We start from the raw sequence: 54,695 nt of genomic DNA, 5'->3' as shown, positions 1-54,695 counted from the left end.
CCCCGCCCGACGGCGTGCGGGCGGAAAGGAGGGACACCAGTGACTCACTCGGCCCGGCCTGCCGCCAGACCGCACCACCCTCACCCCTGCAGGGGCCCGGGATCGGCCTCTCAGCGCCCCCTAGAGGCGGACAAGCACCTCCCCCGGCAAGCCCACTTCCCAAGCTGGCCCCCTCCCCACGCTGGCCCCCTCCCCAGGTCGAGGTCGGGGGCGCGCACAGACCTGAGACACCGCCTCCTGTAGATCCAGCCAGCCCGCGGAGTCCTCGCCCCTCCCCATCCCCGTCCGGCGCGAGCATGCGCACTGGGCCAGCCCGCGCCTGCGCGCCCCCGAACGCCCCTGCAGGCACGCGCCGCCGCCTGGGAGGCCGGGTGAGGCCGCGGCAGAGGCGGAGGCCCGGCTCCCTGGGCGGCGCGCACCGCCTCCCCTCCCCCCAGCCCTGCCCTTCAGAGGCGACTTGGGCCTGCGGCCCTCGAAGTCCGTCCTCCCCGTTAGGCGGCGGGCGCCGGAGGGGAGGGGACAGCCCAGGGGGCAGGAAGCTGCAGCTTAAAAGAGCAGCCTGCGCCAGACCCTTCCTTCCTCCCTCCCTCCGTTCCCCGGCCTCCGAGAGCGCCTCTGCTCCGCGGCCTCCGCCCCGCCGCCATGTACCGCTGCCTGGGCGAAGCGCTGCTGCTGTCCCGCGCAGGGCCAGCCGCCTTGGGTTCCGCGGCGGCCGACTCGGCCGCGCTACTGGGCCGGGTCCGCGGGCAGCCCGCCGTCGCCGTCGCCGTCGCGGCCCCGCAGCCGGGGCTCGCGCCGCCCACCCGGCGACACTACAGCGAGGCGGCGGCCGACCGCGAGGACGACCCCAACTTCTTCAAGATGGTGGAGGGCTTCTTCGACCGCGGCGCCAGCATCGTGGAGGACAAGCTGGTGGAGGACCTCAAGACCCGGGAGAGCGAGGAGCAGAAGCGGAACCGGGTGCGCGGCATCCTGCGGATCATCAAGCCCTGCAACCATGTGCTGAGCCTGAGCTTCCCCATCCGGCGCGACGACGGCTCCTGGGAGGTCATCGAAGGCTACCGGGCCCAGCACAGCCAGCACCGCACGCCCTGCAAGGGAGGTGAGCGTCGGCCAAGCCCCTCGCGCCCTCCCCCGCGGCCCTGCCCGGCCCGGATGGGCACTGGCCCCCTCCCACACTCCCTCCGGCCTCAGCCGCGGATGTGTCAGGCTCGCGCGGACAGTGATTTTTCCTCCCCAAACCGCATGTAGTGGTCCTATCTTCTGCCCCGTGAGCCCTCATCCCCGGCCCCTGCAGGTGGATGCTGTATGCAGAATAGTTGCTCCACCGCTCTTCTTTTCGGTCCCAGTGTAGGTGACATCCAGGGTGGGTCCTGACGAAATGGACTTATAGATATGGGAATGACCGGCCAATCTGATTGTGCCTTTGCAAGTTTTTGTGAGCTTCTGTGACTCACCCGAATACAAACTATGAAATAATTATTTCCGGGTTTTTTTCCTCCCACTCATTTTTACATCAGTGACAAATGATACAGAAACATACAAAGTTTATTGCCTTTTAGGTTTGAAATCTAGACAGTTTTACTAACCAAATGATTTTACTAATTACACGTTGGTCTTTTAAATCCTGTTATTTTCTGCCCTGACTGCTTCTGTTTTGCACACACCAAAAAAAAAAAAAAAAGTAATAGAAGAGTGACGTAACATCTCCGACAAACAACACCGGGCGCCCTGACAGTAAATCTAAAGGGTGTAGAATGCAGGAAGGCCCGCCAGCCAATGGAATGAAATAGCCCTGGGGGTGTGTACTGGTCCTGGCTAGCACCAGATTTGAGCTTGGGGAAAAGATAAAGTACTGAAGAAAGGAGTTGAGTCGCTTACAATTTGGTAGTCACCAAGTTATCCTGTAAATTTTTGAATATCTGTGGATTTGGCCTCTGCAATCAGATTGCATCCTTCGAGCAAATAAAAACTTTTAAAAATCTTTCCCCACTAAATTGTACAATACATGTTTAAAAGTGCTTAAGCATAACCTAGAAAAAGGGCACAACCACTTTTTTTCTATTAAAATAAATGATGTTGAATAAAGGACCCAGGGAGTTGAAGTCTTCTGGAGGTTGCTTGGCTAATAGGTACAGAGAGGATGTTGGGCTGGACCCTTTGTCTCCATGAGCCTGGTACAGTGTTCTATTACACTAGCTGACTTCTAAGGATAATTTTTAGAAATCTACTAGAAAAATTTGAGCTCTGCTGGCATTTCCAAGCCGGGGACAAAGGTTGCCTGAAACTGTTTAATGATTTACTTGCTAAATTTGCATTAGCCCCACCCTCTTCTAGGACATGCCTTTAAAGCTTAATTATCCTCTAGTTCTGTTTCCTCTTCTCAAACTAATGTTTAAACCACTCTGACCTCTAATTTCCCTTTGCACCTCCAAATTATATAAAAGTTACAGTCTCCTACATCACTTTCCTTCTTCCTACTACTCCCTTATTCCCTAAACCAAGAATGCAAGTTTATAGACTCCCAAGAAAAGCAAACAAGGTTGTTGGAGGAAGAGAAGTTAGCAAATACTAAATTGCAGTGTTTCTTTAAAATGGCCATCTAGTTTATATTACTGTCCTCTTGGCAGTATTTTCCAGTCACTTAAAAGATAAGCAAGTAAACCATTATATATGTTTTTCTGCAGGATCTGATTTTGTTTCCTTGAAGTTCTTTATATTCCTCTATTCTTTATATGCCAACCCCTCTCCTATCTTTATAAATCACAACTCCACAAACTCACTAAAGCAACTAAAATTTAACATGGTATGTCAGTCCTCCTCCTCTTGTTGCCACAGCAGTTTTAATAACAAAATATTGAACCTAGCAACAAATGGCATCAGCCATATTGAGGCACTGTTACTGTAGCATTTGCTTGTACTGAAGTGTGAGATACAATTCTCTCTTCAATTTATTCCATTTACGTTACAGAAGGCATGTACTGAAAGTGCTATTAACTCCCAGCTTATAAACATAGAGAAACTGAATTGCAACTAATAATTAGTAGCAGGCATTGCAAGATAACATAACATGAAAGAAAAATTGGCCTCTATAAAGTGATAAATGTATTAAGGAATTTGAAAGACTTTATGGAAATAATAGATTTGGGCAGGATTATATCTCTGTGAAAGCCCTTAAGATATTTTGGTGTGCTCAACATAATAAACAGTGTGCTAAATAGATGATCAGCAAAATTTGGGTAATGTGTACTTAAATGCTTTGCTTTCCTAACACTCCAGGATCTTTCTTCCCATTTATTACCTTCATCTGACTGCAGAGAATGTATATTCTACGAGCACCTTATTTTGAGTAGTTTTTGTCTCCAATTAAACTTTTTTTTTTTTTTACTTATAAAAATGTTGACTTCCTTGGTTGCACTCTGGTCTTCGAAATACGAAACATATTAGATGACTGGAATTTTTCAGGATGCTTTGAATAATCCCTGTGACTTCAGTAAATCTTTCCCTTTTAAACACACTTTTCTCTCACTACCTCAACTGCCTTTTCTACCAATGTTCTTCGCAAACACACACACACACACAAACACACACGAGCGCTTGCACACCTGCGCACACACAGCCTTGTCTGCTCATCTTCATCCTTTCCATAACCCTCAGTGTTCTGCATCTAATCTTTTCCTCAAGAGTGACCTTCTGCCTGAGTTTTCCGAAATACAATTTTCAAGGTTGAAGCAAAGTAACAATCTAATTATAATCTGTGTAAGAGAAACAGGTGGTTTTAAGACCTGGGGGTGGCCGATGTGTACTTTATTCCAAGTAAATATTTAATAATACATTTTGGGGGTTTTTTTGCTTTTTTCCCCACAAAGCATATTTAACTGAAACCATCAGATTTTGCATCTATTAAGGATTTGCAAAAGTATGCTATAGTCTCTGAAGGGAAATTTAAGAGCAGCCTTAATTTCATCAAAGATGAATATTGTGGGAATTTCTGCTTTGAGAAGACTTTCAAAGTTTCTTACATGTTTGAAAACATTATCAGTGATTGTTTCTGTTAACTTTCTCAGAATTAATTCTATATTTTATTGGCCCGTGGGTCTGAGACCAGTATGCAGTACCTTTTCAGAAAGAAGTTTATCATTTAAGTCAGTTTTGGGGGGCGGAGTCAGTTAAGCAGCTGACTCTTGGTTTCAGCTCAGGTGGTCATCAGGGCCGTGGGATCCAGCCCTGCATTGGGCTCTGCACTCAGCGGGGAGTCTGCTTTAAATGCTCTCTCCCTCTCCCCCTCCTCCCGCTCTTGCTCCCTCTCTTTCTCTCAAATAAATCTTTTTTTTTTTTTTTTTTAGATTTTATTTATTTATTTGACAGAGACGACGAGAGAGGGAACACAAACAGGGGGAGTGGGAGAGGGAGAAGCGGGCTTCCCCGATGCGGGGCTCAAACCCAGGACCTAGGATCATGACCTGAGCCAAAGGCAGACGCTTAACGACTGAGCCACCCAGGCGCCCCTCAAATAAATCTTTAAAAAAATTTTTTAAATAAAAGTCAATTTTGGGGGAGAAGTACGGATTGATAATAGCAATTCATTGAGGTAGGAGCAATTTAACTTTCTCTCCTAGCTTGTTCTCCCCCCACCTTACCTTAGAACTATTAAGCCAAAATTCCCTGTTACCGTTTCTTCCATCATAGAACTTTCTAAAATTACCATTTTAAATGAAGTTGGTGGACTATAAATGGAATAGCCTGATACACTGACCCTAAATCTTTTAACTGTAAATATCAGTACCAAAAAAAAAAAAAAAGTACAAACTATGTTAACCCATCGACTTGTTTTTTAAGAGCCAAAATGCAAAAAAGAAACAGTGGGAGGTAGATGGTCTTTGTTCTTGGCTCTGAGGGACAGGATGCAGGGGTAGGGGGTATGGGAGGCAGCTGAGGATTGGAGTCAGTGTAGTGTCAGTCCTCCTGTCCTCTGGGTTATAACTGTATGGTGAATGGTAGTGCTTTGGAGGAAGACTGTAAGAAAGTACTGATACTGTTTAAAAATGACACATGCTCTGCCTTCACTGAAAAAAAAATTGTTTCTGACTTACTTCTGCTGTGCCAGGTTGACAGCCGTCACAGTTTGGGTAACTTTGAATATCAAACTCTCGCACTCCCTAATCTTGAAGTGGGAGCGTGTGTCCGCATCTGCTCCCACAAGATAAAATGTAGCCTTCGTAGATAAATTAAATTTAGGATTTAACTTAGTCTGAAAATTCCGTTAAAAGACAGGTAGTTTGTAATGTGTTCTTCCCCCTAGCCCTCATCCGTGAGGGTTTTGTTGTTGCTGCTGCTGCTGTTGTTTTTAATCCTTTTTAATTAAATCCACAACTGGGTTGCCATCATAGAGGCCTTTGAATTTCACGGAAGCCAAATGCCTCTGACCTGCCCCCCTCCCGCAAGTATACTAGAGAATGAAGAGCTAGGAATGTGGTGGAGACCAGTGCATCAGATGGCCATTCAGTCTTCCCCTCACTTGGGGCGAATCCGTGTAGCTGGCTGGCTCAGGCAGTAAAAAGCCCATATGCAGGAACACAAACACTGCCCATTCATTATGCAAAGTACACGTTGCAGGAATTGGGACATCAAAAATTGGAGGACAAGTACCAGTATATTAAACTTCAATGAAACTGGCAGTGTTTAAATTTTAAGTACAAGAAATAAAAATTGAACATGAACTTTCTGGCTTTTAGAGGGAAGAAATTGGATATACAGCTACTGATAATAACTTAGGTTAAGAAAATTGTTTTTGTCCAGTGATGTTTAAAGGTGCTGAGGGTTCTGCCAGGAACCAGTAAAGACCAAAACAATTAGCTTTTGGATGTTGAAGAATTCCTAGGCAATAGCCTAACATAGGACTTCAGGATGTTGTGGGGTTTTTTTCCCCATTTATCTTGCATAATAATAAGATCTTCATAATACAAAAAAAAAAAAATTTAGACCTCTAATATCACTGCATTGAAGAACATCGATTCATAAATAGGTCATGATGGCTGAACCCAAGAAGCTCCTGTTAAAATAACTGTATATCATTCAGATATTCAAATAGCGATAACGGTTATAAAATGTAAAATGAAGCAGCTCTGCCCAGGTCTTCCCCATGAAATAACTGAACCATCTTCCATCAAAGCTGTTACCTAAAACTGACCTAGCTATCCCAGTGAGGCAATGTTTTCCCCTTTCCAGAGGCAAAAATTAATGTAGATTACAGTACTCACTATCAAGACTGAAGCATTTGTGTATGCAATATTACGGCTGAAGGCAGGACAGGTTTCACCAAGCGCAGAGCCGCCTGCGGGGAGGGCTGCTCCAGACCTTAATTTCCTTTCATAAAGGCAGCGAGCGGTACCTGGGAGATCCTGTCTCCACACAGGTCAACTGGCAAAGCAAGGGGTAATCTAACAGCTAACATTTGTTGAACTCTCTGTGGACACCAGGCATTTTGCTAAGAGCTTTTCACGCATCATCAATTTTATTCTTCATAACAACCTCATGAACACACTGTTGTCCCCGATTTTCAAATACGGACACTAGGGTTGAAAAGCGAAGGCTCCTCCAGTAAGGTTACACCCCCAGTTAAGTAGCAGAGTTGGGGTTCAGGCTCCTGTCCTCTGGCTCCAGCACCCACCTCCTTAATCATTATTGTCCGGGATTTATTCACATAAAAAAATGACAAGTTGTATTCTAAGCAGTGATTGAGAACCATGTCATGCCCTCAACACAGTGACTCCTAACACTTTGGATCATTTGAAATGTGTTAAAAGCTATTAGAAAGCCTCCTTTCTGTCTAGAAAACGCATGCATATTCCAACAACTGTGCATATAAAACTCGCTCATATATGAAATCTTTACAGGTCCATTTATTCTGGTAGGCCATGAAAGAACATTCTAACGAGAGTTTTCCACTGAAAGGTTTGAAGAGCTGTGGTTTTGAACAGTTTAACATGTCAGCCAGAACAACTCCTTTCTGTACCAAAGTGTTAGAAGGTGTATCTTTAAGGGTTTTCAAAGGAATTGTTTTAACATGGCTTTCTTCTGGGTGTCTTTTCCTTAAAAACTCAGAAGTTACGGTTTGTCATGAATTGCTGTTTCTCCAGATTATTCTTGGACAAAGTCTGTCAGACCTTTTAACTTCTCTGAATTGCTTCTTCGCTAGAGGAAAATGTGAAAGATGACACAAACGAAAATTGTAAATGTTGTCAGTAATGTGACTCCTTTTGCCATGTATCATTATCATAAATATGTCGACATGGACCTTAAAAAAAAAAGGCATTTAGTACATTTGAGCCTTACGATTTACATGGACTCTTTGTTGTTTTTTTAATCCCTTTTACCAAGAGAGAAACAGCAAGGGAATAATAGTCAAGGGTGATAGTCCCCATATTGGGGGGTTTACTGAATAAGGACTATGTTCATTATGAGCTATAGATTAGATAAATCAATTTTTCCATTATGTGTTAGTTTCCCCAAAGACAAGAGCTTTAAACTTTATGCTTAATTAAGAAGCATTCCTTAGCTCATGGGGATTTCTGATAGTTAACCTGTTCATTCCAGGCCTTTTAATTCCCTACTCTGTGTCAGGTACTATGCTCTTTGCTGGGGGAGCTATCCATAAGAAAGCTTTAACAAAACAAAGCTGTTGATTTTTTCCCTCAAAATGTCTTTTCATTGATTTCCTCAAAATAGAACAGAATCCCAAATCTCCTATGGTATCTGTGTCATTCTCCTTTTGCTTTTAGCTCAGTATTCTACTTCTACATTTTCCTTTCCCAAAACCAGTCAATAAATGACATGGTTGAAAACACACTCAACAATGCGTTGCTACAATTGGAATTCAAAGAAAATACCAGGGAACGACAGTCTTGATCTCTAAGCAGGGAGGCTGGATAGGAGTTGGATGGGGGCAAGATGATTTTAGATAAAGAGAAATAGAGGGGGTGACTGATCCAGCCCAGGCAAGAGGCAGGACTGTGTGATGGGGTCATAGGGACAGACTGTGTGTTTGTAAATAGTGGAAAGTGAGGTTTTATGACATGATAAATATTTATTTGGTCTCTACCCCTAGTTCTTGACACAGAGCTCCTAAAATCCTTGAACTTTCCTGAGTGATAGAGGTGCTGAGAGCCTCTTCTGTCCTAATATTTGGTCTTGACTCCAGTTCCTAAGACAGAGCTCCTAAATCCCCTCGAATTTCTGGGTGATAGGAGCATCTTTTCTTTTTGGGGGGGGGTTAAGATTTTATTTATTTGTCAGATAGAGAGAACTAGCACAAGTAGGGGGGAGTGGGAGAGGGAGAAGCAGGATCCCTGCTGAGCAAGGAGCCCGAAGTGGGACTCAATCCCAGGACCCTAGGATCATTACCTGAGCCGAAGGCAGACACTTAACCAACTGAGCCACCCAGGCATCCCACCACCTTTTGTTTTCATGAGGCAACTCTTGGTGGGCTCCTGGATAGCTTCAGGATGGCAGCTGGCCACCAGAAAGACTAAGCCATGATGAGTAGCTTGGAACATTCAGCCCCATCCCCTATCCTCCATGGAGGTGAGAGGAGTTGAACATTGAGTTAACAGTCATCATGCCTACGTGAGGAAGCCTTCATAAAAATCCCGAAACTACTAGGTTCTGAGAGCTTTTGGTATACATCCATGTGCCAGGAGGATGGTGCACCTGTTACACAGGGACAGAAGCTCCTGTACTCAGGACCCTTATAATAAACTAGTATACATGCATGAAGTGCTTACTTGAGTTCTGTGAGCCATTATAGGAAATTACCAAACCTGAGGAGGGAGGTGTGGGAGCCCCCGGGTTTGTAACCAAGTTGGACAAAAGTAAGACTACCCTGGGCATCCAATACCTGTGATTAAAATGACGGCCAGTCTTGTGGGACTAAGCCCTTAATCTGTGGGGTCTGCGCTAACTCCAGGTAGTCAGTGTCAGAATTGAATTAAATTGTGTACAACAACCAGTTGGTGTCCACAGAGATTTGGAGAACTGGCTGTTGGTGTGGAAAACCCACATACTTGGTATCAGAGGTGTGCAAGCAGAAACAGCTTTCCCTTAATGGTTGTTGGGCAGATAATGATAAATCTGGGAGGGCCCAGAAGGCTAAGCAGCAGAGGAGCTGAGAATGAGATAACTCAAATTTCTAGCCTGAGGTACTGTTAGAAAAAGGGTGGTATCAGGGACCAGAAAGTGTTATTAGGAAAAAGGACTGGATTTTTAAATTAAAGGAGATGGGTATAAAATGATCCTTAGGAAAATTGGAAATACGGGCATATGTATTTTCTTGATCTTACTCTGGCAAAGTACAGTCATTCTACCTATGGTGCCCGTCTATTCCCTGTCTCCCTCTAATTCTCTCCCTGCTCTTTTTTTTTTTTTTTAAAGATCTTTATTTATTTATTTGACAAAGAGAGACACAGTGAGAGAGGGAACACAAGCAGGGGGAGTGGGAGAGAGAGAAGCAGGCTCCCCCGCGGAGCAGGGAGCCTGATGTGGAGCTCGATCCCAGCACCCTGGGATCATGACCTGAGCCGAAGGCAGATGCTTAACGACTGAGCCACCCAGGCGCCCCTCTCTCCCTGCTCTTAAGATCCATCTCAAATGTCACCTAGATTTATTCATAATTTATATGAAACTGGATATCTGTAATGTCAATCCTTTACCCTTTGAACCTTTTTATAACAAGTTATTGTTAGGTTTTATTAAATGTCCAATTTTATATTCACCACTTATACTGGCATCGTTTCCAAGACCTGTTTGGTAGGAAGGTGGGACTAAGTTTACTGCTATTATCAGAATAAGCAATCTATGAAACCAGTGAACAAGACTCCCCCCCCTCTTAATTCGTCTTTCCTCCATGTATTGGGCAGTAAGTTCAATACTTAAGCACAAGACAAAGCTATATGTTCAATAGATAGTATGTATTTATTTTTTTTTAAGAGTTTATTTATTTGACAGAGAGAGACACAGCGAGAGAGGGAACACAAGCAGGGAAAGTGGGAGAGGGAGAAGCAGGCTTCCCACCTAGCAGGGAGCCCGATGTGGGGCTCGATCCCAGGACCCTGGGATCACGACCTGAGCCGAAGGCAGAGGCTTAACGACTGAGCCACCCAGGCACCCCCGACAGTATGTATTTAAATGCAGGGAAATAATTTGGAAGGATATATATAAATATATATACACACATAAATTGCTAAGAAAGGTCACCCGTAAGGAAAAGACAGGGATTACATAGTGATAGGGGAGATTTCAGTTTTTTCTATGTTTAAGTTTTGATGAACACATATACATATGTGTTATAACTTTTAAATGTTAATGAAAAGAAGAAGTGAAATATTTTCCATTTCATTTCTCCAACATCAGCTAAACATAGGCTTCCCAGAACTTACTAAGTTTGTCTCTTCAAAACACTTAAAAGATTTTGATAATGGGGCTTCCTTGCCTTCTGATACAGACATGGACAATGTCAAAAGCAGTTAAAGGTATGATTTTCCTTTGCTACCGAACGAAATGCTCCTTGCAGTGCCGAATGAATTTTTATCTGAGACTTCCCATATTTTCCGTGGTCATTACTTGCTGATGAGTGCTGGCTCCTCACTGCTTCTTGCTCTCCTCTCCTCATTTGTAATTAAGTTATGCCATTCTGTTGCACATTAGAAATTATATCAGTATTAAGTGCGGAAAAAAGATGTTCTCAGGGGTAAATAGCAACAGGGTTAGTGCATGCATTTTAAGAGTTCTAAGGTCTTTTTGTTTTCCTGTGTGTTCTGTGCTTGTGGTAAAACTCTTGGTTTTCTGAAAAGTGAGAGAATACAGTTGGAAATTGAATTTTTAATAAATCAAGGCCCATTTTTTTTTTTTAGATTTTTTTTTTTATTTGACAGAGACCAGCGAGAGAGGGAACACAAGCAGGAGGAGTGGGGGAGGGAGAAGCAGGCTTTCTGCCAAGCAGGGAGCCCGATGCGGGGGCTGGATCCCAGGACCCTGGGACCATGACCTGAGCTGGAGGCAGATGCTTAACAACTGAGCCACCCAGGAGCCCCATAAATCAAGCCCTATTAAAAGATTTTGGTTCAAGTAATTTTTAAAACCATTTGAATTTTCATGAATGTGTTTAGTTAATGATTCATCATAAAAAAACAATGGTGACTCAGTTGCTAGGAGCTTTTTTGTCTGTTTTTGGTTTTGAGTCAGCTAGCAGAAGGAAAAAAAATCGAACCTACTCAGTTGTAGTTTTCACTGAATCTTTCTCAAAAGTAAGGAGCTGGTGTGGTTTCTTCATCACTATAGCAACTTCAGCTAATTTTTGCTTTTGATTTTTATTTCTCCTAGAAAAACGTACTGTACACCAATCATGAGGCTCTTGAGGATAGTAAGGAATATCTTTGGTCATTAAGTCAAAAGGCAGAGAATTGCTTTGTGTTGTGTAGCATGCAGATGTCTGCATGTTATTAATGTTCTTTTGAAACATCTGGATACCAGTTAGTTCAAAATAACTGTATGATAGAGTTAATTACTCTTCAGAATGAAAGGTCTGATTTCAAAGCTGTATCACCAACCCTTCCTCCAACTTTACCGGGTTTGATAAATAATAAACCATTGCCATGGGTGCTGTTTCTTTAGTTTCCTCTGGTGAACTGGAAGTACGAGTTACGCTGTGGGCCAGTCAGAATGTGGTCCTTGATTTTTAGACCCTGTTTCTAATGACACCTGGGTAATCACCCAGTTCCCTTTCTAGTTTGGCCAGCCATGGACTCCTGCTTTTCACTGCAAGTACTCACCCCCATTATAGCTGCCAGCGCTGTGTTGGGAGACCCAGTTAACCTCCTCCCGAACACTAGTAATGCTAATAGCAACACAGGCTAACAGCTAGTGCTGTAGGACTTCAGGACAGAAAAAAATCATAATTTGCTTTTCTCCGTTCCTGGAATAAAATTTTTGGTCCTCCTAGTTTCTATCCTTGTGCCCCCATCCAATCCCAGCTGGTCCAACTCACCTTTAGCCTTCTCTGCCATACTATCCATCCCACAGAAAAGAAGGAAAGGTGTGGTTTTGGAAAAAGTGAAAATATTCAGACTGCAAATAAGATCCTTCTTGTTTCATTTTGGTTTAAAACACTTTAAGCTTTCCTGGTTTTCTTGTATGTGTGTGTGTATTACATGTTATTTGGCTTTACTGAACGACTTTGTCTTCAAGTTCTGTATTTTTGAAATACAGGAGGCATTCAGAAATGCTACATTTTCCCCCTTTTAGAACTTTGAGGTATAACATGTGGGGTCTGTCCTAACTCGAGGTAGTCAGTGTCACATCAAGTATATGCCACATGACTTTGTCCCTCGCTCGCCCCAGTTGTGCTGATATCTCATATGGATCCACTGGATTTACAATACAGTGGAGAGCCATTATACTCTTTTTTTTTTTTTTTTTTAAGATTTTATTTATCTACTTGACAGAGAGAGACACAGCGAGAGAGGGAACACAAGCAGGGGGTGTGGGAGAGGGAGAAGCAGGCTTCCCGCCGAGCAGGGAGCCCGATGTGGGGCTCGATCCCAGGACCCTGGGATCATGACCTGAGTGGAAGGCAGACGCTTAACGACTGAGCCACCCAGGCGCCCCGAGCCATCATACTCTTAATATCCAATAGAATGTGGGTAAGAATTTTAGGTGACAGTATATTCTTAGTAATTACCTTTGGTTTCCAGTCCCATAAGAAGGAAAGCAAGTAGCTTTCCCTTAGGTATGGGTGAACTGTACTGGGGCTCATTTTGTCTCAAGTATTGGTACGGTACAGAGTAGTTTATTTATGGCTCTACTTGGAGAGTTTTTTCCAGACCAACAGTTTAAATAACCCTGTGTTAGTGTGTCTGCCTGCTTCCAGAAGTAAAAACATTTGTGTATCACTGATTAATTAGAAAGCTGAAAGGAAAACCTGTTTTTTCTTTAGTCCAGCAGTATCATGTGCGTTGGTTCCTGGGTCCCCCTCTGCCCCCACCTTCATCTGCTCCAGGGCTCATCCCCCTAACTCTTCTGCTCCTGCATCTCAGTTCACTGGAATCCTTCAGTGGCTCCTAGCCTGCCGAAAAGGCTGGTATGAAAGGTAATTGATCTAACTGCTTCTCTTCTAACTTGCAGCTGAGCTCTCTGACTGGGTGTGACTCGGAAAGAAAATTTCACTTTACAAACAAGAATTCCTGGGTTCTATCCAGCAGAAACATGTTTTTTTGCTATACATGTACAGTTTCTGACTCATCATTCTGGACTTCTGCAGTAAAAAAACATTTTGTTTACAGCGTTTTGTACAAGGAGGAGTCCGGTTTCTAATTACCCTCAGTGTCTAGAATAATAGGACGCTCTCAGATTTGTGAATGTTACTGTTTCAAGCTGTTTTTAGTTTCCCACTGAAGGCATTAGTTTAAAGCACTGGATAAGGGAAAATAACTTTTCGCCTCCCTTAAGAAAGCAAGGAGAGTGGTACCTACACTGGTGAGCATAGTATAATGTATAGAATTGTCCAGTTACTCTGGTGTGATACGCCTGAAACTAAGGTAATTTTTTTTTTTTTAAAGAAAGCAAGGGAAATTAAAATAACTTAGCAACTACTTCCACAGGCTCTAAAAGAGCAATGAAAAAAGTGCTTTGTGTGTAATAGAAATACTAATTCTTTTTTATGGTAGTCACCATACATTACATCATTAGTTTTTGATGTAGTGTTCCATGATTCATTGTTTGTGCATAACACCCAGTGCTCCATTCAATATGTGCCCTCCTTAATACCCATCACCGGGCTATCCCATCCCCCCACCGCCAAAACCTTCAGTTTGTTTCTCAGAGTCCATAGTCTCTCATGGTTCGTCTCCCCCTCCGATTTTCCCCCTTCATTTTTCCCTTCCTACTATCTTCTTTTTTCTTTTAACATAATATATTATTTTTTTCAGAGGTACAGATCTGTGATTCATCAGTCTTGCACAATTCACAGCGCTCACCATAGCACATACCCTCCCCAGTGTCTATCACCCAGCCACCCCATCCCCCCCCACCACTCCAGCAACCCTCAGTTTGTTTCCTGAGATTAAGAATTCCTCCTATCAGTGAGGTCATATGATACATGTCTTTCTCTAATTGACTTACTTTGCTAAGCATAACACCCTCTGGTTCCATCCACGTCGTTGCAAATAGCAAGATTTCTCTCCCTTTTTTTTTTTTTTTGATGGCTGCATAGTATTCCGTTGTATATATATATATATACCACATCTTCTTTATCCATTCATCTGTTGATGGACATCTTGGCTCTTTCCATAGTTTGGCTATTGTGGACATAGAGACACTAATTCTTAATAGCAGACTATTTTTACTACCTTCATAAATTTATCTTGAGAAGTAATGAAATTGAATTTTATTGTTTGTTTAAGCTACTATCAGTTTAGACTTTTTTAAAACCTAAATTTCTTTATCTGCCACTACTCGGTAATACTTAGAGGGAAAATGGCTGAGATGGAAGCTATGGCCATGCGCAGCAGTGTCCTGCGCCCCCCAGGTAAGCAGGTACACGCCACGGCAGCTGCTGCTGAGCTGGGTTCACTTGGTTATGCTGAGCTGGGTTCACTTGGTTAGGAAGTGCCCGTCCCTGCACCCGGCCCAGGTCCCTGGCCTAGCTCGGTTTCTACTCGGTTACATGGTAACATTTTTATTGATTTTAAAAACACATTGTAGTGTTTGAGCAAAATTTTTTGTTTTAAAGAAATAAATGTTTGGTCTTAATATTACTTACAGGTTTATTTTGCTTTTTCCTGGAGTACTTTTTAGGACCTGGTACTTCTGCCTCTTACTACTTTCTAGCCCTTTCATAATATAAGCAGATAATTCTGGTGAATTGTTTAGAACTTACAGGCATGTCAGAATTTTAGTGACCATGGCTTTTCTGTCTTAACACCTTAGTCAAGAAATATTCATATATTTATTCACCACGTATTTGAGCGCCTAATACTTGCATGCTATTTTCTATGTTAGGTACCAAGAATTAAAGCAATGAACAAAATAAAAGTCTGCCCTCATGGTGCTAGCTTCCCAGGTGGGGAAGCCAAGATGGTAAATAAATATATAAAGTCAGTGGTAAAACATTTAAATAAGGCAGAGGGGACTAGAGAGTGGGGATGAGGAAGGTGCTTTTTTAAATTTTTTTTGTTTTTTTGAAATGTTTTTATTGTTATGTTAATCACCATATATTATATCATTAGTTTTTGATGTAGCGTTCCATGATTCAGTGTTTGTGCATAACACCCAGTGCTCCATGCAGAATGTGCCCTCTTTAATACCCATCACCAGGCTAACCCATCCTCCCACCCCCCCTCCCCTCTAGAACCCTCAGTTTTGTTTTTCAGAGTCCATAGTCTCATGGTTCGTCTCCCCCTCTGATTTCCCCCCTTCATTCTTCCCATCCTGCTAGGGTGCTTTTTTTTAAATAACGTGGTCAGGAGGGGCCTCTTGGAGTGAAGAAAGTTTTAATAGAGGCCTGAATAAAACAAGGAAGCAAACTCTATAGCAACAGGTAGCCTCTAGATCTTTAAAAAAAACTGTCATTTCTCATCTAAAATTTCACTAAGACATAAATTTGTTCTAGGATAATCTGAGAACCCATTATATGTAAGATCTATTTCTAAGAGCTCATTTTTCTAAATTTAATCTTTTTTTTTTTTTAAGATTTTATTTATTTATTTGACAGAGAAGGAACATAAGCAGGGGGGAGTGGGAGAGAGAGAAGCAGGGAGCCCGATGGAGGGCTCGATCCCAGGATCCTGGGACCATGACCTGAGCCGAAGGCAGACGCTTAACGACTGAGCCACCTAGGCGCCCCTCATTTTATTTTTCTAATAGGCCAAAGAAATATATTCAGCTTTAGAATTTGCTCTTTATGATTGTATATACAACAGGTAAAATTCTCTTAAGATGTATCATTTGTGTTTAGATAGATGTTTTCTGAAATATATAAGAAGCCAACTTTTAAAAATGACTAGGGAAGTTTTCTCAAACTGCCAGTTTATGAGATACTGTATATTTCTATCTGAAAAGGTTTTATTCCCAAAATTCTTTAAGAGATGTCCCTGAGGCCCCCCATTACTGTAACTCTCAGTGGAGGTTGTACCCAGGTTCATTCAGGAATCCTTCATCGCTCACAAACACACCCAGTGCCACGGAGCCCCAGTAGTATGCAAACATCAGCCTCACTCTGGCCTTCTTCCTTGGGGTTGAGAAGCAATGAGCTACAGAGGATGAAAGGTGGCTTCACACTGCAAAACTCGGGAGGTTGAGTGACCAGGACCCCCAAAACCAAAGTAGTGGGCATACTCACTTTCAGCGTCCCCTCTACCAAACACCTAATCACTCCCAAGTACAGGGACAGTAAGACACAGATGCCTGTCACTTGGCCTCCTTCCATCCTTGCAGAAAGAGCAGCTGCTCATCTCTTGGTTGACAGGCTAGCAGTGGATGAAGGGAGGAAGAGATAAGGATCTCTGGGTACACTTGTCTGAAGCCAGAACCTCTAGACATCTGATACCAAGTTGACTCTGTTGACTAACCATTTGCTCATATTTATATGCTATCAGAAAGGAAAATTTTTTTAACTCCCTGCTACCAAATCACCTAAGCCAAAAAATAAAAGAAAAAAAGCCTTCACTGAGTTAGTTGCCCTCCTAAAAGCATAAAAAACATTCATTTGAAGGTAGTTTTTGTCTTGTGAAGTCATAGTTCCTGCTGTATCCCACTGGGTTGTAAGTCCCTCAAGGACAGGACTGTGGCTCATCTCTTCATCTCCAGGAACCCTGCCTGATGCTCTTATCTGCTCCTACCAGAACGCAAAAACTGCACTCCCACGCCAATCTTTTTCTCTTAACTATCAGAATACTTAAAAATCAAATTCAGGACTCATCCTGTAGTCTAATTAGCAGATTTTCCTTGACTTTGTATCACAAGCTACTTTAAGTGTTCTTGGAAGTAACCAGGGTGTAAGATGCAAAAAGTGTGGACATTTCAATTTCTAGCACTTTTTCTTTTAACCAGCCGGCAGGGTGTTCTAAATACATCCCCTTCTTTCTCACGCCCCACAGGTATCCGTTACAGCACCGATGTGAGTGTGGATGAAGTGAAGGCTCTGGCTTCTTTGATGACATACAAGTGTGCAGTGGTTGGTAAGGGACCCCCCTGTTGCTGCCTGATAACGCTTTAGGGAAATAGGTGCTTATATCATTTTTTAGTCAGTCTTAATTAAGGTTTAGTCCTTTTAATGGAAAACTTTTTATAGGAACTAATTGGATTTTCTTCAAGTGTGGATCTTTTTTTAAATCCCTTTCCATGCTCTTGTAGGTAAGACCAAATCATAGTAGAAGGAAAATAAATACATTTTCTCTTTCAGAAGTAGTAAAGCACAGTGATTAAATAGGCATCGGAACTTGCCTAGCCCTGTAATTCCTGTGCCACTAGAATTTTAGTTCAACTACATTTTAGAAGAGCTCAATGTGAGTTTATTTCTTGAATTTTCTGAAATTAAAGCTTAAAGTGTCATATTTGAATCATTGTAATTTTGCATGGTGCTTTCTGCCTCTTGAATTTTTTTGTCCTTTGTATGGAATAACAATTTGCAGCCTTCTCTTTCAGATGTGCCATTTGGGGGTGCCAAGGCTGGTGTTAAGATCAATCCCAAGAACTATACTGTAAGTATCAAACTAACATTTATGCACTTGGGGCACTAACAAAGGACTTGAAATTACAGGGTTTCTGTGTCCCCCATACCAGTGGGATTAATGGCCCCTATTGTTTTTTAAAGGAATGGAAAAACAAGTAAATAATTAACTCATTGAGTTTGGTGCCATATAAAGGTCACCTGCTTAACATCAAAGTCCTTTTTCATTTTTACACTTGGTTAAAAGGTAATTAATACCTTCATATTCTTAGGCATTTATATCTATGTTATATATTGTACAATATAAATATAAAATGCTTATATACATTTAACATGTTACCATGATCTGAGATTGTTTTTTAAAGATTCTATTTAGAGAGAGATTGGGAGAACGACTGGGGGGAGGGGCAGAGGGAGAAGCAGACTCTGTGCTGAGCAGGGAGCCCAACATGGGACCCTGGGATCATGCCCCAGCCTAAGGCAGCTGCTTAACCAACTTGAGCCACCCAGGTGCCCTGATCTCATTTTTTTATGTTGGGATCTCAAGGTCTAGTGACAAATACCTTAATTCAGTAAAAATCTTGTTTAGCCTATCAATTCCAAGTTAATTTAAGCTAGCTGTTATATACCACAGGGATTGCTCAGAGGGTCCTGTATTAATACAAAGAGAGCAGACACTGGGATTTGAGCCCTAGTTGTACTGTCTGTTATTTGTGTAACCTAATTTCTGATCCGTAATTTTCTTATCTTCAAAATGGAAATGCCTGCTTTATGAGTTGTAAGGATTACACAAGAAGATATATGAAAATGTCCTATAAATAGAAAATATGATGCAGCTATTATCTCTACCAGTGGCTTTCTATCAAAAACATTTGTTTCATTGTTTTGTTTTCATTTTTTTTCCTTTATAGGATAATGAATTGGAAAAGATCACAAGGAGGTTTACCATGGAGCTGGCGAAGAAGGGCTTTATTGGTACGTGTTACCTTGTAGGCTTGTGCATAGAGTAGGAACATCTGAAAAGCAATTGTCTTAAGTTAAACTCCTGTTTTTATCTATATGTACCTGGGTAGAATTGCCCCTTTACTTTGAGAAACTGGGTTCTGTTGTAACTATGGTGGACGCACATGGGCCTGTTTTTGATACACGTCTCTAATAGGTTCAGCTTCTCAGTATGCATTGTGGACACTGGGGGATCGCTTCCACCTCGTCTCCTCGTACAATCCCTATTGTGATGCCCAGAAAGATTTTAGGAACTAAATAATTCCTGTATTATAAATGTTTTTTAAATGTGTAAAAAATCACTTTTACAATAATAATCCTGTTGTGAAACCAGTGAGAGATCTGATGCCTTTTGGAATTAGAGCCTAAAGCAGGCTGCCCCTTCAAAGAGTGAGCAGAGGCTGGGAGGGGAGGGGGGCTCACACTATGGCTCACTCCGCCATCCATCACTGGCTGGTTTTGAGGATTCCCGGGGCTCCTGAGATTTGTCACGAGGCCCTTTGGCCAAACACTAGATTTCTGAGGGTGCTGATCTTCATGGGCTTGATGTTTTTGTATGGTACTGTCATCTGCGTCATAATGTCCTTTCTGCTATGATATATGAATATTCATCATTTAATCTTTAATTTTTCAAGCAAATTAAGTCTGTATTTCTTTTGTTGTTCTAGAAGGATTCTAATTTGTTCTAATAACATAAAAGTATTTAACAGAATGTTTGCCCTTGTAACATAAAGAAGACTGACTAAAGTAAGAAAGAAAAATCTACTTTTTCTGTTTTCCTGCCCCTGTGTTTTTCTTCCCCAACATTGTCCCCACGGTTGACAAGTTCCTATGAACTTAAGATATCCTTACTTTGAAATTTGCCCTCTTCTTAGGAAAAAAAGAGCATAAAATAAACTAATACGGAAATAAATATAAGTAACTCGAGAACTTTACCAGATTTGGTCTGTCGTTCCTCATTTAAAAGGCATTTGGATTCTTGGCATGCCTCCTCCTCAGCACTGCTGTGGACTTGTCCTGTCACTGAGCAGGGGAAGCACTGGGGAGGGGACTGCCTTCCTGACTGAAAGAGATTTGGTGACGTGCAGTCATGTGCAGCCTGTTGACAGCCTTCATGATTTTTATATCATATTTCCTCTAAGCTTAAATCGCAACGTGTTTCAGTCTTTAGTGGTTTCAGACTTTATTCAGTAGTATTTACTGCCCATATCTAAACTGTAACCAGCTTCATTTTCTCTATATTGACCAGTACCTTAGCATTCCAAAGGTTAAAAGAGATTGGTCGAAACAATGAAGGCTTAAAATATAGCAATTTGACTTCTTTTCTGAAGCAAAAAGCCTCATTGACTCACAATACAGCTAACCTGACACCTGGGCTCAGAAAGCTTTGTAGCATCTGGGGGAGGAATTCTCTCTCTCCCTCCAGGGCACAGAACTGGTCCTAGCAAACCTCTGCAACGGAAGTCATTTCTCCCTTATTTTGGTTGGGACTTCTCTTTTCCACAGTTTCAGAGTGTGAGTTCCACCTGGTTCTGAGTCCTGGCCCTGTCACATGGTATGCGTTTCAGTTTCTGCAAAGAAGTCAGCTGGGCCTTTGATAGGGATTGCGGTGGCTCTGCAGACCAGTCTGGCCAGTGCTCCAGTCCCTGAACACTGAATGTCCTTCCATTTGTTTCCTCTCCTGTCATTTCCTTCAGTGATGGGCTGTAGTTTTCAGCGCTTCTGTTAGTTTATTCATAAGTACTTTTTTTTTTAATGCTATTCTAAGGGATATTGGTTTGTAACATTCTTTTCGTGTGAGGCCCTTGATAGAGAATAAATACTGGCCTCAGAGAATGAGATAGGAAGTGTTCTTTCCTCTTGTCTTGTTTTTTAAGTTTGTGAAAGGTTGGTGTTCATTCTATTGCGTGAGTTTAGATATCACCTTTGTAAACTGTAAAGTTCCCTTAACAGTAACCAGTGTGTCTGTCTCTTTAATTCCTCCGGATCTTCATGCACCAAAATTGGCTTTCCAGCTCCACCCTGTGCTCGTGTTCTGTTAAAGCAGCTCCGCTCTTTAGCCACTTTTTCCTCTTTTTTATACTATTGTGGGATGGAGTGATTCTCTGTTAGGTATTTGAGAATTTGTCTGTAATTCAGGATTTACCTCTAATCCGAGCATTCCTAGATTTTGTGTGGAGTAGAAAACTCACAAGCCTAATAATATTTCGGCTTTGGGTAGGGATAGCTGTCTCACCTCAGGCTATCTAGATGAATTGAGGTTTCTGAGAAGCAATTGTACAAATTGTATCTCAAACTTGCCCCTTGCCAGTAGCCCCTCTCCAATAGCCCTTCTCCAGTTGGAATTGTGATTTGACACAAGCTTCCTTGACACTTGATTATTACTAAAAAAAACTTCTGTAGATTCCTCTAGAAGGATTCAGAAGCAATTTGTCATATATACCTTGAGAGAAAAGCAATATGGTGAAAGAAATCTTTAAAGAACATCCTTGAAGTCTGTTGCTCTCAAGGAATGGACATTGTGAGCAAATGGAAATAGTAGAGCCCTTTTGTTAGGATGAGGCTAGGATGGGGCATTAGTCCTTCCAAGGAGGAAATTATATGGGGCGAGAGTGGTTTGGGGGAGTCAGACTTCATGTGATTTAGAAGCCACCTAAGGGAAGGGGTGCTCAGACACAGGAGTATGACAGATTGGCTGGGGGGCGGGGCAAGAGTGTGAAAGCAAGCTTGACCATTTCCAAGTTATCTTAGACCAGTTATGTATCTATTGCTTCACAGCCTGCTCAGAGAAACACATCACCTTGGACCTGGGCCCCAAAAGTGTAGGAAAATATTAAAACATACCTTGTTCTGGGCGTCTGGGTGGCTCAGTCGGTTAAGCATCTGCCTTTGGCTCAGGTCATGATCCCAGGGTCCTGGGATCGAGTCCCATGTCGGGCTCCCTGCTCCGCGGGGAGTCTGCTTCTCCCTGCTTGTGCTCATTCTCTCTCACTAAAGTATAAATAAATAAAATCTTTTATAAAATAAAATAAGACATACCTTGTTCAGTTGGCTAAAAAGTAAAAAATACAGAACTCAAGTACAGCCCTTAGAAAGAACTTTATTTGGAAGACTTCATTGCTGAAGCATTTTTAAAGTTGTGTTTTCCTATTTATAAAGGTAATAAGGGGCGCCTGGTGGCTCAGTCATTAAGCGTCTGCCTTCGGCTCAGGTCGTGATCCCAGGGTCCTGGGATCGAGCCCCGCGTCGGGCTCCCTGCTCCGCGGGAAGCCTGCTTCTCCCTCTGCCACTCCCCCTGCTTGTGTTCCCTCTCTCGCTGTGTCTCTCTCTTCAAATAAATAAATAAAATCTTAAAAAAAATAAAATAAAATAAATAAAAATAAAAATAAAGGTAATGAGTTTGTCTTAGGCAGCTGAAACAATATAGAAAGTTATAAAAAGGCCGAAATGGAAACATAGCGAGCAAGTGTGAGGTATCCATAGCCTTCCAAACTTCTGCACAGGTACTGTATATACACATGGAAATAGATGCATAGATAATATACAGGGATCTAGCTATAGAGAAAGAGAATTTTATGTAAATGGGAACACACTCTACGTGCTATACAAAACCTCCCTTTTTTCCATACAGTTGTTTTGGTGAGGATTACAAGCTTTTTAATGGTTGCATAGTATTTCTTCATGTAGATACAGCATATTTTCTTTAATTGACCCACTAAATGACTAAGTTGTTTTGATTCTTGCTGTTCCGCTAGGCATGTTTCTGTGTCTCCCTCCCTTGGCAGATTCGAGTGGGCATCGTGTCCCACATTTCTACCTGAGATCTCAGTGTGGCCCTCGGATTGGCGCTGTCGCTGGCCTTTGTTGCTGCCTGTGGACTAACTTATTATCCTCAGACTTTCTAATTCGCTGTGATCTGAGGAATTGAAAGCCGAGGCCTAAAGCTTTATGTACATTGAGTAAGCTTTGAGTAACAGGTCCAAGCACGGGTGAAAGTATCATGGGGCTTAACGCAACTGCTTCAGCAATGTGTGCTTTTCCTTTTCCTACTTGGTGGGGAGGGCTTACACCCCCAATAAGCGGTATGTTTCTGTGCTGTCTCATGCAAGGCGCTCCCCAACCACAACAGTCGTCCCTATGTAGGGCAAGATGGTACTGTTCTCTCGAATTGCAGTTCAAGGAACTGAGGTCAAAAGGAATACACTGATTTGCTTCTGCCCATGTAGTCAACAAGTCCAATAGAGTGGCTTACATGTGTTATGCAGAGCTAACTTCCAAACACAGAGCAAGGAAACACCAGAGGGAGAAATTACCATGTAACGTTGAGTGTGTATAGATTTTGTAGTGAAACGTTTAACGAGTATTTCTATGACTTCAAGTAGTTACCCAGATGAAATCCAAAGTTTTCTAACCACGGTAGCTTTGTTATTGTAGAAAATTACAAGGATCTATGTGTTTGAGATGAGTGGATCTTAAAAGCTGATGTGATGCCCTTTTCCTTGTGCCCCCAGGTCCTGGCATTGATGTGCCTGCCCCAGACATGAGTACGGGCGAGCGGGAGATGTCCTGGATTGCTGATACCTACGCCAGCACCATAGGGCACTATGTGAGTACCCACCAAAAGCCTGGACGGCCTCATTTGCTCTCTACAAAAAATAACAAGCTGATTGTATGTGGACAGAGAGAATTCACTGGGTTCTTCTCCCCTTTAATCATATCTTTATTTGCATATTATTTTACTTCTATCTCTCTCATCATAAACCATAAATGTAGTAAACATGGACTGAGCTTTCACTTACGTGCCGCCCCGTCCTGAAAGCTGGGGATAGGACCTCAGAAATGATCACCTACTAGGCAGGGCAGGACATGGTGCAAGACACTAGAAGGGAAATAAAGAAGCATTCAATTCTGACTTCGCTCAAAGAGCTTTCATTTAAAGAGGAATTAGGACACATAAGCAGATAAGGTATGGAGATGGGGTAATACAAGGATGGAGTTCCATCTCTGAAAGAAGGCTTCCTGGTTGAGGTATCTGGGCTAGACCTGGAAAATGGGTAGAGTTTAAACATGGAGATGAGGGACGGCGAGGGTAGGAGGAGAAACAGTAGAGCTCAGATTGTCTGGAGATGAGGCCTATTTCAAAGCGTAATAGAAGAGTGAAGAAGTAGGTGAACCAAGACACAAATACTCAAGCCCTAGTTTTTTGTTTTGTTGACTAGTGAGAGGGGAGGCTCTGGTGCTGACCTCTCTTACGGGAGGCTAAGCTGGTGGTGTTAGGCTTCACTGGAGCCCAGGGGCCATGGGGGCTGGGGAGAAGCGGTGGCACATGACAGAGACTCCGCAGGACTGGAGTGGATGTGTGTTAGCAAGGAAAAGAACCGGAGGACTTGAGTCTGGAGGACCGAGCAGAAGTAGTGCCGCTAATATAGAACACAAGAAGGAAAGCTCACTTCCCACTCTTGAAATGGATGGAACCTTGAAAAACATTTAAGGGGTAGGAAGAGAAAGGGAGTTGAAAAGACATGCATTAAAAAAATATATATATGGAGTGCCTCTGCCAAACAAGCAAGGTATTCAGTGCAGTTGGGATAAATGGGAGCAGGGGGAGTTCTGATGGGGGGACAAGGCGTAACCGGGCCTGGCCAAGCCTTCACAGGTGAGATCAGAAAAGGCCTCCTTGAAGGAATAAGCTTCTGGTCTGTACTTTGAATGAAGAGTAGGATCACCTGGGGAAGGGGCAGGGGTGCGAGTATTGGAGGCAGAAGGACCACTAGGTAAAGTTCTGGAGTGCAGAAGAGGTAAACTTGAGACTGAGGGAAGACTGGTAGCCAGAGTGGAAAGCAAGATAGAGCTGAAGAGAGGCCAGTTAGGGGAAGGTCAGACCAGATCATCACCCTGTGACTGACAGCGAAGACTTTGGTCTTTGTCCTGAAAACAGAAGGAAGCTGGTGGAGTGCTAACTGGAAGCAGGTGTGAGGCATTTTGAGCGTCACTCTCTGCAGCAGAGAATGGGAATGTTGGGGGCAGGCTACCATACAGAAGCCTAGAAGAGAGGGGATACTGGCCTGCCCTAGAGCTGGAGAGAAATGGCCAGATTGAAGAGTGATTTAGAGGGAAGGCAATCAGTTGCAGAAGAACAAGGAGTGCAGGGCTCCATGTGGTGATGTTGAGGGAGGGGTTTCTGGTAAGAGGCAAGTTCCGCAATTAGATAACCTGTGGGGCCACAGTTGGAGCCAGGCTGCAAGGAGGTGTTGAGGGAGGGAAACAGGGCATGAAGAGGAGTCTTCACTGAGAAAAATGGCACTGGACAGCAGAGCAAGAACTTGAAAGGTGGCTGTTACTCAAAGAGAAAGATTGTTGTTGATGATGATGTTGGCAAGTTGACTGGCTGCGGGCCCCAGATTCATCCATGCAAGAGACGATGCAAGAAAGATACAGGAGAGGTAGCAGAGTCTTCCAAGGTAATACAGGCCTCATGAATTGTCCTTTAAAGGGCCCTAGTGGAGGGGCGCCTGGGTGGCGCATTCAGTTAAGCATCTGACTCTTGGTGTTGGCTCAGGTCATGATCTCAGGGCCCTTGAGATCAAGCCCCGCATCATGCTCCAGGCTTGGTGCAGAGTCTGCCTGAGATTCTCTCTCTCCCCCGCCCTCTGTTTCTATCTCTCTCTCACTCTCACAAATAAAGAAATAAAACCTTTTTTTAAAAGGTAGGGGGAGGCCCTAGTGGAAAGATGAGCCTTGGAGAAGAGGAGAACTATTCCCACCCCCCCACCCCCGCCCCCCCCCCCCCCGCCCCCCCCCCCCCCCCCCCCACAGAGAAGGAAGGGGGCTGCAGCAAGTAGTGGAGGAACTCCCACATTGGTCTGAGGTCCTGAGTGGGTGCAGTCTGTGGCTGGGGGCGGGAGCCTGGATTTAGAACTGACTCCCTCACACACCAGCTCCGTGACCTGTGGCAGGTGCCTTGAGCTCTCTGTGCCTCCGTCTCCTCATATGTAAGATGACAATAGTAATCACAGCCAATGAGGATTAATTGAATAGTAATATAATGCATTTAGAATAGTACCCACTCCTTAGTAAAACACACAAAACAATAAATTTTTTTTTTTTAAAGATTTATTTATTTATTTGAGAGAGCGAGAATGAGAGAGAGAGAGTACATGAGAGGGGGGAGGGTTAGAGGGAGAAGCAGGCTCCTCGCCGAGCAGGGAGCCCGATGCGGGACTCGATCCCGGGACTCCAGGATCATGACCTGAGCCGAAGGCAGTCGTTTAACCAACTGAGCCACCCAGGCGCCCCAACAATAAATATTTATTAATAATTTTATCAGATAAATTGCATAAATTCCCTGAAATAAAACAAGAGCAGTATGAGATGCTTCAAAGAATTTTGGTTTTAACTGCCCAAAATGAGCTTTTTCCATGTCACCTTTTGATATTAAATGAGCTCTGGATATAGTCTCCCGCTCTTCTTAAGCAAGACACTAGACTGCATAGTGCAGAGTAGTAGGCAGTGTATTCGTTATTCATAGCTTATTCCCAGTGGGGCCACAAAAGAAAGTGTTGTGAGGCGCTGCCACCTAAACCTTGGCAGAAGACCTCCCTTCTTCTTAAAGTGATAGGAAATCCACAATCAAGGCCTAAGGTAAGGAAGCCACTGTTTTTCTTACTTACTTTCCAGATGTCAACCTAAACATGCCTCAACTTTTGTCTAATCCTACCCAGAAGCGCAGGCCTTGGCGGGAGGGCGTGCGGTCGCTGGGCTGCTGGGACAGTGAGGTGTGCTGGGAAGCCCGGCAGCAGGCACCCGGCCCGACCTCAGGCAGGACTGCTAGCGGCTCCAGGATTCACATTTGCACTGTGGGAAAGCATTTGGCACTAGGTTCATAATTCTGTGTTTGCAGTGTTAATTATTCATGAAGGGGAACTGTGGGAAAACTACTAATTTCTTAGATCACTTTACCGGACTGCTTTCTTTTGTTTCGTTTTTTTTTAACTCTTTCTTTTTGTTGGCGATTTAGACCCAATGCAATTCTAAGTTGCCTCTGTAAAAATAGTTAAACAATACTTACAGATAAAGACCAGGTTACTTTTTAACTCACCCAGCTACAACATCTGTTGGGGGTAGGGACTATAGTGTGAAGTAAAGCATTCCATCTTGCTTTCCATGGGTGGCAGATGCCCCGAAAGTTTATTAAATAGTCCGTACTTTATCCACGAATTTAAAACGCTTCCTTCTTTTTATGTCGATTTCCTATTTATAAGAGGACCATATAGTTTCTCCTGTCCCACTGATCAGTCTTTGCTTCTGCACCGTTCTGGTTGCTACAGTTTATGGTATATTTGGTATTCCTTGGAAAGGAAGCTCTCCCAGGCCCTTTGTTTTTTCTAATGATAGTTGTTTCTGAATAGAGAGGAGAGGGAGAAACAGACTCCCCGCTAAGCAGGGAGCCCGATGTGGGGCTCGATCCCAGGACCCTGAGATCATGACCTGAGCCAAAGGCAGATGCTTAACCGACTGAGCCACCCAGGCGCCCCATGAAAATATAGTCTATTTTAGTATATATTTTCTGGGAACAGAAATCTGAAGAAGTGAGTCTTATCCCTGTTGGTGAAAGTGTACCCATAAGCACACATACAGTCCTCATGAGCAAATTAGTTAAACAAAAATGTGAGGTTTTAACTTTTTCTTGTAGGATATTAATGCCCATGCCTGTGTTACCGGTAAGCCCATCAGTCAGGGCGGAATCCACGGGCGGATCTCTGCTACTGGCCGGGGAGTCTTCCATGGGATTGAAAATTTCATCAATGAAGCTTCTTACATGAGTATTTTAGGAATGACACCAGGGTTTGGAGATAAAACATTCGTTGTTCAGGTAAAAATGTTTGCTCTCTTAAAGAATAACTTATATACATAAAGTAAGTTAGTTTTTCAGTGTTTTTAGATTTGCAGTTTTTAAAATGTCATTCGTTTAAATCTCTTAAGTGTTAGAGTGTTTCCAGAGTAGTACATGCTTTAATCTTTGAATTTTGGTATGATTCATGTGACTAGAACCACTTGAAGTATCTTGCAGATACATATGAAACCATCACCAACTTCTTTTGGTCAGTATTTAAATTGAAATTGTTTTCAGAAGGGGAGAAGTTTGCACAATGATCCAGATTTCAACTTTTAGGAAGAATTTGCTTGGTGTTTGGTTATTTTACTGAGTTGAATCTAAATTAAGTTGAATGCTACTTTAAAGTAGAATTCTTATTCCTCCCAATTAGTGACTTTAGTGTTTTTACAACCATAAGACATCTGGTCATCAGGGGCTGAGGGGTGGTGTGACTGATGCCATTTCTTTATAAGCCAACAAGGCTACACCAAACTAAACTTCTTCAGGACTCACTATCACAGATAACAGAGGATTGGGTTCCACATTCTTAAAGAGAAATTGATTGCTGAAGAGAAGCCACTTAGTATATTGTTTCTTGTGGCAAAATGATAATAGAATGTGTCTTGGTCAGAATATGACTCTTACCATCTGTACTGAAACTTTGGCTTTTGTGTCATGTGTAATTGTTCTTTATAGGGATTTGGTAATGTAGGCCTGCACTCTATGAGATATTTACATCGTTTTGGTGCTAAATGTGTTGGTGTTGGTGAATCTGATGGGAGCATATGGAATCCAGATGGTATTGACCCAAAGGAACTGGAAGACTTCAAATTGGTATGTTAATCTAATATCTGAAGTCTGACTACCCTGAATATTGAAAGTTGAAATAAGTCTTATTAAAATCTATTTCCATTGTTTACTTTTTAAAATGTAACCCAAAGAGCTCTTAATAGATGTGTCATCATATCATGGGCGCTAATCATAAACATTGAAACTGTTGTGGTGCAGCCATTAATTCTGACTTCTCAATCAATTATAGCAACATGGATCAATCCTGGGCTTCCCCAAGGCAAAGCCCTATGAAGGGAGCATCTTGGAAGCTGACTGTGACATCCTGATCCCTGCTGCTAGTGAAAAGCAGCTGACCAAGTCCAATGCACCCAGAGTCAAAGCCAAGGTGAGAGCTTGATGGAACGGGGGCCTTACCACCGTGGAATGATCCTGAGGGTCGTAGAAAAGCTCTTAATTGGCTTTCCTCTTTTTTTTTTTTTTTAACTGCTTTATTGGGCTATAATTCGCATACCATACAATTCACCCAAGTGTAAAATTTGATGCCTTTTTGTATATACACAGAGCTGTGCAGCCATTTATCAGCACGGGTTTCCTCTTAAACCAAACTTCCAAAAAGCAGTTAGGGCAATAGAAAGGTGAAAAATAGTTTTATACACTTTATTTATAGAACGAAATAATTCTTTTTTTTTCTTTTTTTTTTTTTTTAAGATTTTATTTATTTATTTGAGAGAGAGAATGAGAGACAGCACAAGAGGGAAGAGGGTCAGAGGGAGAAGCAGACCCCCCGCTGAGCAGGGAGCCCGATGCGGGACTCGATCCCGGGACTCCAGGATCATGACCTGAGCCGAAGGCAGTTGCTTAACCAACTGAGCCACCCAGGCGCCCCGAACGAAATAATTCTTATTAATTAAATTTAAACTGGAGTTCTGCCCACACACACATACCTCTTGCACCCAGTGGAGGGATTCGATGGCGTTGCCGGCATTTCTGTATGTCCTGACTCTCTTTCAGATCATTGCCGAGGGTGCCAATGGGCCGACAACTCCAGAGGCTGATAAGATCTTCCTGGAGAGGAACATTATGGTGATTCCTGTAAGTCATCTGTGTTGGCCAGGTTTTATATGCACTTGGAATCCTAACTGTCTTCTGCGACAAACTGGGGAGACAAAAGGATCATCTTTAATTTCCCAAGCTGTAGTGAATTTTCATCTTTATTTTGCTTTTAAGAAAATAAAGTAGAAGTCTGGTTAGTGTAAAAAGCCTGTCAATTTCCACTTTGACCTGAACATTTTCTTCCAACTCTAGGCTCTTTCTTGAATATGTATTTAGCCTGCTTAAGAATCCAATTATATAAATAATGTATGTTGTGCTAGAAATATGAATTCTAACTTAAACTCTAAGCTTTTCTATAATTTCTAACCTTGTGCGTTTCAAATGTCCCTCTCTGCTTTATTCAGGAAGATAATAGGAAGAATGTGTGCAAAGGTTATCAGTGGGTGAGCATGGGGTCTATATCAAAAGATTATTTGCAAGTGGAAATGAATGTGGATTTGTGATACGTTTAAAGTTTTACCAAAAGCACTTAAGAAATTCAGTTTAAGTGAGACAGACTGCCCTTAGATAGTAGAAGGAATGCTGATCTTCTGGTGAGGCACACTGTGGACAATCCGGTGGTTAGTGGACAAGCAGTTCTGTCTAAAGACTTTTTTGGTGAAGACGCTCTAACCAAAGTTGATCAAATGCTTGTTAGTTAATAAACAAAAAAAGTTATTTTTTTTTTCAAAATGGAAAAAACCTCAAGTGAATTGGAAAGGGTGTTTGTTAAATTTCAGTGTGAAATTCCTGATACAATCTAAGATATATTTGGGAAGTTTAAAGCTTAATCTGCCTTGATATTAAAATGGAGCTCTGATGGTCATTGAAGGCATTTATTAAAACCATCTTGTCATTTCTTTGGTGTCTTCCCTGTCACATTTTTGTGTATAGGATCTCTACTTGAATGCTGGAGGAGTGACAGTATCTTACTTCGAGTGGCTGAAGAATCTAAATCATGTCAGCTATGGCCGTTTGACCTTCAAATATGAAAGGGATTCTAACTACCACTTGCTCAGTGAGTTCTGATGACCTTGTTCACCAAAAATAATCTTTGGGGCCAGTAAAAGGCTGGAAAAAAGCTTATACTTAAAAAGGACTAATTTCCTTTTTGTAATCCCAGAGAATTTAATCTCAAGATAGGAAATTATATTATTGTCTCATGAGTCTTAGGACCAAAAATATATGATTTCTTTATGGGTAGTCAACTTATTAACTCTCAGATATATTTCTATTCAGATGTTCACCTAACATAATCTGCAAGTTAGTAAATAGAAAGAGTATCCTTTTAAACCAGGAACTACTATTGGTACTCATCCATTCCGATCTCTAGTTGCTCTTAGTTAAGGCCTTAATAGTGTCAAGAATTTTTGGAGTCTTCTGATGAGAATGCGGTTTTTCTTTGACTAGAGTAGGCTCCAGAGTTAACGGTGCAGTTTCGTCCAGCTGAAGTAAGACCAAGACCTCCAGCTGAGCTTCACTCAGCCCACTCTGAGAATCTGGGTGAAGTGTTCCATCCATTTCCGTTTCTTTTTCCCTCAGCATTTTCTTTTTAACAGAGCCAAGGAAAAACCCTGGTAATGGGTGTTATGGAAACAGAGCACTGACCTAAATTCGCATTTATATAGGAATTTGGCAGAGTTCTAAATGATTAACCCATTATGGCATTAGTGTTGAAGGCTTCCCCCCCCACCCCCAGAGAGAGAGGGAGAGAGGGAGGGAGCAAAGGGGGGGAGGGCAGAGAGAGAGGGAGAAGCAGACTCCCCAATGAGCAGGAAGTCACCCATGGGGCTCCATCCCAGGACTCCGGGATCATGACCTGAGCCAAAGACAGACACTTTACCGACCGAGCCACCCAAGTACCCCAAAGGCTGCTGCTTTTTTTTTTTTAAGATTTTATTTATTTGACAGAGAGACTGCCAGAGAGGGAACACAAGCAGGGGGGAGCGGGAGAGGGAGAAGCAGGCTTCCCGCAGAGCAGGGATCCTGCCCAATGCGGGGCTCAATCCCAGGACCCAGGATCATGACCTGAGCCGAAGGCAGACGCTCAATGACTTGAGCTATGCGGGTGCCCCGCCCCTAAGGCTTCTAAACTCTGTAGTTGTTTCTGGGTTATGGATATAGTTTGAAACTACTTTTGGTTTTACTTGTTTTTTCCCCCCTACTAGCAGTATTTTAACTTCACCTCTTGGCTTTCTGCAGTGTCTGTTCAAGAGAGCTTGGAAAGAAAATTTGGGAAGCATGGTGGCACTATTCCCGTTGTACCCACAGCAGAGTTCCAAGACAGGATATCGGTGAGTGTGCCGTGATAGGGCCGCACTCTGCACACACAGCCCACTCTTCTATAGACCCAGGCCGATGGCCTGGGGTGACGGGTGGTCAGCAGCGTGAACGTGTGATGACAGGATCTGTGTGTGCTTTTGTTACATGCTAAACGTGGAGTCAGAATTTTAGTTTAAAATAATTAACGGTTAAAATACTCCACAGTTCTTCTGGTCTTGATACTTCCGTAATGCAGATGACTCAACAGGTGATTCTAACATAATTTTGAAGAATTACTATGTATTCTAAAGCTTCAGAGAAATAGAAAGAAAGGAAAAGTAAACATCAGGGGCGCCTGGCTGGCTCAGTCAGAAGAACATGCGACTCTTGATCTCCCGGTCGTGAGTTCGAGCCCCACGTTGGGCGTGGGGGTTACTTAAAAATAAATTTAATTCCGTAAACTTTAAAAAAAAAATAGCTTTACACAAAACAGAAACAGAAGAAAATGTGAACTTGAACTACATGAAGAATTGAAATTGCTATGTGGACATGAACAAGCATGAAAGGAAGCAGGTAGAAAAGGTAACTGAGTGAATTAGCTGTTGGCGGGACAGAGTAAGAGCGCTCATGTCACAAAGAGAATGTCTTCTGCAGTAAATGGCAGAGACGTGAAAAACAAAGTCATAGGAAATAGGCCTAGAAAAGGAAATGCTCAATCTCGCTGTTAAAGAAATACAAATTAAAATAAGGTTTCTTTAATGTGTTAAACTAGGAAAAACCATTAATGGATCTTATATGTACTGTGTCTGTGGTGAAATAGTGTACCTTTATTTTGAGGACGAGGCAGATTGGTGCAGGTCCTTGGAAAATTTGAAGCTCTGTGACCGCTTCCCTGCCCATGGACACGATCATAACATCCCCTCTGGGAATTTATCCAGTTTATCTTGAGAAAATTATTCTAAAGGAGAGGAATGGCTCCATGCATGATGATGTCATTGGAACAGTGCTTGCAGTCAGGTGTTTAAATTAGGTTTGCTTTAACAGTCTACATGCACATGGCCGGGAAATGGCTAACTTACCATAAATATGTCTTTGTATGAAATACTGAGTCATGGAGAGTAATGTAAGACTAGATTGCGACATGGGGGGAAATTAGGCTTTTGTTTTGAAGAAGAGAAGGTGCTTGGCCACTCTGGGTATTAATCATTGCCCTAAATGAACCTTCATCTTTCCCAGAGCCGTGTGTATGTTAGTTCTGGTCCCTCTGTCTGCAGTGCCCTGACCCGCTCCCTGCTTACGCGTCCCAGCCCTGGAGGTCCCGCTGTGTGCCGGAATTGCACACACCCTTCCATCCCACGTGTCCCCGCGCTGCCAGGACTTGCTACTGCCCTTAGATGGGCTTCCTGCTGCTCCCTGCGGCCGCCTGTGTCCCGGCGCAGGCCTGGCGCACAGCTGACGACTGAAACCTGGAGAGGGAGTGCACAAAGAGGACCGCCACTTACGAAGGCAGCCACGACAACTTGCTTTTTATCCTTTTTTAAATAATCATTGCCCAGTGTGTTGGTCTCCCAATTTCCACATGCTTTCAGGGGTTCAAATGTTGGGCTTCATTGCTATTTCTCACCTCTGACTGACTGACTTATTGTAGGAGTCTTGTAGTGTCAGTTTAAAAAACGGGGTTTTTTTTCCAGCTCCTTCCCTCTAGTTCTCCCTTTCCCAGCCATGCTCTGGCCCTGCCAGGACCTACATCGTTGACCACCCCACCCCACCCCCTGGCTTTTCACTGCCCCCCATCACCCCCGATGTCCTCAGTCCTCTCTTTGTCTGACTGAAACTCCACGCTCCCTCATTAAGTCACTCCCTCTTCTGGTTTTGCCTCCGCATACCCCCTTGCTAACACCTGAACCCTGAAGAAACCCGAGTCTGCTCCCTTCACACCTGTCCCCTGTGAGCTGGAGGACCTGCCTGCTGCTTCATCCTGACCCAAACCTCAAGTCCGTGGCCGGTGCTGCCTGGCAGTTCTGCCTCTCCCCGTTCCACTTTCTCGTTTTCTCTCTTCCCCCACACTCCAGCACATGGCCCAGGATCTATCCACGGGGGGGGGGGGGGGGCGGAGGACTTCCCCAGCCTCCAGCTCCTGGCGCCTGCGCCCTGTCTCTTGTCATGTCTCCTCTGGTTCCAGAGCGGCTCTGGGTGCCTCCATCTAAGCCCAGTGGCCTGTTTTTGCCCCCGCAAAATGCGCTGCTTGAGCACTTCTTCTCCCGCATCAGCAGTCATTCCTGTCAGTGTGCTGAATGCAGGTTTGTTTTTGTAGGGTTTTTGTTTTGTTCTGTTTTGACAGAGAGAGAGACAGCAAGAGAGGGAACACAAGCAGGGGGAGTGGGAGAGGGAGAAGCAGGCTTCCCACGGAGCAAGGAGCTTGATGCGGGGCTCGATCCCAGGACCCCGGGATCATGACCTGAGCCGAAGGCAGACGCCCAAAGACTGAGCCACCCAGGAGCCCCTGAATGCAGTTTTTAAAAAAATCAGTCTCCTTAAGACATCCTTAAGAGTTGTGTATACTCTGTCTCCAGTTCTCCTAATGCTCACCTTCGCCGACGCCCACCACTCCAACCAAAACCGTTCTTGTCCAGATACACACCTTCCAAAGTGATGAGAATGCTAACTAGATGAGGGTCAGCATAGACCCCCTTGCTTGGTGACCCAGTTTTAAGTTTTCATGTGGCATAGCAGAATTTGTATTTGATAGCTAGGTAGGACATATTAGAATGGGGGCGATTGTTAATTGTCCTAAAATTTTAGAAAGCATTCCAAAAACAAACTAGTTAGAGGAATCTATTGAAACAAACTGACTTACGGAAATAATTGGCTTGGGAAGGAGATGAGCTGACTTGGTGGTCGAAGGCCCTGGGTTATAGCCCAGCTCTAAAAATAGCTGTCGGTGACGGTGGCCAGCTTCTCTGGTCATCGGCTCCCTCGGTGCAACGAGGGGATAATGAGGAGCTGCTGAGTTGCGTCCAGCTTTCCACATTGGTGGCACTGCTGAACACACAGCCAGGATCCTACCGCAGAGCTACTATTGAAGATGGCCAGACTCCTTTCGGGGCCCCGTGCGGTGTCTCTGTTACAGTAGAACGTGCTTCTGTGGTCCGTCTGCTCTCAGAGGGGTGACCCGTGCTGGACTCCTACTCGCCCCCATGTTTCTTGATCCCAGCTTTTCTGTGTGCGTTGTTTAACCATGATCTTATTTCATGAGTGTCTGTTTGCTGTCAAATGTAATGAAAACCAAACTGTGATTAAAACAACTGTTTAAATAGCTATCAAGATATCTACAGAAATTAAATGTATCTTTACCAAAAGACAAAACAGTTCTGTCTGGCTGTATGTTGATTGAAGAATCCTTTGTGCTCTTATAAATGCAGTGTGTCTGTGTGTGGTTTTGTTCAACTTCTGTTCTTTTTCCTCTCAGGGTGCCTCCGAGAAAGACATCGTACACTCTGGCTTAGCTTACACCATGGAGCGCTCTGCCAGGGTATGTGTGCAGATGCTCTTTGCATTTCTGCTCCTGACACAAAGTCCCGCTCAGCCGTGTCCTCTCAGCGGCCAGGTTGTGTGTGCGGTGGTACCAAATAGCAGTCTGTTCACATGTTCTTCATGAATGTGTAGCAAAATGCATGCTTTCTCAGGCTCAGATGATGGGCAGTGTTTTCAGGGTCTTCAGTATGTTTACCAGGCTTTTGGAAATAAATAATAATAGCAGGTTAGGCGGGAGTGATGTTTGGCGGCTCGCTAAATACCAGTGAGTCCGCCAAACTGGATTGCCCTTCAGTACACCACTGTGGCTGTAGGAAACTGCCTCACTAGAGAATCTGGTGTAAGTAAAAGGTTTTTTGACCACTTGGTCCTTATTTCAAGACCTTAAACACAATTTGAGTCCAGTTTTCCTGATTTCTTCTTGAGTTCAGATTCTGTCCACGTGGCTTTAAGTTGAAATCGCATAAGCAGACATTAATGGTGGTGCTTGCTGTTGATTTTTTTAGTGAGATATCATTGACATGCTATAAATTCACCCTTTTAAAGTATACAGTCTACAACCTTAAGTATCTTCACAAGACTATGTAGCCATCACCACTCCAGAACATTTTCAGCACCCCATTCTTAGTTCTGTAGAATTATCACCAAGTGTGACAGCGAGCTCACTCCAGATAAGAGGATGTCTGAAGGACAGAGGAATAGTTCATATTTGAGAGCATCTTCTTACTGCCGCCTAGTCAGTACATGCATGTATTAGTTCCGGAGAATTCATCCTTCCCGACGGGGTTCAGTGGCCAAGTCCTGCACTGACCCGGGGGCGGGTTCACCTGCACCGAGCCTGTGTGTGCCGTGAACACATGGCCCAGTTGCTTGGGTCGGGGTTGTCTTCACTGTGTTTTCTCCTGCCTTTCAGCAAATCATGCGCACGGCCATGAAGTACAACCTGGGTTTGGATCTGAGAACGGCCGCCTATGTCAACGCCATTGAGAAAGTCTTCAAGGTGTACAATGAAGCTGGTGTGACCTTCACATAGACGGAGTGTGGCTGACCTCTTCACTGCCCTCTTCACTGCCCTCTTCCCCTCTTCATCTGCAGACTCTTCACAAGTTTACATGTAACCACAGAAATCTCTCTCTCTCTCTCAACTTACTAGATAATGGACATCATTGGCAACAAGTCAGTCCAAATCAGCCCCTTTGAGAAAAAAGAAATTAAGGTTAGGGGATCATGTACAAGCTGATGAACATGAAAGTAGAAATTACCTATGCCAGAGAGAGCCACTGGGGTATTTTGCCGTTAAATGAAAGGCTCTTCCGTCTGTCTGTGCTGCTTTGTTCCGTGGCCGCTTCGAGTGCGGTCAGAGCTGGGGCCAGGAACACCCCTGTTGCCCAGGAGCAGCCAGCTGCTGACCGCTTCGGCTCTGGACGAGTCTGAGACACGCTCTAAGGCTGACACCTCTGAGCAGCAGGTGTGAGCATTTTCAGAAGGTGGCATGTTCCTCCAGTGAGTTACTGGTATTTTACATCAGCAAAATAACTCAATTTCACAGATTGCAACAAAAATAAAAGCTGTTTCTCTTTATGCATTTTATTCTCTTAGAATAAAATAAGTACATGCTGCTGTAATAAAATTGCCTTTAATCACTTACCAAGCCTAACCTTGACTCAAGCAGTGAATGCCTATAAACATAATAAATGAAAGAAAGCTAGTATTTTTATAATATAAAACAGTATCATTTATAGCTTATCAATCATGTATTGTTGTCCAGCAAAAATAAAAAGTCCGATGGAGAATTAAGTTATCTTCATACCTGCAAATGGTGGAGGCTATTTTTGTTAAGAGTGTCAGAATTTACTAACCACAATTATGACATATAGTCCAAAGAGTGCAGTGACCTCCTTATCATGTTAATTAATTGTTCTCCTTTGAAGATCTACTGTGTTGTCTAATTGAAGAATAATTCAAGTAGAGTGTTCCAGAAAAAAACCACTTGGGCTCCCACTTTGGAGTCTAGCTGGCGGCTCCGAGCCTTGCCAATGGCCCCGACTCGGCCTGACTTGGTGTCCTCTTTGAGAGGCCTGAATTCTGCACACAGCTTCATTACCACTGGGCTGGAAACAATCTTGGGTTGAGTGTTTTGTTTGGGAGTTATTTCTCCAGGGCCTTTTGAACAGTAGTGTCCCAATGAAGTACTAGATATTATTTATGTAAGAATGAGCTTTTTTTTTTTTAAACAACAATATCCTTTCAGAAGTTTCTTACTACTTTGTAACTGCATGACTTAACCTGGTGATAAAAGCAGTTATTAAAAGTCTACCTTTTCCAAAGCTTATGCTTCCTGTGTTTCTGTGTTTTTATATTTGATAGTAACTTTTTGTAAATAATAAAACTAAATTGGGTTCCTTAATTTTTGAAACAACCACCTATATAACATTTCTTTCCACTATATTATGAGCTGCCCAGATTTTGTTCTTGAATTCTTTGTGTTTGATTCCGTTAGGCAATACCAATGGCTGTCCTTGGGGAAGAGGTTCTAGTACTCAAAGCTGATATACCCAAGTAATTTTTAGTGCCTTTTTTAATGAAGGACTTATTCATTGATTAGGGTTTTGTTTTTAATAATTGAGCCACAGCATGTAACACCTTAAGGCAGAATACTAACCATGATCATCAGCAGAACTAGATCCTAGACCTGACTCCACCAGTCACTTGGCTGCCAAATCTGGAGCTCAGCTTTCAGTTGGACTCTGTTTTGTCCCGATTCTGTCCAGAACATCTCTGTAGTTCTGAGCATCAAGGCAGGCAGTAGGTAAACAAGCCCCCCTCACCCCGCCCCTGCACCACAGACCGGGTGAGCCCTTCCCAAGCTGCTTACTTGCGCTCTGGGTGGAGCACTAAATGTGGGGTTGGGGGAGTGATAGGGAAACAAGTCCCAGAATGCTTGGAACAATACCGGGTAGGGCAGTCAATTCAGGTCGTGTGGAAGGGGGATGGTAAGTCTTCATGGTGGCCTTTGCCTAACATTGGGATTATTTGTAGTGGTTTTTTAAAGATTAGATAGACATTGCTGTGTGTTGCCGATGTTAATGTTAGAAAACCTGAATCACGCTTGCTAGCTATATAAAGACAACAGTCCTGGGGTCAACTTTGGTTTCTGAGGGTTTGAGTTTGAAAATCCTGGTCAATTAGTCTTTCACCTTCACTGAAATTTTCTAGTTTATTTACTATTTATAATTTTAAAAACTTATATATAATACTCTAAAGTTAATTGCCTCTGAAATAGCCACAGATGGCTTAGGTTACATGTGAAGAATACTTCACTGTTGCCTTGTGAATCCCTACACCAGAATGTTCTAATTACCCAATAGGTAAAGTTTAGGGAAGTGAGATTTTGTAAAAGCTTGGTTTTTGGTTCGGGGGGATGGGGGGGCTTCTGTTTGTTTTTTAAGCAGTGCTTCTGGCAACTCAATTACTAGGATTGAGGATTTACTTTTTTTAAAAACCTTAGCATCTTAACTCCCCAGCTTTAAGTAAAGTCATTATTTCCTAAACCTCCCTGGTAGACTTCTGAGCCATGCTATACATTCAAACAGTCGAAGCATGGCAGAGGAAGAAAACTACATCTATGGACCTTGCACAGAGACCCCTGCAAAAGACTTTTTTTTTGCTTTGTAATATGAGTGTTAGGATTTTTTTTTCTCGAATAATTTTTTATTGGCTCCTTTGTGTGGATCTTCAAAGCTTACACAGTGGTTTAGGCAGTTGCTATGCTATTGACAGTTGGGGCAGGTAGTGCCTTCTCCTGGGGACTGCCCTGTGCTTTGTAGGATGTTTCCCTGGCCTCTACCAATTAGATGCCAATGGCGTATCTCAGATATGACAATCAAAAACGTATTCACATTGCCAAATGTCCCCTGAGGGGTTGAGGGGTTCCCTGTTGAGAATTACTGGACAGAGAGCCAAATAGTTCTACCAGTCTTGTAAACAAGACCTGATGCCCCCAATCTACACACCCAACCTTCCCATTCTCTCCACTACCCAGGGGTAGCCACTTCCAACAACTTGAAATGTTTCTTTTTCATTATATTTAAATCCTTTTCCCATTTTTTTTTTAGAAAATTTGATTTATTTGACAGCACAACCAGGGGGAGTGGCAGGGAGAGGGAGAAGCAGGCTCCCCGCTTAACAGGGAGCCCAACACAGGAGTGGATCCCAGGACCCTGACATCATGACTTGAGCCAAAGGCAGACGCTTAACCCACGGAGCCACCCAGGTGTCCCCTTTTCCCATTTTTAATTGGGTTATTTTGTTGTTGTTGATTTCTAAGAGTTCCTTATATATTCTGGATGTGACCCTTTTCAGATATATGATTTGCAGATATTTTCTTTCATTCTGTTGGTGTGTCTTCAATTTTTTGATGGTGTCCTTTAACACAAAAGTTGCTTTTTTTTTTTTTTGATGGAGTCCAATTTATCTTTGGTTGCTGTGCTTTAGGTGTTAGAGCTAAGACACCATTGTGCAATCCAAGGTTACCCAGGTCTGATGACTAATAATAAATGTTTAAAGAAGAATTAACAGGACTCCTTTTCAAACTCTCCCAAAAAATAGAAAATGAGGAAACACTTCCAATGAGGCCAGCATTATTCTGATACCAAAGCCAGACAAAGACATCACAAGAAAAGGAAAACCACGCCAGTTCCCTTATAATTGTGGACACAAAGATACTTAGCAAAATACTAAAAACCGAATCCAACAGCTCACTATAGGTATTACACATCATGACCAGGTAGGACTTAACCTCAGGAATGCAAGGGTGGTGCAACATAAGAAAATCCCTGTAATACACTCCATTAATAGAATAAAGGGAAAGAAAAAAACACCTAATCATCTCAATAGATGTGGGGAAAGTACTTGAGAGGGTTCAAGACCTTGTCATGACAAAGCATTCAGCTAGGAATAGAAAGAACTTCTAAACATGATAAAAATCTTTACAAAAAGCCACAGCTAGGGCGCCTGGGTGGCTCAGTTGGTTAAGCGACTGCCTTCGGCTCAGGTCATGATCCTGGAGTCCCAGGATCGAGTCCCACATCGGGCTCCCTGCTCGGCAGGGAGCCTGCTTCTCCCTCTGACCCTCCCCCCTCTCATGTGCTCTCTGTCTCTCTCATTCTCTCTCTCAAATAAATAAATAAAATCTTAAAAAAAATAAATAAAAGCCCCAGCTCCCATCATACTCAACTGGTGAAAAAGCAGTATCTACGTGCAATGGAGTATTATTCAGCCATGAAAAGGAAAGGACTGGTGCTAACATGCTACAACTTAGATGAACCTTGAAAACCTGCTAAGTAAGTGAAAGAAGTCAGACACAGAAGGTCACATATTGTATGAGTCCTTTTATTTGCTGTGCCCGGAATAGGGATTCACAGATCAAGAAAGCAGATTCATGGTTGCCAGGGGCTGGGGGAGTGAGGAGTGGTTACTTAGGAGGATGGGGTGTTTTTCTGAGGTGATAACAAAGTTGTGTTTTTTTAGGTTTTTTTTTTTGGCTTGGTTTATTTATTTATTTATTTATTTTTAAGATTTATCCATCTATTAGCCCACGTGCACAAGTCGGGGGGAGGGTAGAGGGAGAGATGAGAGAATCCCAAGCAGACTCCCCGCTGAGCACAGAGCTGATCACAGGGCTCAATCCAACAGCCTCGAGATCACAACCCAAGCCAAAACCACGAGTCAGGTGCTTAACGGACCGAGCCACCCAGGTGCCCCGAGGTGATAACAAAGTTTTAAAACTAAGAGTGATGGTTGCACAACATTGTGAATATGCCAAATACCATTGTACACTTGAAAATTGTTGCTATGTAAATTTCACCTCGATTAAAAATAAATGAAGGCATTTAAAAAACCCACTAACCTAGAGTTGAACCCCTGGAACCATCCAGGGAGTCTAGTTGCAAATAGGCCAAAGTTTCTGAGGAAGGCTGTTCACAGCAAGTATCCTGTGAGCGGAGTGGAGGTGGGTGCTACCATCAGCACACCCTCCCCTGGGAAGCCCCCAGTACAGAGTGCTAGCGTGAACCAGTACGCTCAGGGAGTTGCAGGAACCTGGAGGTACTGGGGCCTTCATAACCCTGCAGCAGGCCATGACGCTGGTGGGACAGGCCAAGGCCTGGGTCCACCAGGTCTCCCCGTGATGACAGCAGGGTCGGCAGCATGAGTGGTGATCCAGTGCGTTAAGCGGACTGTGCCCATGTGAGGAGAAAATGCTGTGGTTGCTGGATATTAGAACTCCTGGTTGACCGGCTCTCTTGGCACTTTGAGTAGGTGATCCTCCTGCTTCTGGCCTCTGATTTCTGATGAGAAGTCACCTGTTAATCTCATTGAACCTCCCTTTTACATGATGACTTATTTTTCTGTTTAAAGATTCTCGTTTTGTCTTCGGATTTGAACAGTCTGATTGGGATATGCCTGGTGTGCATCTATTTGAGTCTTCCTACTTGGAGTTCATTGAGCTTCTTGGAAGTATAGGTTTATTACATTTTCATCAAATTTGTTTTCAACCAATATTTCTTCAAATACTCTTCCTGCCTCTTTCTCTCCTCTCCCTCTGGTACCCCCATGGTGCACAGTGACGCATGCATCTCTAATCCTCTTTATTTTTGTTCATTTGTTTGCTTTCTGTTCCTCAGGTTGGATAATCTCATTTGACATATCTTCAAGTTCACAGATTCTTTCATGCGCCTGCTCACATCTGCTGTCGAGCCCTCTAATGAATGTTTTATTTCAGTTGTACTTTCAACTCTAGAATATCTATTTCATTTTTTTCTATAATTTCTGTCCCTTCATGAAGTGTAATCTCTATTTGGTATTGATCTTACACTTTAATTCTGTAGATGTGGTTTCCTTTAGCTCTTTGAACATGTTTAGAATAATTGATTTAAAGTCTTTGGGGAAAAAAAATAAAGTCTTTGACAAGTCCAATATTTGGGCTTACCTAGACATAGTTTCCATTTTCCCCCCTTAAATGAGCCATCATGTCTTTCCTTGCACATCTTTTTTTTCTGAAAACTAGACATGTTGAATAATATAATGTGGCAACTCTGAAATCAGATTCCACACCCCTCCCCCCAGATATCTTGTTGCTTTTTGTTGTTGAGTGTTTGTTTAGTGACTTTTCTGAACTAATTCTGTAGTTTGTTTTCTTTGTTGTGTTTGCCATTGAAGTTTCTCCTCAGGTAGCTTAGTGGTTAGCTATTGACTGGACAGAGATTTCTTTAAGTATCCAGAACCAACAGGTCTCCCATCTTTGCCAGAGAACTCTCTGTGCAGGTTGGGCCTCACCTTCAGCACTCAGCTGGTTTTCACTTCCTGCTTGCACAGAGCCTCAAGGTTGTTTAGAGGTGAGAGCTTCAAGCTTTCTCCAGTCTTTAATGAGCACATGCACAGCCCTACACATGTGCATGGCCTTCTAGATTCCCAGGAATGTATGGAATTTTCAAAGTCCCTAGGAACATTTCATTCCCCAGTTTTTCCTTTTAAGGTCTTTGCTTTGGTTAGCCTATTGATTTCCCAAACTGTTATCCACCACCTTAATGCAGCCACCAGCTTAAAAAATTGCCTCTAGGGAATGCCTGGGTGGCTTAGTGGGTTAGGCATCTGCCTTCAGCTCAGGTCATGATCCCAGGGTCCTGGGATCGAGTCCTGCATCGGGCTCCCTGCTCAGCGGGGAGCCTGCTTCTCCCTCTGACTGCTGCTCCCACTGCTTGTGTGCTCTCTTTCTCTCTGACAAATAAATAAATAAAATCTTTTTTTAAAAATTGCCTCTAATTGTTTTGTGACAAACAGCCCCAGGTAAAAAGCTGTTTACATTAGGTGAGCTCCTAGTTGTGACAAATAAAGGCAGGCTTGCAATGGGGTCTTCCTAGGAACAACCAGTCTGGTGAAATAATCACAGTTTTCTGGGAATGAGGCTTTGAAGGAACTCCAACCCTGTTCAGCTCTTTCCAGTAACTGCTAGGCTATTGGTTTTCAAGGCTGCAATGGAGCTGAAGAAGGTACCCGAGGGGTGGGGCATAGCATAGGGTAAGTTAAAAACATCACAGAGCTTGCCATTCTTAAGAAGATGTTGTTTGTTTTTAATTTGTTTTACATAAATGCTCCTTGATTGCTGTAAACCTTTGGTTAAGAATTCTGAAAAAAATAGTTGATTCTGACTATATTTTTGCCAGTTTTCTCATTACTTTTATGGAGGAGGGAATTTTTGGAAGTCCCTGCTCCACCAATTGGTTGGACATCACTGTCTATTGTTTTTTATAACACATTTAGAGCTTGTCTGAGGCTGATGTTTTACCACTATTGTACAACACACAGTAAAGAGAAAGTGAGAGATAGAAGCACTTATTCTAGAACAGCACATTGCAAGGTGAAGTTAAGGAACCATGGGCAGTGCTTCTCCAGCTCTCTGTGGCAAAGGACCAATTTGTTTGTTTGTTAATCTAATACATCATGGTATGTAGTCCTACTTCATGTGACTAGTTCACATACAACTTGCCATGCAAGTTCAACAACCCAGAGCTGGTCTCTATCCTGTTCAATAAGCATCGTCTGCTGAGCACACTCCTGGAGGTCCAGGCAATGTCAAATTTTTGTAAAAGTTTCTAAATGCTCTATTCTTCACTTATCTTGTCGCCAAGTAGTAATAACAAGGTTTGCAAGCCAATAAACTTTGGGAGCACTTAACCAGCAAATGATCTTGAATAAGCTAATATGTGCCTGCCTCAAGAACATTTAAAAATCTGTGTTGGTTTTCTCTTAAATTCAAGCATCATGGAACTGTGTCGCGTAGAAAATGAAGATCTCTCGGGATGCCTGGGTGGCTCAGTCGGTTAAGCGTTTGTCTTTGGCTGAAGTCATGATCCCAGGGTCCTGGGATCAAGCCCCATATCGGGCCCCTTGCTCATCGGGGAGCCTGCTTCTCCCTCTGCCTGCCGCTCCCCCTGCTTGTGCTCTCTCTGTCTCTGACAAATAAGTAAAATATTAAAGAAAAAGAAAATGAAGATCTTTCATATTCCCATGGGCACTGAGATGAACACAATTAACATATCTGCTATATACGTGCTACCGTTTTTTTCTCTTCTTCCACAAGTATGAGTTTGCTTTACAAAAATGAACTCTTCCTACATACGTATTTTCCGTAACTTATAATTCATTTGGATGTGTTCCCGTATGGTGTATGTACATTTTCCTCATTTTTCTTGATAGTCATGGGGTATTCCATTTCATACAATTGTTAACCAGTCCCTTTTGATGGCTATCTAGGCGCAGGTCCCATTTTTCAAGCTGGGATATGGTTTATAATACACTAGAAGTAAGAGGTGTCAACGCTAAATTAGGCGTCAAACCTACTAAGCAGAGCAGAACTTGCCATCCAAGTGATTTCTGACTGGCACGCTAGGGTGTTTCCAACTCTTGCTATTACAAACAGGCCATGATGAATCTGTGTGTTCACCCTCTAGACATCTGTGTGTACCTGTGCACACCGGAAAAATAAGGTCTTGGTAAGAGGAATTGCTGTCCAAAGAGGGCTCCAGTTTACTCTGCCGTCCACAGTGCTCCCACTTTTTTTGAGCTAGGGTTTAGACTGGGGGAATTCAAAAGTCTCCAGGAACCAAACCACGATATAGAGTCCAGATCTAGCTGGACAGTGGCAAACGTCCCAAGCCAGGACACTGGATATTCCTGGGCTGTTCACGACTTGGGAAGCCACTTTAAAAAAGCCAGAAATGTGGTGACCAACTGACATGCTCCTTAAAACACCTTTTCTTACATAATAAAATGAAATCAAATTAAAAAAAACAAAACAAAACACCTTCTCATTTCTGCGAAGAACAAGTAGCTTCCAGCCAGATAAATAGGCAATGCCTCTTCTTTACAAATCATTCCCTTTTTAAAAATCCAAAATGTTAAGCTAAATGCCGCTTACACATATGTTTAACTTTATGGTGCTGACCCCTGATGGCAGGAAGGAGAAGAGGCCAGGCGTTCTTGGCCACTGCCAGCAATCAGGCCTGATAAGTCTCTGGGGAAAGATCCAACAGTGGCTTCCACAGCCAATAAGCAGTCGACTCAGTTACTACTTGACCTGATTCTGTGGCTGTCCAGCTCAAATGCTTCTCTAAAGTCCCTTTCAGAATGTGAAGAGTCTCAAACTGCCTGAGCCCGCCCAGCTACACTCTCAGTCAGGTCGGCCCGTGATCTTCCCTGACTCCTATAAGAACATTTCAAGGAAAACCCAAAGAATGTGTGAGCCGAATTATGTTCCTCCCTTGGGATGTCCTGGAAGCACTGAGGTGTCTGAAAGCTATATATATAGTGTCTGGGAAAATAACCCTTTATGAAATGCAGCACAGACACTAACAATCCTTCCAGAGCTCCTTGCTGATGTGAGAAATCTTAATGTGAGGGCAGCACAACTGATCAATCCCAGGGACCTCCTGACCCCCAGAAGCTGCCAACATGCAGGTCCCCTGCCCCTGCAGAGGGGACACTCAGGACACAGGCAGTGTTTCCATCCAAACAGGAAAAAATCCAGGGCTCAGTGTACACATTTCACAGTTTTTTATTGAGATTCGGGAAGAGTCCCCTGGAGGCGGACGTGCTCACTGTCCCAGTTTGCCCAGGCCTTCCGCTGCATGGGTGACAGCATTTGTGACTGTGTTGGTCACCGTCTCAGTGACTTCCTTCACCACCTTGTCCCCTGTATCATGGGCCTTCTTTAAGGCATCGGCAATGGCTGTCAGGAAGAAAGAGGAATAATGTCCTGTGAGCTAAGTAAAAAATTTCCAGCTGGTAGGACCAGTGTCACGTAGAGTGGCCTGTGGGCTGTGGTGGTCCTACTGGATCGTGCCCTGGAGGAGCCCCGAGGGGACAGAGGGCAGTGGGGCTCCTGGAGGAATGCATTCAAGGGTGGTTTTATATCCCTCCACAACTTGCATTTCTGCAATTCTGAGTGAGAGAACATTGGCTCCCCTCAAGGGAAGAGGTACTTTTACATCGCTGTGCTACAGCATCCGCACACGCATGAAAGTATTTATGTAAATGTATATTTATATAAAGAGAGAATTTTATGTCTGAAATGTTTTTTTGTCCGAGCCTGGTGCCACATAGTCGTTTGTGACACCACCTTAACATCCCACAGAAAGGACTGTCTGGATGGATCTTGCTTTAGCAAAGTGCCGTCTGTGGTCTCTGATCAGTGTTGGTGATTGCACACCCCCTGAAAGGATGCAACATCAAGGTCAGGGTTTGACCTGGTTAGGCAAAGAATGGCCGCTCCCAGCATCTAGCTTCTCTCCCTCCCTCCTCCCCCGGCCCCAACCTCAGCCGTACCTTTCTCTCCAGCCTCCTTGGCGTGCTCCACCACCTCCTTGACCACCCCTTCCACGGCATGAACTGCGAAGATGAGGAGCCCGAGTGAGAGCACTGTGCAAGCCAGCTTCTCCTCAAGGTGGGGCCCAGACAGCTCGGGATAAATCCTGGACGCCACCCCGGGCAGGTCGAGGCAGCCCATGAGAAGGAGCCCCAGCTGGCTTACACCTGAGACTCCCGGGGGGCCTGGCTCCTGGGAGACAAGCTGAGTGAGCCAGACAAGGGCACAGGGTTCTCCATGCCCCTTGGCCTGGCCTGGCGAGGCCTGGAATTCAGATGAGCAGGCCCTCCTGCCGGTTGGGGGCCTGGGGCCAAGGCGGGGTCTGTCTCCCAGATCCGGGCACCTCTCAGATGTGCTGCTGGCCGGCCTCAGCCTGATGGAGGCTGCAGCAGGTGGCCAAGTGCCAAAACCTCCTACAGCAAGACCAAGGCCCCAGAGCGATTCCTCCAACAGGAGGGAACTCTCTGACCACCTTGGAGTTGTCTGAAGTTTGGGTGGCAGTGGCTAGAACCAGAAGATTCTGGAGTCAGAAGAACTGATTCTGATTCTACCTCCACTCTGTGCTGCTTGGTTCCCTCACCCGTGGACTGGGGATGAGACGGAGCTCAGGACCAGTGGAAGGTGAAGGGGGGCAGGGAACACCAGCCGCAGGTTAACCGATGACAGACAGACATGTGTGCGGCAGCCAGCCAGGCAGAACCGCAGCAGCTAACTCGGACACGAGCTGGGTTTCACAAAACGCCTGGTGGGACCTGGACTAGCCTCCTGCATACAGTTGCGGGTGTCTGCACACAAAAAAGGGTTTCTGAGGACTTTGAAGAAATTCAAAATGTCCTTTAGATAAACCCGGTGGGGAGGGTGGTTGCTGACTTTGAACAGAATCAGACTTGGTGGTTTCTTAGTGAAGAAATCTTTGAAGCTCTGAAGTGATGGTAAAAATAAAAATCCATTTTTCCTTTTTCTGTAGAGGATATTCAGAATAGGCTGTTTTGATACAGGGCTCCCGGGTTTCCAGAGGGAAGGATTCTAGCCACCCAAGGCTCACCCAAGCACCTGGGCTCTCCTCCTGCCCCCAGGGGCCTCCTCAGAGCTGGAGTCCCTCCTGCCCTCAGTCACAGACCCCAGAAATGGGTCTGACCCAGAGAGGCCTGTTTGGGGCACTGGACCCCTTATGACTCCACCCAAGCTGCCCTCCTCAGCTTCCATACCCCTCACTTCCATTCTGTCCTTTTGGGGCTGATCGGCCAGGGTTCCTCAAGAGGCCAAGGCCTACCTCCAATCTGCTGGGATCAGCTTCCAAGAGGCCCCACTGAGTCTGCCCCCAGCCCCCCAGCCTTAGGAGAAGGGCCCAGCTGGAAAGGAGCCTTGGGGTCCTTACCAGCTTCCTCAGTGGCCTTTTCGGTGCGGTGGGCCAGGCCCTCAGCAGCAAGTTTCCCCAGGCCTCCCAGCATCGTGTGGTGACAGGTGGCAAGCAAGCAGGATGCTGGGGCCTGGAGCAGCGTCCTTTTATAGATGCCTCTGATGCCTGCCTGGGCTCTGGAGCACGGCCCCCGCCTCAGCCAAGTAGGAGATAGGTGGTGAGTCAGCGTAGGCGGCGGCAGGAGGAAGAGGTTGGGTGGGGCCGCCCCAATGCTGTGACTCCAGCCTTGCCCCTCTGGCAGTATGAGACCCCCACACGCCGTATTCTGGGCCCTGGTGAGGGTCAGGGACTGGAGAGAGAAGTCAGCTCTGGGACGTGGCCCTCCCGCAAAGCAGGAGGCCTGACTGCCTTATGGATGAGAGGCAATTGGGGAGCCCTGCCAGCCCCCTGGGCTTCAAGCTCCCCACAGCCCGGGCACGAGTGCACACCCAGACAAGGCCTAGGACTTCCAGCCTGCTGTTCAGGATCCCCAGGGGGGCTATTTAGGTAGGGGCTTGAGGGTCTGGGGGCCTGGGGACCTGGATGGCCCCTCAGGCCAGGAACACAAGTGGAGTGGGGGCTATTGGACCCCCGGATCTCAGCTCTGCAGCGTCTCTGCAGTTTTCACTGGAAATTTGAGGGGTGGGGGCCTCATCGTGGTACCTTGCCCAAGGCTGAGGAGGACACAGCATTAACCAGAAACCCAGTCACCCCTGGTTTGCAGTCAGCCGCTTCTCACTCACAGGAGCACCTGAGCACCTGGACGGCCCTGCAGAGGAGCAACCAGCCCAGGAGGGAGCCCGGCCATCGCAGCACCCTGGGGCCTGGCTTCTTGGAGAGGCCCAGTGCCCCCCAGGAGGCCCTAGAGGAGTAGATGGAGGACCCCACCACCACCACGGGAGGTGTGTCTGGTGGCCCTAGCCAAAATTCCAGAAAGCCACTCCACCAGCCCCTGACGCATCACAGGCTTAAGGGGCCAGGCTGCCTCCCTAGTTATTCAGGATGGAGAGAGATGCCTCAAGCCACGTGCCACATGCTGCATCCCTTAGTCACTAGCCCAACTTGAGCCTCAGTTTCCTCATCTATAAAATGGGGACAGCCATGCCTTCCTGGCCATGTCACTGAGAGTCGGTGGGATCATGTGCGCAAGCTCTTGGTAAACTTGTATTCCCTCCCCTTTGTCGGTGATGTGCCAGGGAGGGGCTGCTTGGCAGTGAGCCCTGACTGACCAGCGGGTGGGTCAAAGAGTAGCAGGGGCGGAGCTGGGGAGCGTGACCCCACTGGCTGGGAGTCACGGAAGAAAGGTCCTCCCAAGTCCCTGTTCGTGCCATCCAGGCCTAGGGCAGGAGTCTGAGGCCGCCTCCCCGCGTACCTGCTCTCTCAGCCCTCAGAGCTGCTCGGGAGGGGGTGGTGAGCCCTAATTAGTGTTTACCCGATCAGGGGCCCTCACAGCCTGGGGGCTACAGCGCTGAGGCTCTCCCACACTCCTGACTGGTGTTAGGAGGCCTCAAGCTGTGGCTACCCCCCCCCACCCCGGGGGAGGGGGGAGGGGGGCCCTGTGGCAGCAGAAACCCTGGGTCACAGGGCCACAGCACCACTTGTGTCATTCTCCACTGGCAGGAGCGGTCGGGTCTGAAACAATTTGGAAAGGCCCTCTCTGAGGGAAAGAATACAATAATACTACTCTTGCAAGGGTTACAGACGGCTCTGTGTGACCTTATGGACTCAGAGGAGGCTGTGAAGTGAGGGGCTCTGGAGCTTAAGTAGGTCCACAAGACTCCGTTCTCCCCTTATCACAGCCAAATACCAGAGTGTTCTGCTCTGGCAGCAGGGGGGGGCGGTGTGGGCAAGGGGGGTGCTACCAGGATGAAGCTGGTGGGAATTGGGCTGAGAGACCCACAGGAACTTCCCTGGATCCATCAAAGTCCCTTCTTCTGAGGTTGTGTGTGTCCCCCAGCCCCACAGGGGTCCTCGCTATGCCTCCTCCCTGACAGGATGGTGGTGTCACTCCACATTTCTGGGATGGCTTCCAGACCCCACAGACCCCTCCCCACCAGTGCCCATCCTAGGACATGCCTCCCTCTCTCCGCAGGAGCTCACTAGCCCCTCAAGAGGCCCTTGCTAGGGCTCAGCCCCTCGGCAGAACTCTGGTCCCAGTGCCAGTCCAGAGCTCAGCCCAGTACAGCCTCTGGATACACTTTTCTTTCCCTTTTTAAAGATTTTATTTATTTATTTGACAGAGAGAGACACAGCGAGAGAGGGAACACAAGCAGGGGGAGTGGGAGAGGGAGAAGCAGGCCTCCCGCTGAGCAGGGAGCCCGATGCGGGGCTCAATCCCAGGACCCCGGGATCATGACCCGAGCCGAAGACAGACGCCCAACCATCTGAGCCACCCAAGTGCCCCATGGATACACTTTTCTTCCACTGTCGGGAACGACGTTACTGCCTGCGTGCGGTTGAAGATGACTCAGGTGAGAACCATCCCATCTTGGAAGAGGCCTGGCTCACACTGGGCCCCCGTGGAGCAGCCCTTGAACACAGGCACCTGTGTCAGCCTGTCCTGAGCCAGAAGATCAAGTCCAGCCATTGGGGCAGGACCATCAGGCCTTCGGAGGAGCCGACTAATCCTCCAAGTGGAATTTGCTCAACGACCCAGTTTGGCAAAGGACCAACTGGGCTGTGTCACCAAGTCACGGAGAGCCAAGTTTTCAAACAACAATTTTCCAACTTAGCAATTACCAGTTCTGAAAAATAAAAATAAAGAATGTTTATTTTAAGTACTCAAATACTCGGAGCTGTCTTGTGTCTAAAGCAGGACAAGTTCTCGTGTGATCTGAACTGCGGATGTCATGAATGTCAAGTGTTATGACTGCCTGTCCTCCTTCTGCTTCATGGATTTGAGCTCCCAGTAGAGTCTGAGCCCACAGAGCTTGCACACTCTGACCCCTCCCAGCCACAGGGAACCAAATCCAGACTCCTGGGGACGGTCTGTGGACCAGCAGAGGAGGACTTCCTCAGCATGTCAACATTACACATCCCTGGGGGTCGGTCAGGGTTCTGGTGGAAATCAGAGGGCACATCAAAGGGATACCTGATGCCCACAAACCTGTGGGCAGATTTAAGAGAACCAGTAAAGGATGGCAAGGTTCCTAGGGACCAGTAATAGTGAGAGTGGTTACATCCCTGGGCCCGGAAGGGGCAAAGGAGAGCCCGCACAGACACGGAGGAGAGCGTGGCTTTAGGAGGTCATCAGACAGGATCAGCAGCAGAGGAATACGGCCACTGCCAAACCATGCCAAGCAAGGAGGGTGCAGGAGGAATAAATACCTCTCCTCTCCCTCTCTGCTCTCCCGGTATCTCCCCCATTGGCTGAACCTAACTGGGGCTGAGGGCGAGGGAGCTGTGGCGATGCAGTTCATGAGTGCAGGCTCCCAGGGTGAGGACAGGGATGAGCAGGTGGAAAGTGGATGCGGATTTTCTGTAAACATAACACCAGCTCAGCCTGCCAGACTGCTGGGTCTGCTGGTAATAAAGCAGCAGCTGAATTCTAAATAGTCCCATTTCTCCTTCTTGAAACCATATGGAGGAGGACAAAGGCAGCCCATCACCAACACACACACATCAAACTTAACTTCAGAGAAACTAGGAGACTGGGAAACCGTGCAAATGCAGAAGCAGGTGAGCCCAGTGGAACCAATGTGGGAAGACAGGCCAGTGCAAAAGAGTGGGGGATGGGGAGGGCCCAGTGGCAGGCATCTCAGACGTTGCCAGCAACACTCATTCCCAGGACGAGAGGACCCTCCGAATGAGAACTCTTTGGGACAGAACTCAGAACCTGAGGAGGTGATGAAAGAAGCGGAATAAGCCCAAGGAACTGCAGGGGTTTACTCCAGAAGAGGACCACCTTCCAAGAGAGGAGAGAGCCCTTGGGAAGGCAAGGGCTCAACCCCTGGAGCCCATGACTGGGAAAAGAAGGCTGCCTGGAGAAACTTCTTGAAGTCAGTTTGGTTCTAAGAGGCAGAGGGGTCACAGCTATTAAGGTGAGTCCAACACTTGTATGAGAAAGAAGGGCAGCCTCCTGAGCAGAAGAGCCTGTGTGAATCCCGGGCCCTGACCCTCTCCATAAGAATGTCCCACTGATGCCTGGGAAATTCTACTTCAGATTTGAACTTCGGATTCCTTACAGCCTCCAATGTCATGAACACAAGGGCTTTACGATGAATAGGGTAGGTTTCTCTCTTCCAACTCAATGTTAATTGAGTTGTAAAAGCAATATAATTTTTGTATCTTCCTCACCCAGCCTTCGCTGATGGATGTTTGCATCTCACACAACCACAGTACAATGACTAGAAAGGAAGAATTAATAGTAGCATATTTAGCTAAATTAAAATTTAAATTATTTAACTAAATAAAATTATTTAATTAAATAAGAATTATAAAGTTTTTATTTTAACTTTTTAACTTTTTAAAAATAGAAAATGCCATACACAAAAATAGAACACGATGAATCTTCCTGGACCCATTGCAATAACCCACGGGGCCTAGCTATAGCAATTATGAGCTCAGATCCCAGATGTCTTCCCAGTGTGTAATTATCCCAGTGTAAATATTTCATTCTTGAGGAACCTTGTAGAGGACTAACTCCAACCAACCAACAGATAGCAAAAAATATGTTAGCAAAAGGAATGGCAGAGAGCTTTTAATATCTTCAATTGCAGATCTAAGACAAAACAAAGGTGTGGCTCAGAGGAATGGAATGTAAATATTTCAAAAAGTAGAAATGAGGCAAATAACAACAACAACAAAAAAGAGAGATTGAGAGAGAGAGAAAGAGAAGGGGGTTTAAGGTGGAAAATAGGGGCACCTGAGTGGCTCATTCCGTTAATCCTCTGACTCCTGATTTCAGCTCAGGTCCTGATCTCAGGGTCGTGGGATCAAATTCTGTGTTGGGCTCTGTGCTCAGCAGGGAGTCTGTCTGTCTCCCTCTCTCTCTCTTCCTCTACTTCTGCCCCTGCTCAGGCACATGCAAGGTCTCTTTCTCTCTAAAATAAATAAATAAATCTTTTTTAAAAAAAGAATGAGAGAATGTGGAAAATAGAAAACTCTGCTTCTTGTCTCTTATGTAATTTGTAACTTGACAGGAATCAGAGCTGAGAAGTCAAGGGGAACCAAAATGTAATGTTAGTGACCTTGTGTTTGGCTAGTTGAGGAATTGAAATCTGGAGAATCAGGAATTATTTGGGGAAATTGCTAATGGAAGAATTGATCTTTGGAGCCTAGATCAATACCCAACAGGTACAGTGGCCACAGCCGTCTACTCCTCAGCCAGTCTGGGCTCAACTAGCTTCACGAACCTCATGGAGACAGGCCTGGGCTCCTAAAGGCTCCCATGGGTTCCCCTGGTACTATGCCCACTGTGTCCCAGTCATGGAGCAAAACCAAGTCCAACTTGGCCTTGCCTCCACTCGCATCCCCAGGGCTCACAATGTTGGGGAGAATAGAGGCACACAGAAATAAGCATTTGCATGGTGCCATGGGAGGGCCAGCTGCATGGGGCAGGAGGAGAGTGGAAGGGGCTGCACCCAATAATGGCACCCATGGTGAATCTGACAATATGTGAACTCGTTGTTATCCAGTAGGAGAACCAAAGAACAGTCACGGCTGTTTCGTTTGGCAGATGTTCCAGATCACCACTCTTGGCACTGGGTGTGCACTCATCAGTAGAAGGGACTTGGTGGCAGCCCCATGGACAACCATCACAGAGAAGCACACAGGAAAGGGACTCATTAGAATAACTGTGGAAAAGGAGTACGGGGGTGTGACAGTGTATCAATGGTGGCTGGACCCATTCTGAGTGTATGTGTTGGAGGGTGGACAGGGAAGCTGGAACCTGAAGAATGAAAAAGTAGGTGCTCTAGACAAGAATGGTTTGTGGGGGAGGATGGAGAGCATTCCAGGTAGAAAAGACAGCACATGCAAAGACCCTGTGGTGAGCAGGAGCATGATGTCAAGGGGAATGAAAAAAGGTCAATGTGGCTGAGGCAGAGAGGGACAGGGTGTTGAGAGAGGAGGCTGGGGAGGTGGGTGAGGCCGGCAGGATGCTGGCATCCAGGTAACATGGGGATTGAAGCTTTTGTTTGCAAGAGAAAATCTCATTCACAGTGGCTCAAACACCGAGGGAAACTGCATCCATCGCTAGCATGTGGCAGCTGAAGGACTGGTTAATTTAGGGACTGGATAAAGTAACTTGGGACTCAGGTTCTTTCTATATTTCTGCTCTGCCCTCATCAGCAAGTTGGTTTTTCCTTAAGCTTGTTCCTCCTTTGGTTACAAGTGGCCACCACAGCTCCAAGCATCGTTTCCAGCCGCAAAATGTCCAGTGGAAGAGGGAGGACTCTTTCCTCTTCATTTGTCTCTCTCTTTTTTTTTTTTTTAAAGATTTTATTTATTTATTTGACAGAGAGAGACACAGCCAGAGAGGGAACACAAGCGGGGGAGTGGGAGAGGGAGAAGCAGGCTTCCCGCTGAGCAGGGAGCCCGATGCAGGGCTTGATCCCAGGACCCTGGGATCATGACCTGAGCCGAAGGCAGACGCCCG

The 54,695-nt window shown here is 44.8% G+C and overlaps 2 protein-coding genes across 2 annotated transcripts; one reads left to right on the top strand and one right to left on the bottom strand.

The window, feature by feature from the left end:
* The first annotated feature begins 366 nt into the window (after nucleotides 1–366).
* Nucleotides 367–36,499, top strand: GLUD1 (glutamate dehydrogenase 1). Its single transcript, XM_021700220.1, has 13 exons — nucleotides 367–1,102; nucleotides 17,148–17,228; nucleotides 17,695–17,750; nucleotides 18,631–18,694; nucleotides 23,233–23,327; nucleotides 27,414–27,593; nucleotides 28,293–28,430; nucleotides 28,636–28,773; nucleotides 29,400–29,480; nucleotides 30,375–30,498; nucleotides 31,683–31,774; nucleotides 35,212–35,274; nucleotides 36,190–36,499. Exons 1-13 carry the CDS (start codon nucleotides 643–645, stop codon nucleotides 36,307–36,309), a joined length of 1,692 nt encoding a protein of 563 aa, XP_021555895.1. The 5' UTR covers nucleotides 367–642; the 3' UTR covers nucleotides 36,310–36,499.
* A 9,379-nt stretch (nucleotides 36,500–45,878) lies between these two features.
* Nucleotides 45,879–48,187, bottom strand: FAM25A (family with sequence similarity 25 member A). Its single transcript, XM_021699986.1, has 3 exons — nucleotides 48,077–48,187; nucleotides 46,659–46,721; nucleotides 45,879–46,062 (listed from the first exon to the last, which is right to left on the bottom strand). Exons 1-3 carry the CDS (start codon nucleotides 48,147–48,149, stop codon nucleotides 45,929–45,931), a joined length of 270 nt encoding a protein of 89 aa, XP_021555661.1. The 5' UTR covers nucleotides 48,150–48,187; the 3' UTR covers nucleotides 45,879–45,928.
* Between the last annotated feature and the right edge of the window lie 6,508 nt (nucleotides 48,188–54,695).

Source organism: Neomonachus schauinslandi, chromosome 6 (genome assembly GCF_002201575.2).
Source record: "Neomonachus schauinslandi chromosome 6, ASM220157v2, whole genome shotgun sequence".
Taxonomy (NCBI): Eukaryota; Metazoa; Chordata; class Mammalia; order Carnivora; family Phocidae; genus Neomonachus; species Neomonachus schauinslandi.
Note: the sequence above shows the minus strand (reverse complement) of the source record. Positions and strands in the feature narration are given on the sequence as shown.

What these genes read in the sequence shown, in the direction of transcription:
- FAM25A (XM_021699986.1), bottom strand. Translation starts at nt 48,149, where the DNA reads ATGCTGGGAGGCCTGGGGAAACTTGCTGCTGAGGGCCTGGCCCACCGC. An exon ending in AAAGGCCACTGAGGAAGCTG is followed by an intron (nt 46,722 to 48,076) that starts GTAAGGACCCCA and finishes TCATCTTCGCAG; the next exon opens with TTCATGCCGTGGAAGGGGTG. An exon ending in CAAGGAGGCTGGAGAGAAAG is followed by an intron (nt 46,063 to 46,658) that starts GTACGGCTGAGG and finishes TCTTCCTGACAG; the next exon opens with CCATTGCCGATGCCTTAAAG.
- GLUD1 (XM_021700220.1), top strand. Translation starts at nt 643, where the DNA reads ATGTACCGCTGCCTGGGCGAAGCGCTGCTGCTGTCCCGCGCAGGGCCA. An exon ending in CCGCACGCCCTGCAAGGGAG is followed by an intron (nt 1,103 to 17,147) that starts GTGAGCGTCGGC and finishes CACGCCCCACAG; the next exon opens with GTATCCGTTACAGCACCGAT. An exon ending in CACCCAGAGTCAAAGCCAAG is followed by an intron (nt 28,774 to 29,399) that starts GTGAGAGCTTGA and finishes ACTCTCTTTCAG; the next exon opens with ATCATTGCCGAGGGTGCCAA.